General features: G+C 40.7%; 1 protein-coding gene and 1 long non-coding RNA gene across 2 annotated transcripts; one reads left to right on the top strand and one right to left on the bottom strand.

Moving 5' to 3' along the window:
• Positions 1-45557: 45557 nt before the first annotated feature.
• Positions 45558-48018, top strand: LOC113013784 (E3 SUMO-protein ligase ZBED1-like). The gene is made up of 2 exons (XM_026154935.2): positions 45558-46452; positions 47003-48018. Exons 1-2 carry the CDS (start codon positions 45558-45560, stop codon positions 48016-48018), a joined length of 1911 nt encoding a protein of 636 aa, XP_026010720.2.
• Positions 48019-66402: 18384 nt separating this feature from the next.
• LOC145422786 (uncharacterized) lies at positions 66403-67512 on the bottom strand. The gene is made up of 2 exons (XR_013904046.1): positions 67372-67512; positions 66403-66588 (listed from the first exon to the last, which is right to left on the bottom strand). It is a non-coding gene; the product is annotated as an uncharacterized LOC145422786 (long non-coding RNA).
• Between the last annotated feature and the right edge of the window lie 4577 nt (positions 67513-72089).

Genomic DNA, 72089 nt, shown 5'->3' with positions numbered 1-72089 from the left:
TAATAAATGCATGAACTAGTTTTTCAGCGTCACTCCGAGACAGGATATTTCTAATTTTAGAGATGTTGCGCAAATGGAAGAATGCAGTCTTACATATTTGTTTAATATGTGCATTGAAGGACATGTCCTGGTCAAAAATGACTCCAAGGTTCCTCACCGCGTTACTGGAGGCCAAGGTAATGCCATCCAGAGTAAGAATCTGGTTAGATACCATATTTCTAAGATTTTCAGGGCCGAGTACAATAACCTCAGTTTTATCTGAATTAAGAAGCAGAAAGTTAGCGGCCATCCAGGTCTTTATGTCTTTAAGACATTCCTGCAGTTTAACTAATTGGTGTGTGTCATCTGGCTTCATGGACAGATAGAGCTGGGTGTCATCAGCATAGCAGTGAAAATGTATGCTATGTCTTCTAATGATACTGCCTAACGGAAGCATGTATAATGTAAACAGAATTGGTCCTAGCACTGAACCCTGTGGAACTCCATAATTAACCTCAGTGTGTGAAGAGGACTCTCCATTTACATGCACAAACTGGAGTCTATTAGATAGATATGATACAAACCACTGCAGCGCAGTACCTGTAATACCTACAGCATGTTCTAATCGCTCTAATAGGATATTATGGTCGACAGTATCGAATGCTGCACTAAGGTCTAGCAGGACAAGCACAGAGATGAGTCCACTGTCAGAGGCCATAAGAAGATCATTTGTAACCTTCACTAAAGCTGTTTCTGTGCTGTGCTGAGCTCTGAAACCTGACTGAAACTCTTCAAATAAACCATTCCTCTGCAGATGATCTGTTAGCTGTTTGACAACTACTCTTTCAAGGATTTTTGATATGAAAGGAAGGTTGGAGATTGGCCTATAATTAGCTAAGACTGCTGGGTCTAGAGATGGCTTTTTGAGTAAAGGTTTAACTACAGCCAGCTTGAAGGCCTGTGGTACATAGCCGATCATTAGAGATAGGTTGATCATATTTAAGATCGAAGAATTAATTAATGGCAGGACTTCTTTGAGCAGTTTTGTAGGAATGGGGTCTAAAAGACAGGTTGATGGTTTGGAGGAAGTAATTATTGAAGTTAACTCAGAAAGATCAATTGGAGAAAAAGAGTCTAACTTAACATCAATGGTACTAAGAGTAGCTGTAGATAATATTACATCTGTGGGATGATTACTGGTAATTTTTTCTCTAATGATAAAAATTTTATTTGTGAAGAAGTTCATGAAGTCATTACTAGTTAACGTTAAAGGGATTGTTGGCTCAAAAGAGCTCTGACTTTTTGTCAGCCTGGCTACAGTGCTGAAGAGAAACCTGGGGTTGTTCTTATTTACTTCAATCAGTGACGAATAGTAAGATGTTCTGGCTTTGCGGAGGGCTTTCTTATAAAGCAGCAAACTATTTCTCCAGGCTAAATGATGATCCTCTAGATTTGTGTCACGCCATTTCCTCTCCAGATTACGAGTCATCTGCTTTAGGGTACGTGTTTGAGAATTATACCACGGAGTCAGGTACTTCTGATTTGAGGCCTTAGTTTTCACAGGAGCTACAGTATCCAGAGTCGTACGTAGTGAGGAGGTGAAATTATTAACAAGATAATTGACCTCTGTTGGGGTAGCGTTCAGATAGCTGCTCTGCTCTGTGTTGGTACAGGGCATTGGAGATGATAACAGTGGGTGGATTATATTCTTAAACTTAGTTACAGCACTTTCAGAAAGACATCTACTTTGATAAAGTCTACTCTTCACTGCTGTGTAATCAATTATTGTAAAAGTAAATGTTATCAGGAAATGATCAGACAGGAGAGGGTTTTCAGGAAACACTGTTAAATGTTCAGTTTCTATGCCATATGTTAAAACAAGATCTAGAGTGTGATTAAAGTGGTGGGTGGGTTCTTTTACATTTTGAGAGAAACCAATTGAGTCTAATAACAGATTAAATGCCATGTTGAGGCTGTCATTTTTAGCATCTACATGGATGTTAAAATCACCCACAATAATTATTTTATCTGAGCTCAGAACTAAATTAGATATAAAGTCTGAGAAATCAGACAGAAACTCTGTGTAAGGCCCAGGTGGACGATAGATGATAACAAGTAAGACTGGTTTCTGAGTTTCACAGCTGGGGTGGACGAGGCTAAGCATCAGGCTTTCAAATGAATTAAAAGTCTGTCTTGGTCTTTCATTAATTAATAGGCTGGTGTGAAAAATTGCTGCCACACCGCCCCCTCGGCCTGTGCTTCGAGATTTCTGGTAGTTAGAATGACTCGGGGGTGTTGATTAATTTAAACTAACATAATCATCCTGCTGCAACCAGGTTTCTGTAAGGCAGAGTAAATCGATTTGTTGATCAATTATTAAGTCATGTACTAACAGAGACTTGGAGGAGAGAGACCTAATATTTAATAATCCACATTTCACTGTTTTACTCTTTGGTTCAGATGTGGATACTGTATTGTTCTTTCTTTGTAATTGTTTATGTTTAAGTTGTTTGTTGCTGGTTTTTTAGTTTGTTTTTTGTCTTTTTGGAAGCTGACACAGTCTCTATGGAGATGGGTTTTTGGGGGGGTAGCAGGAGGAGAGAAGCTGCAGAGAGGCCTGTAAGACTGCAACTCTGCTTCCTGGTCCCAACTCTGGATAGTCATATTTTGGGGGGTTTAATAAACTTGTCCATATTTCTAGAAATGAGAGCTGCTCCATCCAAAGTGGGGTGGATGCCGTCTCTCCTAACAAGACCAGGTTTCCTCCAGAAGGTTTGCCAATTATCTATGAAGCCCACATCGTTTCTGGGACACCACTCAGACAGCCAGCAATTTAAGGAGAACATGCGGCTAAACATGTCACTCCTGGTCTGATTGGGGAGGGGACCAGAGAAAACTACAGAGTCCGACATTGTTTTGGCAAAGTTGCACACCGATTCAATATTGATTTTAGTGACCTCCGATTGGCGTAACCGGGTGTCATTACTGCCGACGTGAATTATGATTTTACTGAATTTACGTTTACCCTTAGCCAGCAGTTTTAAATTTCCTTCAATGTCGCCTGCTCTGGCCCCTGGAAGACAATTGACTATGGTTGCCGGTGTCTCTAGCTTCACATGTCTGAGAACAGAATCGCCAATTACCAGAGTTTGACCCCCGGCGGGTGTGTCGCCGAGTGGGGAAAAACGGTTAGACACATGAACGGGTTGGTGGTGTACCTGGGGCTTCTGTTTAGGACTATGCTTCCTTCTCACCGTGACCCAGCCGTCCTCTTTCCCCAGCTGCTTGGGATCTGCCGGGGAACAGCTAGCGGGGCCTACGCTATCTTCGGCTGCACCAGCTACAGGGGCCTGGCTAGCTACGGGTGAATGAAGGGTGCGAAGCCGAGTCTCCAATTCAGTAATCCTGGCCTCCAGCGCTGCAAATATGCTACATTTGTTACAGATATCATTACTGCTAAAGGAGGCCGAGGAGTAACTAAACATCTGACACAATGAGCAAGAAAGTGCAGGAGGGAGAGGTGAAGTAGCCATGGTGCTAATGAGTCGGCTACAAGCTAAGCTAGCGAGACAGTACAGAGACAGTGAGTGAATACTTTGGCTATAAATTAGGTAGTGAGTACACAGAAAGTGTGCTTCGGATGAAGCACGTGAAGATTATACTATGAAAGAAGAATGTATTTAAAAGTTGTTAATTAAATTGCTAAGCAAATAAGCTACTCAGAAACACCACTGTGTTTGAGCAGGAACAGGAAGTGATACTCTACCACAGAGCGAGCAAACACCAAGTGACAGCGCCAATCAGTTTCACGGCATCCAAAAGCTCAAAGAAGCGAGAGAGTACCTGGCCTTTTGACAGCCACCTCACAGTGCAGCGGCAGGTCACCTCGAAGCCCTTGGTCCAGCTCAGCAATGAGATTCTTGAATTGACTGTGGTTAAGTACATGTGTGCGGATATAGTTGACGATTTCCATCACAATGATTTAGACACGAGTTGCTCCACGTGGATGATGCAGTGGAAATTCCAAAAGTCAGGAATAGTTCGGTCAGCTTTGCACAGCCCCACAAGCCCGTTCACAGATCCCATCATGGCTGGTGCTCCATCCGTGGCTATTGCAGTTCATTTCGTTATGGGCAGATTTGCTTTTTCTAATGCAGCCATCATGGTTTCTTTCACATCTGTGCCACGGGTTCTGTCTTTTAATGGCACAATATCCAGGAGTTCTTTGATCACACAATCGTTTGACACAGACTGTGCAAATATTGCCAACTGAGGCTTGTCTTGTATATCACAACTCTCATCCAATGCGACACTAAAATACTCACATGCTTGAAGGTCAGAGTGCAACTGTGTTTCAATAGCCGTGTTAATGTCCGATATTCTGTGTTCAACAGTGTGGCGGGACAGTTGGACGTCTGATACCATGCGTTTTAATTTGTCGTTTTCAGGAGACAAGATTTCAACAACGTCACTGAGGCATTTTTTAACGAACTCCCCTTCATCGTATGGCTTTTTAGCCCGTGCAATGTTCCAAGCCAGCTGATAGGATGCAAGCGTTATGGTCTCTGACCGCTTCGTAAATTTTTGGAAAAACTGTATGTGCTGACTTTTCAAAGTGGCCAACTCGTACTTGCGAAGTTCAGTCCCTTTTGGGTCGATGGTTCTGGTCGATGTTAGCATGGAGTGAGCTGAAGTGGCGCTGAAGATTTGAAGCTTAGAAATGCGCTAATGACGTCTGACATATAAGGCAGAATGGCTTGCCATTGCGTTCAACAAAAAAATATAAACTCTCCCACTCTGTTAAACACGTCCTGTGTTCATCTTCATATTTTCTTTTTGCTGTGTATTTTTTCCTTGCCATTTTAAGGGCAAACTTGCTCCTATTGGGAAACTTTGCGGTATTTTCATCTCACACACATGGCCATTTGATGAAAATACCAGAGGTGGGACCAAGTCATTGTTTTGCAAGTCTCAAGTAAGTCTCAAGTCTTTATCCTCAAGTTTCAAGTCAAGTCTCAAGTAATGTCAGGCAAGTCAGAGTCGAGTCTCAAGTCACTGGTGTAAAAGTCCGAGTCAAGTCACAAGTCTGAAACTTTGAATTTCAAGTCCTTTCGAGTCTTTAAAAAAAACAAACGAAAAAATAATGTTGCAGTTATATGCTAAATGTAAATATTAGACCATGTAATTTTTAAATCTGTGTTTTTCTCAACACATACAAAATAGTGAACTTAGAAAATATACACAAATTGTGAAATTGCACCTCTTTAAAATGCAGCTCAATTAAACCTAGCTCCAAGAATAATTTTCACCGACAGTTCTGAGATAAGCTGCATGTTATTCTTGGATGCGGTTGTAGGACCGGCTTTAAAATCGCATGACAAAAATATCATACACATTAAAAAAAAACTGTATCACCAACGTAGCCTGGACAACATTTGCTAGTTAGATGAAGTCAGCTATCTCATCTTAGCATATTTATATGCATATTTATAATTATACGGTTCTTGGGCATACACTCATGAAGTTTAGTAACTTCCGGTCACTGCAACAAGCCCAGGTACAGTTTACCGACGGATGGGTGCAGGACCTTGAAATGCACCGTGTAGAACGAAAGACCATCGTACGTATCATAAGTTTACCAGTCTCACAAATCGTCGTCATAAATACACATTCCTTAACCGTTTATTAATAGGACCTTTGAGCTCAACGGTAATTAATTAGTAGTGGAAATAATTTCTGGTAGCATCACAGAAATGTAGCAGTGACAATAATATTGTATGCTGTAATCGTACTGGGCAATTAGTGATACAAAAAACCTGTTTTATCCTGTGAATAAAAGTATGTGTTTTTGTCAATGTACCACAATAACAGAAGCGAAACGCAATATTGTGTCAGGACAATTCACTATTTATGCACAATAAATAAAGGAGCATAGCGCGACAATTTCTGTTCAGCGCCAGACTTGCTTGTAACCTATATCACCAATTATGTTAAGAAAAATGACGCATTAACTACAACAGCAGACTGACCTTCGTGTAAATGCTTGGAGCAGACTAACCTGTGAGCTGGAGTGTTCTGGGACGTTATATTTGGTCTTAGAATGGCTGCAATCCAGTCGCCTCTTTGTTACTTTGGAAACATGGCTTGAACAATTTCTCTTCAACGACGTAATCCGATAACAACCGATCTCTTTACCCGTCGGCTTCCCGTGGCTGTCATGCGACCGGCTATTGCAGTTAATAATACAACAGCTTCTTGACATTTTTGTGTTTCTTTTTATCGCTGTGTGACTGATTTTAATTGAAAGCCTGCGTGCGCTAGTACCGCTTGCCACGAGTTCCCAGAATCCTTTGCGGTTCTACCCGTGAATGACGTCACATTTTCAATCTCTATATAATATGCATGTTAAATTTTATATTTGGGGTAAAATATCAAGTCTTTTCAAGTAAACCGGTTCAAGTCCAATTCAAGTCCCAAGTCATTGGTGTAAAAGTCCAAGTCAAGTCACAAGTCTTAGAACATTTTTTCAAGTCAAGTATAAAGTCATAAAATTAATGACTCGAGTCTGACTCGAGTCCAAGTCATGTGACTCGAGTCCACACCTCTGGAAAATACCGTATTGAACTCAAGCGAAGCGAACGTGCACATTTTAAAACAACCACACAAAAAACCCCCCCAAAACACAAACTTTGATATGAACGTAAGAGCCGCATGAAACCAGGCAAAGAGCCGCATGCGGCTCGAGAGCCGCGGGTTGGCCACCCCTGCTCTACTAAGTGTCTTGCTTCGACTTTTAGTCTTGTGATGTTTGGCCAGAAGACCTTCAAACCCAGACTATTGAGCTACCCAATGCAGACACTGCTGTTTAACTTTTTCTTTCTCTTCACTTTTTATTTACTTATTTTTCTCTTCATAAAGCATTTCTGTTAGTCTCCATGTGTGCTGGGAACCAGTCATTTTTGAGAACAGTCATTAAGGAACTGCTTAGCTAACATTAGCTGCCATTGCTCATTGCTAATGTTATAAGGAAGCCGTAGAAGCATTAAGGCAGGGTGCCTGGATGTTAATATCAGACTGAAATAACTGGAGATGAGTAACTGAATTTCAGGAGCGGGACCATGCCTCCAAACATGCTTCCTCTGGTTCTCATCTATATATGTTCCCCCAGTTCTACTAGCTGTTCCCTCCCTTCCCTTTTCAATTCTTTAACTTCTTCGCTTCTATTTAGTACATGGGGATCTGCCAGGCCTGGGAGCTGCCGCCAGTCCCCTTTGAGGCCTTCCCCAAACCGCAGCTCAATTCATGTCCGAGCCTTTCACCTTTGTTTACTAAAACACTGTCAAACCTAAAATAAGGACGTGGGTCCAGCGAGTGAAACTGAGAGAGTCAAGGAAGAACTTTATGTTCCAGTTATTTCACCAACTGGCAGAATGGTTTATTAGATTTGAGATTTTAAAATTTAGTACAATGAATAGTTAACTTTCACTCCACATGGGAAATATATGCCCATAAACTGAAAAATAAACAGAAAAATGAACTTGCCAGAGAATTGCTGCACGGGTATGCTGTAAACTGGCATCAGCTAATTTTGCATATTAATAATCATGTATAAATACAAAGGGAAAAAGGAGGGGACGGAGTCAAAATCTAAAATCTATTGTTAACAACAAGAGAATATTATATAGTTATGTGAGCAAAACATGCCTGTTCCAGTATGTCAATACCAGTGCATGATGGATTGCCTGAGGCTCGATGCTTACAACAGCAGCAAATAAACTAGAAATGATAGTGAATGTGTGTGCAAGCCATCTCCAGTACTTTTGCAGCATGACTGATTACGCAGGAGAGAGGCTGTGCTGATGTCAGAGTGTGTTGCACAAGCAACTTTTTTCCCTAGAGCATCCTTCCTCCATTCATGCCCCTTATTCTCTGCAGTGAGGACGCAAACGGCTGGGGATCAGAGTATGTGAATCACTGCTAAAGGCTATCAGGATAGTATGCCATAACCCAGAAAAAAAGGAGCAAGGGAGAGACACATAGTTGTGAATCTGTTGGCTTTGAAAGGCAGTGATGACGCAGATACCCCCTCCCTTACCTCTAGTTCAAGCTGAACGTGCTTGCAATTCATATCCAAGGCTCTGCATGTTTCATAACGTCCTCTGCAGTGGAGGAATAAGACAAGTATAGGAAAGGAGATGGGGAGAAAAATATAAATTCAGAAACTGCTAGAATCACTGGCTCTTTATTTGTATTTTACACAAACACTGTAATTATAAAAATGATCTTCTTGTCACCTATTTAACCTCTGTGCAATGCGTCTTACTCCCAAAGGATATAAATGCAGAAACACTGTAATTTCAGCATATAGATACCAGCTGATATTCCCACTAACACTGGATTCCTCAAAGTGTCTAATAACCTCATTAATAAATCACTACAAGCTGACATTGATGTGTAGCATCAAGGTCACTGAGTTTGTCCCCTGTAGATGAGCCTCCTGCTCAGCAAGCACCCACCCAAACAAGACCGCACCCAACTCTGGAATGATCCCTGCTTTATTGTACCCCTCACCCAGTTCTCAGGCATTCTACGTGGGCAGAGAGAGAGATGCATGGAATCAGGGCGGAGATGGAGGTAAGCTCAGTGGCTGCAAGGCTTTGTATCCTACCTGCAGTGACATCATAGCCCGCAACACAATTCTCTCCCAGTAATAGTGCTGTAACTGACACTTGGCGGATATACTAGACATACAGTGTTTCAGAATTCCCAGGTCTGATTGTACTGAGGAATTCTGTTTTCTTTATTGTTATTTGGATGTTTCCATATGACAGTGACATTTACCCTCAGTGTACTGCAGGTAAATAATAACTTAATAAATAAATATAAAATACAAATCAATAATAATAAAATAACAATAAAAATGAAGATATTTATGTTCAGTAATTTATGTTATGTTCACTAATAACAGCATAAATTCAAAACAAGTGGCCCAGTATGGATTCGTTGATATTTTGAGCCATGTCTGTTCCACCGTATGGTAATGCTGAATGAATTGTATCATATCCTGTTAGGTGGTTGCATTTCATTGTACATGACCTCAGTGTAACACTACTCAGCTATTGGCTTGAGCAAAATCTGCATTGTCAGATTTTTGCTTTGGATACTCAATTTAGAAACAAAACAAACCAAACTTCCTGTTTTATTTAAATATTACTTCCCACAGCCTTATTCTTATTCTCAGGTGTAGCTTAGGATGTTGCTGTGCCCAATTAATCACTTGTACCCTCACTCACCCTTTCTAATAGCTAATACAAAGACTGTGTTTATTCTCTGAAATAAGTTGCTAAAGCCAGATTCACTCTGACTATCCACTGGCCCCTGGCAGCTTCCAGTTAGGGGGAAAGGGAAGGGAAAATTGTGCATTCTATGGTTGGCTGACATGTGGTTGTCAACTAAATGGAAGCCTTTTCCTTTTGCCTTCACCACCTCTGTCTTTGCTGTACACCTCACTTCCTCCCTCTGGCTGACTTTCTTCATTTTCCTAACTATTCCACTTTTTCTTTGTCACTCTTGTCCGTTGGATAGTTTTCTGTACTAACTCATTCCACCACTAAGTCTCCTTGTCTTCTTTCCTTTGTCCCAAGGATGCACCAAATGCTTGGCAGTTCCTGTCAACAGTCATCTGGTAAGTCTTCTCTGCCATCCACAGTCTGTCTCAACTCCTCCCTCCTCCCTCAAGTCTGTGCAAAATCCAGACATTTCCATCTTTTCCTCTTCATTGCCTCTTCACCTCTTTTTCCTTCACCTACATGTCCATTGGGGTTGATTCAGCTCACCACTCTCATCCCACTCTCACCACTCTCATCTCTACTACTTCATCCAACTTGCTCCAGAATTCCTCTGTCTCTTCTCTTTTAGTTGGCTTCTTAATGCCGCTAGAGTTTTGTGGTGGCACAGACCATTAGTAAATCTGGCACAACATGCCTTAGTAAGGCATTGGACTACCATCATATACCCACAGAAATGCTTAACTGCACCATGGCATTCATTCTCTGTCTCTGAAGTGTTACTGGAAATCACTTCCAAGTTTGAAATGTTTCATCACATAATAACGGTGATCACTTGGAAGAACTTTATTTTGATTTCCAGTTATACTTCCTTTTAAGGGGACAAGTGGACTGATGACGTCCCTTTCCCACACACTATCAGAGGGCTAAAGGTTGTTGTTTTGCCTTTAACGTATCACCCATCTTATTGCATATGTCATCATGAAAATAATAACTTATTCAATTAGAGATTACTTTAATTATATTTTTCCTAATATGTTAGCTTCCAATAGTAGTAGAAGTAAGTAGGCAAAAGAAAGGCACATGCTGGAAACAGCAGCCCCGTGGGTCACCGGTTTGACCTCTGAACTTTAACCCTTGGTCCTGAGCTGCCTGTGGCCATGCTCATCTCTCCTCATGGGGCACTTAAGTAATTTTCTTAATTTGGTTCTAAGGGAGATAATAAGGATTTAATCATGGGTCAGCCTCTCCCCCGTGGACAGTTCCTTACACATGTGTTCGTGCTGACACACATATACATTGACAGGTCCTGGTCTCAGAAGACCGTGTGAATAGAGGCACAAGACCACCAGGTCTGGAATTCACTGATTGTCTGCAGATTTCCCCAGAGAGTTCATGGATCAGGAATGTCTTCAGTGTTTCTATTTTTAACAGAGATAATACCTAAACAGAAATGTAATTGTTGCTTCTGTGTCAGTCCTTAAAAGGACACAATTCCTTTCATGTGTGTGGACATGAGATGTAGTGTTTTCTTGGTGGGAATCTTCTGTAGCTTGGTAATTTTTGTTTGGAATAAACACAACTGAGTGGATGTGGATAAAAAAAAAGTGAGATGCCAGCAACGATTTAAAGTCCTACCCATCTGATTTCGCACATCTTGCGGGGCTTATCCCGATTTTGCTGAGATTAATACATTGCAGCAATGATTTATGACCACCAAACACTAAAAAACAACAAGAATACCAAAAAAGTCACAACAAAATTCAGTCCGAAGGGGTCAAACGGGACAGAATGTATTTACTTCCAGTCTTCATCAGTTCAGTCTCACTGAACCTTGACCTACAAAATAATAAGACCCACCCACCTTCCAGCCTGTTTGAGATACAGGGTAGAGTTGACCTCTATTTCAGACAACCATGATAGTTTATAGCCTTTCATGCTAAACTACTACAAAAGACATTATGGGGAATGTTGCGTGGCTGGCTGTCAAAGCCATGAGAGGGCAGAGGGGAACATAAATAAAGTGACTCAGTTGTTGTGCTCATTCTGTTATTGCTTTTGAGACTAGACATGTTTTCTCTTGTGTGTGTGTGTGTTCCCCAAACAGGGGACTGTTATGCACAAACATACCTGGGAGTGACGACAAAGAATGCATATGTGTTCTTAATAACACATTTATTTGAAAACTGGATTTAGTCCGAAGGCCACCTTAACCCTCTGGGGTCCAGGGTATAATTGGCCGTTTTTGACTACTTTTGATTTTACCTCTATATTTCACCTTTAAAAGATGTTTTTCTTGCCTTGTTTGGTATCATTATTTTCAGCACAACCTCAAATATCTGGAATTTGAGTTATTTTTTCATTTTGGCATACTATATTAGCACAGTTGATCTAAATTCAGACAAAAAATTCAAAATCCGAGTAGAAAAAAGTTATATTTTTTACTGTAAAACCCACAAACATGTTTAACGAATCATTTTCATAACTTGAAATGCAAATAGAAATTATACATTTCTAAAAATTATGCACAAGTTTTGCAAACAACAAAGTTATATGGTACTATTTACCTAAAAATGCAGCCAAGGCCTCAGGCGTTTTTTATATAACCATTTAAATCTATTTACAGAACAATCAGGTGTGCTGCATCAAATAAGAAGGCGCACAAATTATTTGTGCCAGTCCAAAAAGGCCTAAACCCTGCAGGTCTGACAACAGGAGGTGTATCAGTCCAGTTTTCAATGTGGGAACAGCGTTTACACTGGAATCTGCCTTTGACAGCTTTTTTAGAGCAAATATGAAATTCAGCAGTATAACTGACACACAATACAAAACAATAACTACACAACACACTAACTATAGCCTCCAAACACGCTAAACATCACTAATGTCTCACATATAAAAACTCTCTCTCTCTCTCTCTCTCTCTGTCTTTCGCTCACCCGCTTTCCGTTGCGGGTGTCACTCCTATAAACTTCCCCTTCTCCCTAAACAACCAAATGTCACATGTTGCCTTATCATTTTTTTGATTGGCTGACATGGTAAACTCTAACACCAATAGGGAAGGGGTATTTTTTGTTATTCTTTTTTCACTCGCAAACGGAGAGTGTGTGCTAGCGCTGTCTGTAGAAAACGCCGTTTTTACCGTTCTTCCCGCTGTAAACACCACTGTTCACCACCACCACCACCACGATGTTCAGAAAAAAACATCGTGTGTATTTTTTATCATACCTCTGGTTTTACGTGGCCCATCGACACAATTCAAAAACTAGTATGTCGTTTTTGAATTGTGCCAAAACAATTTGTGTTTCAGTTTTAGTCAAATTGTCAGATTTCCTGTTCTGGTAGTTAGCACCAAGTAGCAGATATATGTAGCAGTACATAGCACCCACACAGCTTGCTAGCCAACCTAACTAGATTACTTACCATGCCAATTGTTTTTCTTGATATGGTCACTTCTGACACCAAAACCAATCATGCTGGTGTCCATACTGCTAATATTGTGACATTAAAATGTAGATTCTAAAACCAATGGATGGCACTTGCCATCATTTACATACAGTCTATGTCTCTGTCTATGTTCCAATGGCTGCTCATGCAGGGTTTTCACCATCATAGGTAGTTTTGGCTTTGAAGTGGGAGGATTCTGTTAAAACAACACGAAAATAGATGCAGTATCTAATGTCACTAATGCAATGCCTTTGAAATCCTCTTCAGCATACAATGTGTGCAGGAAGTGTTATCTGAAACCACATTACTGCTCAGTTAAGGCAGCTATCAGCATATCTTTACACTTCACACAGTTGCTTCTGTTTTCCTTTATATCCCCTCATTATTTTGCTAATTCTTTCTTATGCAGGTCAAACTCAGTAAAAGATCTTAGAAATGCACACACAATCATGTATTCCCACGACATATTTAACATGCAAAGATTTGGATTTACATAAGTGTTGACGCATACATACACTGACACCTTTCACTGCGGGCAAGCACCACCCCCTGCTTGGCTTTCCCCATCATTCTCTCCCCTTCTCTAGCTGCAATCTGATTGGCTGTTGCATGGGTGAGGCTCACTGCAGAGGCAGAAACCAAGGGGAGGGGGGCTTCCCCCGCTTAGCACGACTCATACACACAAAACCAACCACCTACACACGCGCGCTCATACACACATACAGGGAATCCCTCCTTTTCTCATTTGAGCACACGTCCCGTTTTTGGTTACAGAGTGCTGGTAAATTATTCACGTCAAGCGCAGGTTTTAAAGTGCTGCCCAGCAGATAGGATGAGGTGGTTTGGGGTATCTCTGCACTCCATGTGGTTTTTGAGAGCTTCACCTCATTTTACCTTTGCCAATAAGAGACTGGGATTTGTTACCTATCAAAAGTGAGATTCCCACCACTGTGTTATTAATAGGGATGTCTCAGGTTTTGGGCTGATGGTAACACTTAGTTATGCCTTCACAGGGTAAGAGGATCCACAGAGCGGTACAGCTGTCGAGTGCATACATTTTATGTCACATTTTACTACTGATGTATGTGCATGTCTGTGTTTTTGTGTGATGGCACGAGGGAGCCCCCAGCGGATCGAGAGAGGCTCATCCTGTAGTGTTTCTGATTCATCTGTTTTTGGGTGTGTACCTGTTACTTTGTTCAGTGTGTGTGTGTTACGGGGAATATACAATGCTGATTTCATTTTCTTTTTTGCGTATTTGTGAAACTTAAATGTTTCAGATCATCAAATGAATCTGACAAAATACTAACAGCATATCATAAAAAGATTTAAAAACTGCATTTTGTAGTCACTCAGATTATATTTGCCTAATATTCTGAAACATGTAAGTGTGACGAATATGCAAAACCATAAGAAATCAGAAAAGGGGTAGCACTGTACTCATAGTTTCATTTATATATTGTGAGCGGTGAAAGAATGAAAGTCTTGGGCACTCTGATCAAATAACGTAGCTCAAGGTCACTGAGGTTTCTGTCACAGTGGCATTGTATTAGAAAGACACAGAGGACAAAACACACATGATGAGATGATCTCCTTTACTATTTTGGAAATATCTGGAGCAGGAGCCAATGACACCCCCATGTAAATCATGTGACACCACATGCAAAATCCCATGCAGTAACCTAATAACTGTTCATCATATTTTTTTTAATACTCTGATTTATTTTGGCCTTGCTAGCAAAGTACTAAAGTGAATATGTAAAATTTGCTGTTCCTGCACTTGAAGGCCAGGGATGGGGCAGAGTTACTAATAATAACTGAGCTGTAATATGAATAGAGACATCCTTATATGGAGAAGAGCCACAGAGGTAGGGAGCTGTTGCGTTATCTCATGCCCAACGGTCACGGATGACATCAGTGTCAAGCTGACCCTCCACTAAAAAGGCCTGGACTCTTTCCCTCACTCTGTTTGTACATATAGCCACCCCTCTGCACGCATGCTATGTATGCTGCTCTACGTCACTTCCAAAAGGTCTGACTGTCAGCAGCTCTGGGAGAGTCACAAGACAGGCTGGGTGCCTGGGTAGGATCAGTGTGGCTCAGCTAGCTCTGTGTGGCACCATAAAGAGCCCACAGCATGACTTTACCGCAAATGTTACTGTAGGAATGCAAGGAATGATGGAGAGCAGTGTGAGTGACTCGTGGATCCTGTCAGCTCTGATAAGATCATATGAGACACGCTGGCTCCGAGTTTCTTGTTTTAAGTCTGATGATAACAATTATATGTGTATTCTTATCAGCTGACAGTGACCAGGTCATTAATTAGATATGCACAATGATCAGCCGATAACTTTGCTGCTATTTTAGGGAGAAAGTTTGTTCTATAATGTAGCTGGTCACAGTTACATTTTAGTGGGCTGACAGACCTCAAATATATATAATCAGTTTTTTAAAACAGACACAGGATAAAGCAGGCAATGTTACAAAAATCTAATTCAGAAAACAAAAATAATGATCAGTGCATTCTAGGCACAAGTGTCTTGATGTATTGATAATCTGGTCGATAACAGCTGTGACATGCAGTTCGGCTCTTGCATAAAACTGTTAACATGACTTGGCATTCACATTAGCAGCTGACAGCTGGTCAGGCTCTATATTTAGGTACGTTAAGCTAGATTTTAAAGACAGCATGCTCACATCAACGGGGTTAACATGATAACTTTTTAGCTGTTAGGTTTTATTTTAACATTTGCTAATTAATTTTATACACAAAGCTGTCTAACTGATATTTCCTTAACTTTACTGTAAAACACCAAAGCACCATCCATCCCTCCATTTTCTTCCATTTATCAAGGAGCAGGTCTGGAGAGCAACAACCTAAGAAGAGGAGCTAGACCTATTTATCTTCTACCACTTCTTCCAGCTTAACCAGAGGCATACCAAGGCTAGCCGAGAGACACAATCTCTCTTGGTAGTATATTTTTGGTAGTTTTTGAGATGTTGAAGTTGGCACTGAATGATCAAAGACTTGCTGAACAGAGGGAGGGAGGGTTTCTGTTTATGTGTTATGTTGTTGTGACTAACATATGTGCATGCCAAGTGTGGCATGCATGTAAAAGATATAAAAATTATGCAAGTTTGCTTTGTATACACTTGAGATTGCTCATTGTGGTTCACTGCTTTTGGGACTATAATGGAGCATTTTGCATACAATAGCATTTTAAAGAGGTTTTTCTTACCCCATTATACTGAACCTACATAACAAACTTAGAAAGGAAAGAGCATTAGTCTTCTGAGGAAGTATGTGACTGATATACATTTTGATTAAAAGACAAGGCAACCGAATTTTTGGTAGCAAGCACAGTCAAAATGCTATTTAGTTTGATGTAAAGTATCGAAAGAGGAACAAAGGATCCCGGCATTCATTTATCAAATGGTAGGAACATTTTTTTGAGACTGAGTAACCATGCAGGTCATAAAATAACAGTTTAGAATAATACTGTTATTTTCATTTGTGTCGTTTGTTAAACATATTAGTTGCATTATTGGCGAGGGTGGAGGCTGTGTACATGAAAGCACATTTACCTGTTCAGTGTTACCATGACTACCTGGCTGTTTCATCAATCCCTCACTTGGAAAATTATCTGTTTGTTTTTATTCACGTCAACAGGCCATCGTGTGTTTTTGTATGTATGCAAACTCAATCAACAAGAACAAACAAATTTGAAGCAAATTACCAATAAACATCAAATGAATGCATGGCTGATTTGTCCTGGAATAGCAAATGCCAGTGCGTGGTTATTTAGATCGCCGAGTATCCTTTGCATTGAGTTATTTATGTTTAGTATCCAGTTTGAGTCAAACCTCATCATGTCTTCATTTGCATGATCAACTGTCTTTCCACTTCAGCACTGACGTTTTCAATTTATGTCTTCCCCTCCATCTACTGTCCCAAATCTCCTTGATCATCCATATTCCTCTTTCTTTCTTCTGTTGTTTCTAATATCAAGCTGGAAATCAACAACCCAACTAAAACCATGTTAGAACATCAAAATAGTCAGCAGTGAGTCTGATGCCTGTCCTTCAGTCATAGAAACTACTGTACATTAGAGAAATATTGCTCATTAATACTTATAAAAATGCAAATAATATTAAATCATTATTAAATGACTCAGGTTTATTCAAGAAAAGCACAGGGCTTAGGTAAAATATAACAATGGCTAAAAAATGGTGGGGATGACAACATACTGCCAACACAAAAACCATCTGTTTAAGATACATTTGTTTTGAATGTTGTGAAAAAAATCATGTCCGTGTACTTGAAGAAACAGATTACACTTTTATCAATATTTCACATTGCACACTTAAATATCTATTAAAGTCTTGAATCTTCGATATTGGTCTAAAATTTGTACAGCTCATCAAACCATCCATCCATTTTCTTCCCCTTATCACATTGGTGGTGGGGGCAGCAGCCTGATCCAGTTTATCCAGGGGAACTCTGAGGCATTCCCAGGCCAGCTGAGAGATATAATCTCTCCAGCTTGTCCTGGGTCTATGCCAGGGCCTCTTTCTGGACAGAAGGTGCCCAGAAGGTGGTTTGGCACCTCAACTAGTTCCTTTCGATGTGTAGGAGTAGTGGCTCTACTCTCAACCCCTTCGGAATCACTGAAGTTGTCATCGTATCTCTAAGGGACAGGCTAGCCTCCCTTCAAAGATATTGTCAAATACTCACTGTATTTGAAACCTCATTGTTGTCACCATCCATAGCTCATAACCATAGGTGAACACAGGGATGTAGATCAGCCAATGTATTGACAGCTTTGCTTTTATTCTCGGCTCTCTCTTCACTACAGTGGCTTTAACCTGTATTCTTATCCTCAGTTTGTACTAAGATGTTCAGTTGTGTGCAAGTCTATAGGAAAATGTCCCTCAGCACCTTTACTCTGTGGCCTTGTATAGACTAAGATCCATACTAAGGTTATTTTGACACACAACAAAACCTATTCACATGTTTCTCTAAATAATCCATCAAAACGCAAACTTTCTAGGTTTAGGTTCATCAGTGACAAGTTAAAGGGACAAGTTAAAAAGTAACTAAAGTCCCGTTAATTAATGAGGCAATAAAGGATAATCATATGTCTTTGGTAGCTGCTGGTTTTCAATCACAAGGCCTGTAATAATAACCGAAGAAATTTCAATGTGACCTACTGTGGGAAGAGAACAAGAAAAAGCCTTGACATATTGCTGGATCAGCAGTTGGTGATACAACTCCACAAAACCTACAAGAAACAACTCAGACCTTTCAGATGTGCACATGGCAAGTGGTGATGGGAAACAGGCCGATGGCAATTTGTAATTTACAAGTATGTCCAATTTCAACATGCTGAGAATGGCATATTGCAACAGACTGTTGCTGCTGAATGGGTATTTTGTATATGTGTTCTTATACAGCTGAGCAATTTCATCCCGAGGGTCAGGTCACGTGTGGTCAGTGACGGGCTGATTCAAGGGACACCTTTGTTCATTGAATTATGTTACCATGCTTGACTCACACAAACATAACCACATGAGGAGCGACTCGTGTCAGGAGTGACTAAGCTGCCAATGAAAAAAAGAAAAATAAGAGAAGCAATTTGCAGCCTGTCAGTGTTTCTTTCAAACTCCATGGCTGTCAGCATTTCTTAGTCTTCTTTGTTCTTCAAGTATTTCTTCACAGCTTTGAGGTGTGTTTGGATTTATTATGTGAGTCCAATGCACACGAGAGGGTGGAGCATCTTCTCTTTGGTCCATGCGGACCAAGTATGAGACCAAAGATCCTTAATATGAAGGCGGAAATGGAGCTAGGTCAGGTAATTTCAGGTTTACCTCTGGGTTCTAAGGTAAGAAGGTGGTTCACTTCTTACAGAAGTACATTTCCATGGTAACTTAGACTGCATAACCAGTTTATGTTCAAGAAGAAATTAACACACACAAAATCTTATTTACAGGTCATTTTGTTCTTTGAAAGACAACGTTACCATTCACAGGTGATCACATAAACCCTGGTGCTCAAGTAGTGTGTTTTAAGGTTCTAAGGTTCAAGGTTCTGCTTTTTCCTTATCAACAAATACAACTGTATTTGAAAATGTATATTTGTTATTTGGTTTTTACCTGTTCGCTACAAGAACTTTTAAAGCCAGCTCATTTTTCTATCACACTTAAAACAAAAATATTTTCTCTCTAAATAGAACAGAAACTTGTTCAGATGACATGGTTTTTTTGGGTTTTTTTTTTTGGTTTTTTTTTTTAAAAAGCTGCAATCAATATTCTGCTGTAAAACTAGTTTTATTACAAGTAAAGAATGGATCTGCAATCCACCTGAATGTGACCACTCCTCATTTGCATTCTCAAACAGGCTTTTCGTACGCCTATGTCAGCAGGTAGACAGACAGTCACCAGAATATTTTACAAAAAATATGAGCTTTATATTATTATTATTATGCTTAAAAAATCATCTATTATATACAGAAGTGATTATTACAATGTCCAAAACAAATCTCTCTCTCTCTCTCTCTCTCTCTCTCTCTCTCTCTCTATATATATATATATATATATATATATATATATATATATATATATATATATATATATATATATATATATATATATATAGACTACAAACATACATATATATAAATATGTATATTTATGCGTAGGTCAAAAGAAAGAATACTTTTGTGTATGTGTTTATTTTCTTTTTCTGTTTTTGATCTTTTACATTAGGGAGATGATAGTTTCTCTCTTTGTCTCTGTCTTTGTTTCTTTCTCTTTCACACACTCACACACACACACACACACACACACACACACACACACACACACACACACACACACACACACACACACACGCACACACAAATCACCCCACCCCATTCCCAAATACCTCCCCTGGTGATCTACAGACATTGTTACAGCAAGTGGAAAGGCGGGGCCTGTGCACAGACTCGTGGGTTCAACGAGGGCGTTTAAGGGAGGGGCACAACGGGGCTTAATGTGAGTGTTTTAGGGGCCATGTGGGGAGAGTGAAGATGTTCCCTCTGGAATATCTCTGGCAGTTTGAATACACTCAGTATAACTGACTGTGTGTGTGTGTGTGTGTGTGTGTGTGTGTGTGTGTGTGTGTGTGTGTGTGTGTGTGTGTGTGTGTGTGTGTACACACATATATGTGGTTGTCCTGTAAGCAGCAACAGCATCCTTTGACTGACTTAACAAGCATAAAGCCACACTGCATTCATGCCTGTATCTTAATATGTCAGTAATCACGTCTGCCATGTGGGTTGCTCCTGTGTGCCATTTGTGCAAAAGACAGGAGCGTTCACCAAAGAAGCACCAGTGCAAACACAGGCTCTTCTTGCTCTTCATTACTTCTTGCCAACCATACACCCATTCACACTCACTCACACAACACTTCCCCCTCCCCTCTAACCCCCATCTTCTATTCAACCAGTACAGTGCATCTATACACCCACCACAAACATACCTATTTGATTAGTCACTCCCTTAGCTCATTACCACATGGTTATTAACTATCAGAGGACAAAATTATGTAGAGCAATGTTGATATGGACAGAGGCTTGAAAATCACAGCAGTGATCTTTAGTATGCCACTCAAGTGAGAAAAATACAAGCATGTGCATGTAGTCCCAAAGACTTCAATTTTACACGTGCACATATTTATACTGAGATATAGTGATGCAATCCCAATTACTGATTCATTAACTCACGCATTAAAAGAGTCAATGAGGCAGGTAACAAGAAATTGGTCTTTTGCACATTTTAAATCATGTTTATCCTTCATTAGTTGTGATGGCATAATTAAGCTTTATAAACGGCGGATAATTTATCGTATGGCCATTTCTCAGAAATTTTACGTGTGAGGATAATGAAAAAAAATCCATAAATAACTGTGTGGCTGAGGGTAAAAGAAGCTAGATAACCCTTTCCTGTTTCTGAGGTTATTTATATAAATACTGAATTAGTGTAGTTTAAAAGGTGTGAAACAAAATGTAATCATGAGGATCCAAAAGACTGCTGGTGCTGTGCTGTGACCTCAACGTAGAAGACACATGACTTCACCAGACTGAGGGACCAGTGAATGAAGCCAAGAATTGTAAAAATTTGGACAAAAACCTCAGCTAGAACACTGAGGTGGGTCATGGATGGGTCTTCTAGCATGACAGTATATAGGAGTGGCTAAAGAAGAAAGACCTTAGTCCTATTGAAAATCTTTGATTTGCCAAGTTGCTGCCAAGAAACCTAAATGATTTAGAGAGTTTCTGTAATGAGGAGTGGGCCAAACCCCTTTCTGAGGTGTGTGCAACTACAAGAAATGTCCTACTGTTGCAATTTCCAACAAGGGTTTCTCCACCAAGTACAAAGTCATTCTGCTTAAAGATCAAACACTTGTGCTATATGTTGGTTCAAAACAACTAGGTCTAGCTAGCTAGCTGCATGTCAGCATGCTTCCTTTTCCTTCATATGACAGAAAAACCTTTGCAGTTTGAGAAATGTGCTTCAGAAATGTGTCCAGATACACTCTTATACACATTTTCTGAAGAGAGGCGTGCATGTGGCTTCGCAAATACCATTCAAAGCAACTGACATGTAATTAACTATTAATATATAAAGGGTAAAACAGAAATTTATAAACAAATAAAACAAGTTTTATCACTAGTTATATAATTAGTTGGTAATAGTTGGCATGTCTGTGCAGCTTTCCTTTTAACCTATGCTAGCTGCAATAGACTCGAATGCCTGGACGGGTGAATGGATAATAAACAAGCAGCAGTCCAGTAGATTGCAATTTAAAAACAGTTAATGCATTACTGTTGAGAGTACTATTTATGACACTGCATGCAATATAAAACATTAAGTAAACATTTATATGCAGAAAAGTACATTATATTTTATATTAGTATATAAATACACTGACCTGAACTTCTCGTTACCACACAACAGAAAATCTTTTAGACTCGCACATTGTTGGTCAGTTACATCAATGCAGAATTTAAAGCAGTTCACAAAGTAAAGACCAAAGCCTTTACTTTATTTTAATATCATTGTCACCTTTTACCACACATAAAAGTGAAGAACGATTTACTGCTAATTTGACTGAAAACACATTTACAGCCTGTGCTCTATTTCTGAGTAGTTTTCTTGTGTTAACTAACCTCAAAAGAGAGGTCACCCCCAAGGGTCATCACTCCCCTCCTCTCACTCCCTGCTGCTCTTCTAGTCTCTACTCTCTCTTCTCACCATTTAAGAGAGGCCATTGAGGTTAAACTGCGCCTTTCATTTTCCTGCTTCATCTCACACATTTCTCTCTCCCTCTTTCCCTTGCCGCCAAAACTAAACCTGGCTTTCTGCTCGCTTTTGCTTCCTCGTGTCCCCCTCATGTCTTTTCAGGGGTCATCTGTGAACTTGTCCCTTTCACCCTTACTGACCCCCAAACTGATTGTTCTGCAGCCAGTCCCTTTGTCAGCAGGCTCCTCTAAAGATTTCATTTATTCCACTAACTAGAACACAGGAAAACAGGCCTTAGTCTGGGTTCGGCACTTCACTCGCACATTGTTACAAGTTAATGTGGTCACTTGAATGATCTGTGACCTCTTTTCACTTGCTTCGCTCTGGTGCTTCTGACCATGGGTGGTAGCTGCACAGAACACACACATAAAGATCATGAAAGGATCTGGAGTAGTTCAAAATAAGGAGCAATGCAATGCAGACAGAAGAGAGCAGACCGTTGGGGGCAAACAAGAACTTTAATAAACCCTGAAACAAAACACTAACTGATATAAAAAAATACTTTGAGCCAAAATCGAATTCTTTTTTGGTTACTTTTGGTATGTGAAATAGCAGTAGTAGTCAGTCTGCTATCAGTCTGCAATTGAAATGGGTCAAGTATACATTTACATGCAAACTGGGATCATATGGTGATTAACTATGATAAATAGTTGAGCACTGCAAATCCGTTGCAGTCCATATACACAGAAATTCACAATAACTACGTACAATTAGAGTCAAGACAGAACCTCATAGACCTGAAGGACATACTGAGAAGTTCCTTCATAAATAGTGAGGTATTTTCTGCAGAACAGTGATTTAACATGCTTGTTTTTATATATGAATATAACCAGAATCAAACCAGTTGGGAATCAGCTGAATTGAGTCCAAAGAGACACGTTGGTAAATGGTAAATGGTCTGCATTTGTATAGCGCTTTTTCTAGTCCCTAAGGACCCCAAAGCGCTTCACACTACATTCAGTCATTCACCCATTCACACACACATTCACACACTGTTGTTTGCAACATATTTGCAATCTGTCTGCAATTAAAAATAAGACTGTAATTATCTGCAAAAGTATTTGCCAATCTGTCTGAGAGTCTCTGCAGACTGAGTCTTCAATTGACCGGCTCCATTCGGCGACCAGTTCTATCACCTTGGGTGAGACTTAGGGTGTTGCTCTGTCAGCCTCTTGGTGACCAGTTGGTTGCCTATCTGCATCCAATTGGTCACAGGAAGGGAAAACAATTAACCATGCAGTGTTTTCCCTAGTCACAAGGAGGGTGCCATCCTAGTTTTATTTTAATATACTTAAGCCATTAAAGGGAGGGACAAAATGGCTCGTTTGAGACATTAAATAAACCTGGGGGATGCAACAAGGCGCGGTATAAGAGAAATTATTATTATTTAGATTGGTGCATAATGCAAAGGTACTCCAGTAGAGTCAAACTTAAAATTATGGGGAAAATGAAAATAAAATTTCCACTTAATTTGAGATTTTTTTTAAAAGTTTGCTTTATATACAAGTATGTTTGCTGCCTACAAGACATGACCAGCTCAAAAATAAAAGCATTTAAATCTTCAGCAATTATAGATGACTGATTGATTAATGTTACATTACAATCCATGACCCCAAACAAAGAAATTCATTTCCTTATGTGAGGTCTTGGATTGCTGGACTTTGCATATAAAAGGTTTCTACATTTGTAATTTATCAATCAGTTAATGCAAACAAATGCAAATAATCACTCATTGCTATCCACTGTATACATGACACGTATTTCTCATGATGAAAGCCTCACAACTTTTTCTTCTTGGGTTGTAGAGCTCTGCAAAAAGAATGTCAGGAATTTCATCTGGTGCAGTCAGGTGTAAAACCATCATGTTGGTACTTTTCTGAAATACATTAGGTTTCACACAGAATAACTCACAATTGATTCCTTTTCCACCTGCAGCATTTAACTATCCTGTGGGAATGAGGTTGAGCTGTATGCAATCCACTGACATGCTTGAGAACATTTTGGTAAGACACCTCGTCAATATTCACACACATGATGGCTTTTTTTTCCACACTAAGAGATTTGACTGACAGGGAAGCGCTTCATTCCAGGGTTCACATATAAATAAAACATCTACTTCAATCTTCACTCGTGCTTCCAACATCCAGAACATGCCATCCTGGCATACTTATATATATTATCTATTCTCAAGAAGCAACTTCTCCTCCCATTCCCAAATCTGACCTCACCCCCCTTTTCCTCTTCCTCCAAGTCTGCCCACACACCCCGTCCGTTGTCATTGAGATTCAGTTAGCGTGAAACAAGATTGTAGTGAAGTGGCGGGAATCTTGTGATTCAAAGCAGGGCTGGCTATGAGGGAGAGGGAGTGAAACTGACAGATGCAGAGGAATGGTAGAAAGACAGTCAGTTTACATTTCATTTTATTCTTTTTATATTACAACCACACACACGCAGTACGGTCATAGAGACTTATTAAATTGCTAAAATATCTATCTTAGATTGCAGAGGCAAAGCAGGAGATAAAGAGGGGGCACATTTTCTCTGGGTGCAGAAGTGGATCAGTGAACTCATCACACATAAGGACAGCTGACTGTGAGCTCACACTAACCTCAACACATTACCGTATGTTTCAGTAAGGTCATGCTTTATAACTAGCTGCACAAGCTGGTGAATGACCTCTTTTTAGTTTCAAAGATTCATGAGGGGTACTTCCCAAAGTGTGACCTGCACAGGCCCATCCACTCAGTGTCCTCCTCAGTCACGCTGGTTACCACGATTGCTGCAAAAGCACAAAACTACTATCAGCTGAATAATTAAACTCAGCTTACATTGCATTAAGTTATTAGTGGTGTGGTGTTTTATTTATTTTATTTATTTATTTATTTATTTATTACCAAACTGTAGGAATTAATGCAATTTATAGCTGTGGTATGTCATTACACATCAGCTAAAAGGGCCACGGGGATTTATCCAGTTGGTGCAGGACACCTGAGCTGAAGCTGGTACAGGGTCACCTGAACCAGCTAATCTTAAATGGTTATCTTCAGAAGATCGCTGGTACACTTCTACAGTGAACATTTTTTTGCGTATGCACCAAGTGACTGTTTCTTTTAAATGAGTTAATGCTGTCTTTGAATTTTAATACCCAGTTGTTGATACACCGATATTTGGCTTCTTAACAGGAATCAAGTGCAGTAAGAATTAAACATCCAACAGATACAAAAAGGTAAGAAAGTTTAGCAACACAATCTAGTGCTTGAAAATAAGGAGCAAAACAACATTGCTACATTAACCCTTTGAAGTGCATGAAATAAATGTATACAAGGCTGAAATTCTGGCACTCAGTGCATCCTTCAAAAGGCCATTAACAAAATGGTCTCTCAATCTTTACAGCTTCAGGAAGAGAGAGGTGCTTTAGATCCAACGCCAACCATCACCGACAGAAAAGGGTTTGATCCAATGATTGATGAGGGCCTTAATGGAGCACTGTGCAGACAAAAAGCCAAAGAGGAAATGCCTTCCATCCCACAACCACTTATTAGTAACGAGTTTCGGACAAAGCGGCCCCCAAACATCGTAGTGGCGATGGTGCTCATGCACACAAGCCCTCTGAAACGTCTATGTAGGTGCATGTGTTTTGGTCCATGCACAAATGTGCGTGCAGCATTAGTGTTGCAAAGTGTGCACATTCATGTGAGAGTATATGCATTAATGTGTATGTGAAGCTATCAAACTGGCTTGCACTAACCCCCTAATGGGATCATATTCGATATGAAACACCACTCAGTCAGGAAAAAATGCAAACACATCCTCTTGATGTTTCTATTCCAAGATGGCCTGCTTTCTTGGAAAGCTAAATGGAGCATTAGCAGATGGTCTCTGGATTCTGGTGAAGTTTTTTTTCCCACAGTGGGAAGCAGTTATTTATTCTCAGTGTAACTAGATCTCAGCAAGGTAGGAACAATTATTTTAAAGCAAAAATGATCTGTATCTCCATAAATAACATGATTTAAAAGTTGTCTGTGATTTCTCGCCTAAAATGAGCTGCTACTCTGCACACACTTTATCACACTGTTCCATTAAGTTCGTTGCAGGAATTTCACGAGTGTTGCATCTCAGTCTGCATCTTCTTTTAATCTTCTCATCATGTCTTGCAAAGCTAAGTATGTGTGACAGAAAAGACCAGGCTTTTTCCAAATTGCCTGAAAGTGAATCATGACGGCCATTCAAGTGCTGTAGAGTAGCCTTTGAAGTCAAGAAAAGAAAGAAGAGTTGAGGAGAAAGGGTGAAAAAAAAAACTGTCCGCCCTCACTTTCCCTCCTTTTTCCACTCTCTTTGTGCCTCTGTGAACTTGCTGTCCTTGGATGAGACACAAAGGCTCCGGAGGAGAAAGGCCTAAGAATCGCTGCGAACGCCACACACAAATCCTTTTCACTGAGCCAGCCGCTGAACCCAATGCCCACTCCCTGCTATGTGTGTGTATGTGCATATATATTCAACTCCCACCTTAGTTAATAAATGGTTATGTCTTCCCACATTAAATCAGAAAGTAATATGACCACCAAATGAAGCAAAATGTCATTCATATGGAAATTCTATCATCTGTAAATAAATGAGTCTTATTAGGGTTAATAACCTAAAGTTATGTTAAATGTGCGACAAAACATGCCCTTTCTTACAATTCTATAGAAGGGTCAGAAGGACTATATGGGTGTCCACATGGTGCTAAAAAAAACAAAGAAAAAAATTAATTAATTTTTTAAAAATTTGAGGGAAGGTAATGTGTACTACTGGATATTACACAGTGCATGCATGTTTCTTTAAATGCAATTTAGAATGTTTAGCTATGTCACTAGCAAAGGCTATACACACGCTAATCCCAAATAAAATATATTCAGATTGTTTTGTTTTTGGGGAAGGTTTGTCAGTGCGGAAAGGTTTCACAGTGGCTCTTTTTAAAATAAAGGGCTACAAAAAGAAACTTGAACATTACCAAATTTAAGCAACACTAAAACTAGCATTTAATGTCAGCAATAGAGCGTATATGAAAAAAGGAAATAGCTATCAGCTAATTGTAACTTGAATTCTTTAAGGGAGTGAATCCTCTTGTTAAAATAAATAAACAAATAATGCTACTTTTGAGTTGATTTATGACCTGAGTAAAGATCTGAAGAGTTGTGCTTATGATCTGAATTTCTATTTTGAAGTCTTTTTTTTTTTAAAATATGCTTATTAGTGTGAAAATTATATTCCCATTGAAAGTAAAATGGACAAAAAAGCCGGTTATCATCTAGAGGATGGTTAGCTTGTTATCAACAGTCCACTACTATAGGAATGTGTAGTGTCCTCAAATTCTCAAATCCAACCCAGGTCTTGTTTAAAAAAGCAAGATGACAGTAAAATGCCAAATTGGAGGCAAAACTAATGGATATAGTCCCTGTGAATATTTTATATATTGTATAATATCAGCATGCTTATAAATTTTGCTTCAAAGATATATAAAATTGCAACTTTTTTAAATTGATGGAACATGAAAGGCCTCAAAATTAGGCCAGTACGGTAAAAACACTGCAACGCATTCATTTTAGGGTTTCCATCCTGTTCTACTTTCAAAGTATCCAATTACACCAGTAAGTATTCTAAAGCATAGCATCCTGTGGCGTTGCCTAGCTGGGTTTAAAAGTAGCTCGGTTCTAAAAGTATCACTGAAGGACAGTATTTCCTCGCTGAAATTAATCCTTAGGTGTCAGAAAAGGGCCCAAGCAAAGACTTCCTAGTTCATTTCCTTGCCTGTGACCCTCACTCATTCAGTCCCACCCACAGTGACCCGGCTTAGGAATTCCAGGGGAGGAGGTGGGACAAAGCTGCCAAGGCACATTCCATGGCTTCGACTTGACAGATCCATGAAACAAAAGCAAAGACAAGGGGAGATGAAGGCATGAGTGAAGACGAGGGAGAAGCGGAGAACGTGGGTCACATTGTTCTCTCATTTTAAATGCATCAAGGCTAGGAAAATCAAAGGTAAAATATGTGAAAAATTAAAGGATGGGAGAGCTTGGGCTGCAGTCTTTTGCATTTCAACTGTGCTAGTGTAGCATCTACTCTAAATCCAATGTAGTCCTTCAAGGCCAAGACCAACATAATGTAATCTGTCCTTCTTTTTGGGGTACACCAATCAGGCATAACATTATGACTACTGACAGGTGAAATGAATTACACTGATTATCTCTTTATTATGACATGTGTTGGTGAGTGTGATGTTTTGGGGAGAAAGTGGACATTTTGTCCTCAAAGTTGTTCCGTTAGAATCAGGGAAAAATGGACAGGTGTAAGGAATTCAGCAAGTTTAACAAGCGCCAAATTGCAGCATCTCCAAAAACTGCAGCTCTGGTGGGCTGTTCCCAGTCCAAGAAAGGAACAGTGGTGAACCAGCGACAGGGTCATAGGTGACCAGTTCCAGACTACCACTGATGCACGTTGGAAGCGAAGGCTGGCCCATGCGGTCTGATCCAACAGACAAGCTACTGTAGCTTAAATTGCCAAACAATTTAATGTTGATTCTGATAGAAAGTGTCAGAATACACAGTGTGGTGTTCATCACCAAAAGCACCAGCAATAGGTGAGTATTCGAGATGGACAATGAAGCCATGGAAGAAGGTGGCACGGTCTAATGAATCATGTTCTCTTTAACATCACACGGATGGTCAGGTGCATTTGTGTCACATACCAGGGGAACACTTACCAGGATGCTCTATGGGAAGAAGGCAATTTGACAGACCCAATGTGATACTTTGGGCAATGCTGTGCCAGAAAACCTTGGGTCCTTCTGTACATGTATGTGTTAGTTTGGCACATATCACCTACATAATTCAGAACCTGTGGCACCTTTCAGCAGGGTCCTGCCACAAAGCAAAAATGATTCAGAAATGGTTTGAGGAGCACAACAATGAGTATGAGGTGTTGAATTCAAATTCCCCAGATCTCAATCCAATTGAGCATCTTTGGGATGTGCTGGATAAACAAGTCTAATCCATGAAGGCCCCACCTCGCAGCTTACAGGATTAAAGGATCTGTTGCTAAAGATCTTGCTGCCAGATACCACAGCACACCTGCAGGGGTCTAATAGAGTCTATGCCTCAATGGCTCAGGACTGTTTTGCCAGCAAAAGGGGGACCAACACAATATTAGGCAGGAATACTGTATGAGTGTGGATAACCCATGAAAATTTTCTGAACGTTTTCAAGTTGCAACAACTTTAAATCGACTCTAGCACCCAGCTGGCGTGGAAGGACTAGGCACCACAACCAAACTTACTTGGTAAACTACCTCTTACAAGCTACACTATAACTAACCAGAAATATAGCAGTCTGTGTATATATGGATGTAGAACACATACCATTTTGTATAATACAGGTTTAATCCCTCCATATTGTACAATTCTAAGCAGTTAAAGACAAAACCAAGCACCAGGAAATGATAATTTTACAGGTAAGGAATTGTTTTAGATTATTTTGCTGCTCCAAATCAGTTGAATTTGATATGTCACAATAATCCTTCACTAAAGCTAACAGAAAACACTGTATGCTATGCTAAATCAAATCGGTCCATCTTACAAAACAGTCATCACTAACATACATGCATTTGGAAAGAGCATCAAATTTCAGTGAACAATTTGTATATTTTCATGAATTCAACTAAAACAGCTGTAGTAACTAAATGATAACAAGCATGTCTGTTGTTTGCTAACACGTTCATATGAATTTTTCCATTTACTGCCTGCAAATGCTAGTTTGGAGAAGTTTATTCTTTTGAGGAAAATATTCATTTAATAAAAATGTTTAATAGTGCAGTTCAGTTACTCTGATATTTGGAACTTCAACATCTCAAAAGGAGAAAATGAAGTCAAATTTATTCACTTTGTTTGGTTATTTGAGTAGGCCTTCAAAGAAAAACTGTTAGGAAATAATTATCATTCCTTATGGATTCTAAACATGCTCCTGCTATACCTTTTAGCAATATTTGCTCACACTGAAAAAAAAAAGAAATCCACGTGCTAGCTCCTGAGCTGAAGCGCCTCTGGGACAACAGTTCTCTGTGGACACCACCATGTGCTTATTGTTGATGTTGAAACTGGGAGCCTCACTGTGCATGTGGGCTTGACCATGTGGTCCTCTTTGTCACAGTTTCTTCTCCTGTTTTCCCCTTACCCAACCATTTTTGTTGCTCTTCCCCTCATCCACAGAAAGGATGACCGCAGGAGGTTGACTTCAAGAAGCTTAGACAGACAAAGCATCTGACTGAAAAGATGGATATCTGAAAAGCCACCACAACAGCAGGGTGTTTTTCTCTCTGACAACTATTAACAGAAAAAAAGCACCTTGGTTTTCAGGTGGTTTTACAGTAGCTATTGGGCTAGCATTTCTTGTAAAATGGAGAAAATGACTTTATGTGGCTTTGTGATCCATAACTTTAAGACAATATTAAGAGTTGATTGATTGTTTATTAATAAATACAAACTTATACTACTGTATATGACACCAGAGAAAATGTGAAAATATAGTCATACTGCAAATGGTTACATATTTTATATGGTGAAACATTGATTTTTTTGATGTAAACATTTTACTCCCACGCTCCTCTAAATATCACCCAAGACTCTAGCAAGATAGAGCACATGGCCCTCGAGCAAGGGCCATGTGCTCTATTTATTATTTGCTTTAATAAAATTGTTAATGTCATATCATAATATTCCTCCACAACTTAGGTGTATTTTTCTTATTTTGTCAGGTCTTTGAAAAGGACTTTGAAATTTGTTACGCTTTCATTACCTGATTTCAAAGAACATGAAAGTCTTCTTTTTGTGTCGTTGGAAATGGATCTTGGCTGCAAACAAAGTGAAGCTGATATCCTTATATGGCAGTCAGGGTTGGCCAAGTATTATTTGACAGGTTTACCAAGTCCAGAATCACTAGAATTACTTGGAACAATTTTACTAATAAGCTTCAAAGAAAAAACTTAGGATAACAGTACAGAAATGTGGCATGATGGCAGGCAAAAGAGCTAAGTCAATGTGTAAACCTGCATTTTTACTAATGTCCACCATGGGATAACTAATCTGATTTCAACATATTTGATATATATATGATGTGATAGCAGTCCTAGAGATAGCAGCAGGAGATTGGCTTTCCCCTGTTCATGTCTTTTTGGGTGTATTTTTCAATGTTATTTTGCTAACAAAAGTACCAACATCAGCAAAGATTACTTATCACAGCTTGTCACAGCTTTCTGCTCATTGGTCAACATTACAACATTTTATTTATATAGTGCCAAATCACGAAAGCAGTGGCCTCAAAGTGCTTTCTATTTTTAAGGTAAAAACCCTACAGTAATATAGAAAAAACAAATAAACAAGCAGTCAAAGTACTTAGCGACAGTGAGAAGGAAGAACTCCGTTTAACAACAAGAAACTACCAGCAGAACCAGGCTCAGGAAGGGGCAGCCATCTGCTGTGACTAAGTCGTGTCATGACTGATTACCATTTCTGACTTTTATTTCTTTAAATTGGTCACAAAGGTTTTGGCACCACGTCTGCAATGTTGTGAAGCAGATCCTGCAAAATAATGTTGATGCTGTTGGTGGAATATTGGCATGTGCATGGTGCTGGATGTGACACACCACATGCCAAGTCATCTATGAACACATTGAAATTGTTTAGTAATTGTTAGATGATATAGTTCATGATTACATTTGCTATGGAAAATAACAACAAATAAAATGGATTTTTTTGGAAGGCCTCTAAAAGTGGATCGTTATCGCTAAGAGGACAATAAGTACAACCTGTTTGTAACTGAAAACGTGACACGATTGCCATTAAAAACATCATCCTTTGTATGAGAACATGTTAGATTTACACCTTACTCCCCTTCTTTTTCTCATTTGTTTGCTATTGTCTCACATGAAAGAGCAAATTTGGTGTCTGCCATGAAAATTTCCTAATTCAGTTTCTTCTTGAATAGTTTCTCTGAACTGACACAATTTGAATGCATTACCTGTTGCTCCCACCATTTCAAGTATCTGCCAGCACAAGTTGTATACATGTGTGCATCTGCTATATCATTTACAGGCCTAAATGTGCGCATGCCTAAACGCTAAATTCATGTACAATTGAGTATCCATTTCTGCAGTCAAGTGAGTCTGCTTGCATAATGGAGAGTGTTGTGAGAGAAATGGGTGTATATTTAGGTTGGCTTCGATGCAGTGGGACTCTACACTGCAGGGCCTGGCTGCCAGCCAAACTCCTCTGTTACCGTGGAAACGTGCTGCAGCCTGGCATCCAAGGGGAGCAACCCAGTTTAACCGTTTTTGGCCTTTTTCTGTCGCTGGGGCCAGCTCTCTGTGTTTGAACTGCAGTACTTTACAGCCCAAAATGCAGGCACAGAGGACACACACACAGACATATGCAGGTATGTATTCATACTCAGTGAGGTAAATAAAACTGTAATGCATTTAAAGGGATGACCCTTTTAAGTAAGATGTGGCATAAAAATAATCATCCATAATCAGAGCATGATCCTTCCTGATCTGTGCTATTATTAGCCACGTCATCAACACTGTGAGAATCTTAAAAAAACAGCCACAAGCTTCAGCGCCATCTTATCAGTTTTCTACCTTTTTTAAATCCTCTCCTGTAAGCCCCATGCTGACAGAACCAACCAGGCTTTGCAGGCTGCAGTGTGCATGGTCCTAAATGTAGGTGCACAACGTTATCATTGCATTGCATATTCAAATATCTCTCTAGTCTCAATATGTCTAATGCAATAACAAGCAGATAAAATGAGGAAAAAACTAACTTTAATTCAAATATGTTGGATTTATTTTTATCACCAATATGTGATGACAAATATATGCAAAAATGACCCATTTCAGGAACCAGAAACACATACTGAGGCTTTGTCATTTCAAATAGTCGTACATTTTTGGAGGGAAGCTGTGGTCAGACAGCACTGAATGAGTTCTTAGAAACCAGCCAAAAAAGGAAAGAAGGTGCCACAAGACCGAGACACAGCAGCAACCACACTAATCGATAAATTTAAGAGATAATAATGTTTTTTAGTCTTTTTCAATTGTTCTTCCGCAATACTTTAAAATAAAGCTATTTTGATTTGTGCTCCAGGATTCTCCCCATGTAGGCATACAGGGACACACACACACGCACACACACACACACACACACACACACACACACACACACACACACACACACACACACACACACACACACACACACACACACACACACACACACCACCATGGAGAGTTTTGACAGGCCCATATATAGAGATCACAGCCCAGTGTAGCATTGCTGCTTGCAAGAATAAATTAAAAGGCATTTCGGAGCTTGAGCAAAAGGTTTACAGGTGCAACAGAGAGGGGAGGCTTCTGCAGACAATTATTCATGCTTGAAAATGTTTAATGCGCAAATGAGATTATTGTAAACACCCAGGGAAGCACTGAAAGCCATGGGGTAGCAGTGGCATCTTTATTTATGTAAGAGCGCCATCTGCTGATATGAGAATTAGACTCACTGACTTCACTAACCAACTATGTGTACGCATACAAGCAACTGAGCTCTGACTATTTCTTTGCTCTCAATATACACAACAGACTAGACAACAGACAATTCCAACAATAGCAACATGAGACAGGCCATAACCACCTGTACATATTTATATTTAGATAGTGCAAATAGGTTGGAATAAACAAGGTTAAGTCAATAAACAAAGTTTTATCCATTCTTTCTTGAGGCATGCAATTAAGAAAAATAATCTTTCTTTTGTCCAGCAGGACAGTACTGTTTGATTCTTTAGCACAACATCTCTCTATAACTCATGCCTGAAGAAGATCCCATAGATCGACATGCTGCCTTTGGAACAATGCATAGATATATCCATTTTAAAATTGGAGCCAAATAGCCAAATCGAGACAGTTTTCCTCTATACGTTCATATGCACACATTAATTTGATATTTTCCGATTGCAAATGCACAACACTTTTTAATACACATAGGCACTTTGACACTGTGCGAATGTTTGATTCGACAGAAAAAGAGCCTAAAATGGTCAATGAAAGGAACACAGCTAACAAAATATGCGGAACATGCATGTGTTTTCACACCATCAGTGCGAATGCTCAGAAAGGCCTTTATGTCTTACAGCTTACACTCACTATACCTAAAAAAGGCAGTACTGAGTTAGTTTCCTGAAAGGGGTGCAACCTTTCAGTGAAAACCTTCTGTCGTTACATGAAAAGTGAACCTGCTGCTAAAAACAACAGAGAAAAAAATAGGGAAGATGCATTAAAGAGGTGGTCCGTTTCCTGTAAGTCCTCACGGTTCCTCATTCTGTTGAAGCCAAACCCTGTCGTGTTTCACTTTCAAAACATTCCTCTTCTTGTTTTGGTGTCATTCAGTACACATATTAGCACACACAACACACACACATACATGACCATCAGCAGAGTGTGCACTCACTCTGCTGCACACACTGCTGAAACACTAAGCCCTGGTGGATTTGGAGACCTGACATGCTGCAGAAGTGACAGTGCACTCTGTGTTTTGTTGTGTGCAGCTGTCACTCCTCAGGTTCACCTCTGTCTGTGCCTGTTAACAGAGGTGACACTGTGATGTTGCCCTCAGCATCCCACAGTCCTGACTCACCCCCACCCCAGTAAGCATAAAAACAGGAGCACTGAGGTTTGTTGGAGGGCTGTATGTGCTTTTACAAGTGCTGCACAAACACCTCATAAAATGGGTTTAAAGTGATGAATGCATTCATATGCATTTTTTGATTTTTGGATTAGTCTCACATTAAAGTGTGCAGTGTAAACCAGGAGCAGTGATAAGGGAATCAAATGGCAGGGAAGCAGGCCCTGTCACTTTAGTGTCTCTGCTCTACTGGCCTTTCTTCATATTATTAAACAAAGTCCCAGAGCAGCAATTTAGCAGCGTGAGTTCTGGCCCTGCAAACAGAGCATCTTTCACAGGTGGATGCTGGTGAGCACAGCCACATCAGCAACATCAGCACTAAGAAGCTGACCAGTGGAAACAGTGGAGGACAGACTCCTGAAGCTGGACTCATCTTCTTAAAAGCCAGAGACTACTAAATACTAAATAATACCTAAAGTAAAAACTAAAACTTGCTGTGGACAAAACATTTTAGTTAACTAAAATAATAAAATAATAACTACAGCAAATGATCAACAAAAACTGAACTGAAGCATGAAACATGTGAAACACCCACCCTGGGAACTAACTAAGAGTGATTAAATTGAAAAGTGGAAAAGTAATGGGAAGCACTGTATGCATGCAGCTTGCTGACCAAGCTACATAGCTAATAATTCACCATGTCACTTTTTCATTCACGTAAGTCATTTCTAGCTCTATTAAAAACACAGCAGCATTCAAAACGCTAATACTGAGGCTTCAGAGTGAAAAGTACTAAAGAAATGAATGACATCATAGTAGCTACATTCATACACAAATGTTGGACTCTTTGTAACAACCCACAGCAGAACAATCTTAGTTTTATGAGATCGATCTGTAAATGAGTCTCCTGGCGTACACTAATGCCTTTAACTTATATCTTGCTCAATCTTTTTTATGCATATATTTCATACATTTTTCATAAAGACTTCAGTGTTATTTTTGTGAAATGTTCCACGTTTTTAGCGACAGTTGTCTATACGTTCTTTACTTTCTGCCATGTTGATTCTTTATAATAAAACAAACAGTATTTAAACCTTCTGGTGCAATATCGGTAAAACTATAGATACTGTGGTGCTTTTTAGCAAACCACATAATCAATTAGCTTGTCTGCAGTTCAGGGTTTAGACCGGTGAGTCCTGCGTGGGTCATATGATCACTTTAATTGCAGAGTAGGAGGTTTAAACTTCACCTTTGAAGTTTAACCCACATCCTCATTGGTCCTGTAGGGGGCACTGTTTCTGAATTTTAGCTGTATAAAATAAAACCGATTAAAAAAACCAAGTCAATGTGTTATGCTTTCTTTAAATTTGATTAGATTTATATTATTATTATTATTTTTACCACAGTTATTGTTTCTTGCCGTGATTTTGCTGAGTCATCACACGACAGACTAGATGTTGCTGTGGTGTAAACTTAAAAATAATGAAAATCTTTAAGGATATTGAACATATGTATGAAAAAAAACAATTCAATCAAAATGAGAGATTAGTGGCTCTGAACATAGCAGCACCTTTGAACAAAAGGTTTTAATTAATCTATATTAATTAATTAATTATTATTAATTAATTATTAATTAATTAAATATTAATCTCAAGTTATTCATATGTAGTCATGTACAATTCAGTACCTATTATCTACTCCTACATAATGTTTGTGTAATCAAAGTAAACCTCTGTCATTCTGCCCTAAAGTGAATACTGCGCAGAGAGTGAGCTGCATTGATGGAGGTTTGTGGCTCAGAGTGTTTCTTGAGGAAATGACTGAACTAATTTAATCTAATCTTGCAGAGCATTTTGTAAAAACCACAAAGACATCAGACACAAAGTTACATAAACAACTGTCCAGGACTTTTTATATTCAGTTACAACATTTTTTCAACTTTTTTCCTTTTTTTAATGTAATGTAATGAAACTTGACACACATGAAGCATTGTATTAGAATGACACTTTCACATCAACTTGAGCTTGAAATAAGTGTAAATTGTCACCATGCTTTGGATTTACACAATCTGGCTTCTTAAACTGGAACAAAAATAATCAGGAGTGACATCGGCTCTCAGGTTCCATTCAGGCAAACTGTTTCACAAGGTGAGATGTTAATGTGCACAGACTGAGAGGAATCCTGACTGAGTGTCAAGTTAACTATCCAGTTTCTTGTCTCCGTGTTCAGCACATAAGACAGACCCAGAATAGCCCTGCTGACTGAAGTCTATAAAAACAGGTGAAAAGTTCATCTGCATGTTTCTGAAAGATCATCTTTTTCATACACTCATACAAGTGAGCCTGCAGGCATTTGAGAGTTCACTTTAGCAGATGTTAGTAATGTGCCTAAGGTCACTAGATGGCAGCATTTGACTCATTTCCACTTCAGGATTTCTATTTCTATTCAATTTGGGGAGAAAATGTAAAACTTGGAGGAGTCATAGGTTGTTTTGTTATTCAAAAATCCAATTTATATTGACATATTTGACTGAAGGTAGCCTGTTTTTCTCCAGCATTTAACAAAGGAGATACAGCTCTGTGTCCTCTCAATGAAACCCAGTAAATTCCTTAGCCATCAACATGTCATCATGACATAGGTCAGTGCTCTTTACACTTCATTACCAGAGCACATAAGCCAGACGCCACTTTCTATAAATATTCACTGTAGCTACTCACACCTCTTTGGGGCTGGGAAAAAAATGTACTCGAGCTATAGATGCTTGTAAAGTTCCACAGCAGATTCCCATCATAAAGTTCACCTTTTTACTTACATTGATCCTTAGAATATGTAGCGCTTGTTTGTTGTTTTGATCGCATAGCATTTATTAGCAGATAGAAATTACTCATCATCATAAGAAATCATGGGACTGTTGATCTTTTATAACCAAATGTGAATTTGATTATTAAGACACACACTGTAAAAAAAATTGTAATATAAAAGTATTTTACTGTGTATTTTATAGTTTTGAAAAAGGCAAAATCCCATGTGAAATTAGGGCAACAAATTGTATTGTCATTACTGAAAATAACCGTATTTTCATGGGAAAGTTATTTTCTGGTATTATTTTGGCGCCCCAGCTGCCGGAATATTACTGTTTTTTTAGTTGTTTTTTTTTTTACGGTGCACTTAAAAACTCCAGAAGTTGAGTTGAGACTCTGATCTATGAAATTTATGTTGCAAAGCCACCAGTTATGGGCTATTAGCCAAAATGTGGGTAGTTTCAATCAATTTTCAACCTTTGAGGAAGTATTAACAAAGTTCAATTTCATGTGTAACAAAAGAGAGATGATTCATGTGAACACTTTGAAGTACATTTTGAAAGCATCTGCTTTGTGCTCGACATAAGGAATTACTCATTCTAGTGTTAGATCAGAGTAAAATAAACTAACAAAAAAAAATCACAGAATAAACGAAAATAATCATGTTAGTACGCCAACCTTGAACTAAGACAGTCATGTTTAACAACTTCAGATGGTTTTCTCTACATATTTTCAGTATCAGTTTCGGATTTGTTATCATGTTATCTTGTAAAAGAGTCATCCAGTAAGACCTTTGCTTAAATTGCCACCTCCCTCCGAGTATTTCCACACTCTTGCCAGCCAAGTTGACAGCATATCAGCTACCATCAGGCTATTCTTAGAGATCCACCACACCAGATAAGACAGAACTCTACTATAACAGTAGTTGTTGACAAAACACAACACACCGTATCCAGCAACTTGTAAGTCCTGAGGGGATTACAGCCTCTGTGCTGTTCCGGGATACATTTCCAACACTCTGCTCTCTGTAAAATATCCATGGAATCCCTGTGCCACCCTGTTACCCCATGATAGGAATAACTGGACGAGCATAGTGGTGGCTCAGCCTCATACCACGCAATTATCTCAATTAACACCAGTGCAGGACCTGCTGTAAGCCTTGAGAGAACAGCATTGCGAGGGTGCTGTATTGAATTCATGAGATGGAAAAAGGTTGAAAAGGAGAGGTAGGAAGGCGAGGGGAGCGAACGAGTTCACATTGTAACATGACTCTAGAGTGACGCCATTGGTTGTTGCTCCTCATTCCATTGTTTGATACTTGCCTTGGCAGGAACATGAGGTGTTATAAAATATGCATCCTGAACATAACTTCTATAAACCCAGCGGGAGATCTCCAAGTCTATCCATCATCATATCATTCTCCCATCAACCACCTGTGCTGATATCACAGCTCAATTTGTCATCTGTCACTTGTCAGATTTTTGGAGAGATTTTGTTGTAGAAGTAGCAAAGTTAGAAAAGACTCAGATCACCACAGAGCAGCAGGAATAACAGTCAAAGTCAAACAGAAGCTTTTAAAATGCTGGCATTTAAGTCAAAGTGGGTAAGACTAAATTTTGTCTAACTTTTGTGAAGGGTCTGAGAAACTGCCTTTATTAAAATAAAATTATTTTAATGTACAATGGTCCCTCGTTTATCGTGAGAGTTACATTCCTAAAATAAAAAATTTAAAGATGTTTTAAGGCTGTAAAACCCCTCACTACACACTTTATACACCTTTCTCAGACAGTCATGAACATTTTCACTTTTCTCTCTTATTTAAACAGGCTCAAAGATACGTAGCAAAATAAGTCAAGTATTATAAAATGAAACCAAAGATCAAACCCTGTTTTCAGGTCCAGGACATGGGAATAGAGCAGCTGTGAAAGAATTCATTAATGACTCAATGGTACGGAAGTAGAGGAAGCAAGTAGAAGAAGCTGAGTAAAGTTTGATTTATCTGACTGTTTTGTTTTGCTTAATGCGCCTTATAATCCGAAAAATGCAGTAACTTCTACCTTCCATTAGCATCTCAACTTTTTGTTTGTTTCGTCGACATTGTTGTGTTTGTTGGGGAGAAAACTTACAAACATACAGTACAGCACTTCAGAGTCACACTGCTAGCAATCGAAGATTTATGTAAATTTGACAAGCTAAATGCATTCTGAAAGCACAGAGGAGATTGATTGACAAAGGTCTACGTGTTCTACATCCAATCAGGACATAGAATACAATGTGCTGTTAAAAAAAAAAAAAAAAAGCCTGCAAAATTGCATACAAAAAAAAATCTGCGAAACAGCGAGGCTGCGAAAGGTGAACAGTGTTATAGCGAGGGACTACTGTATACAGTTTTGGGTTTTTTGGGGGGGTTTTCTTTACAAATTTGTTATGAATTTTGGAATTTCGTTTTTTTCATTCGTTGAATGAAAATTCTATTTTTATTTCATTCATTTCTACGTTGAATGAAAATTCTATTTTCATTCAACTTTTATTGATAGGAGAACATATCACAAGCTGCACCACAGAAACAAACATATCAGTATATAGTCTAAATTTTATCCTGCTCATCAAACAGGTTGATATTTCATGCAATGGATTATAATCTAAAAGTAAGTCTTTGTAAATGGTCATGGAACACAAAGTGCAGTGGCAAAAGAGATGCCATTACTTTGTAGCTGTTAGACCATAAAGATGATTGTACTATATATTTAGGTTTTTAGAACCAATGCCTATTGGAAACCAATTGATATCAAGATATATCACTGAAACATACAGTATGTTGCACAAATGTCAACCATGGTGTCACACAAGACAGGGATCATTAAAGTCAGTATGAATGGTTCTGTTGATTTGGGAAAACTTGCTCAAAGCTTCAGAGGTGAATAACCAGTGCTCTTGGCAGCATTAGTTTAGTCAGCACCAATAGTTATTCACAGTACATGACTTGGTCCATTGTCTTTTATTTTGCAGGGGACGTGGACTTTCATCTTTGAAAACAACTTTCATCACATACAAACAGCCCATTTGTTATTCCGTCTCATCTGTTTCTGTATTTAGAACTGACTGGGAGATCCAGATTCAGATGTCACAGATCTAGTGACTAGTCACAGATGTCAGACTACTTTCTCATGTTCATGACCATCCAAAACACTCGAGTCTATGACCAAAAGACTTACCAACTCTCTATACATCATCAGGAGAAGATAGGTCCTAAAAGTGTTGCTGGCAGTCAAACATACATGAGGGAGAGTGTTCACATGTTTCAAAAGTTGGAGCAAGAGGGAATGACAGCATGAGTATTGTGCTAGTTATTAATCTTTTAATCTTATTTTTTTTATGAGAATTACTTGTTACTTTATTTTAATGAATTGATCTAAAACTATACCTTAAATGCAACGTGTTACATTACAAACATTACAAATCTAAATGTATCAAATTTCATGAATAAAGCAGTAAATATTTTTTTGTACTTGACTAATTTCATAATATAATCAATGAAAACAATTACAATGGTTACAGTAAATATATACATCTGCTCCCCCCAATGTTCCCAATTAATTTTGTGCAAAAAAAAGCTTTTGACTTTAAATACAGCTGAGGTCAACGCTACAACTGCTTTTGAGTGAATGCTCTAACCATGAGGAGGCTTGTCAATCTGAAACCATATCTTAGGAGCCTGTCTTCACCCACTCTGTCAACACTAGCCCTGCTGTCTACCCCGTTCCTCCGCTCCATCCATTTACTAAGCTTTCTATATTAAGGCCCAGATGCCTCCTCCCCTTCCCTGCCCATCAAATTGCTGTACATACAAATTTCATCAGTGGAATTCTGTAGTACATTACACACACACTACTTGGTATTCTCCTGTTACACTCTATTATGATTTCAGTTTTAATGCACATATGATCAACTGCAACTGCTAAGTGTGTACACCGAGCATTATGTTTAGGATTGGAGTAACTTTAAGGGGTTTTATGTGTTTCACACCCCTGAAGAGCTGCTGACAGCATATAAAATTACAGCAATGCCTGCTTTAAATAGTACCTCTCCAGTATATACTTTTCAAAATAAAGTTTTCTGTGTTTGTCAAGCTTTAAATATTACTGTATGTCTTCCAAGAATCCCATATTTGTAATATATCCATATCTTTATCAGTTCCTTAACTAATCAGTACTTCTCTCTAACATTTAAAATTTTAACAAACATGCAGATTAATCTGTACGAAATAAGTATGCACTGAATATTCCTTTATATTATTCTTGATTTGTGTTTTTTTTGTCATTTATATTAAAAAAAGAAGACAAATACTTTTTTTTCTTCTTTTTTTTTCTTTTTGCTCTTTTTTGATGTTGACATTTTTTATCCATCATCCGTAAAAGGCTGGTGGGGAGTTGTCATCACCCTACCAGGTGGGCGGACACATAAGTTTGTGAACATGATAGCTTAAGAAAAGGGTGACAAAGATTATGAAGTTCATACCATAGGAGCAGCTACTAAAAATATTGCACAATTTCCATTTCAGTAAGCTCAAGGGTAAGGTCAGTCAAGTTTCCTAAAAATCTTGAATGTGATAACTGTCACTTAGGATGTTTTACTGATGCCATAGTTGCATCAACTAAAAATCTCTGACAGGGTAAAATCTTAGGGTTTAGAGGTCAAGTTCTATATAAGTCTTGTCAATTGATAACTATGTTCATGAGCAGGACTGGGATCAAAAAATTGACGCTGGCATTTTTGGTCCATTATTAATAATCCGATTCCCCTCTCGCCCCTGCCGGTGGTCTATCCTTCAAGCTCGGGTCCTCTACTAAAGGCTGTTTTTAGGACTGCACTCTTCTGGCCAGAGATATTGGATGTTGTTCCTGGGATCTGCTGGAGCAACTCCCCTAGCTTTGGGGGGGTCACTGCACCAAGTGCAGATTGCGGGATCGACTCCTGACCAGGGTGTCTGTATCTAGTAAGGGTCCCTAGGCTAGTAGTGATGGGATTTCCGGCTCTTTTTAGAGATCTGGCTCTTTCGGATCGGCTCACTAAAAAAAGCCGGCTCTTTCGGCTCCGAACCGGCTCTTCAGGTTGTTTTGTTGCTTTAATTAATTTATTATTAACAATAATATAAAATTACGCACAAAAAGAATTACTAACGTAAAAAAAACAGTGGTTTTATTTATATATGTTTATATATAAATATATGCGGTGGCCCCTAGAGACAAAACACGTACAAACTCCAAAACACATTTCTAGCATGAACTGAACTTCCAAAGCAGAGCTACTAGATCACTTAAATTACATTAAATTAAATTAAAAGCATGTGTGTATTGTTTGTGTATTTATACACAGGCACTCATATATATTCAAATAATAAATTAAAAAAAAAAAAAAAGTTCATTTACCTGTTACTACCACACACCAAATCCGGTCGTTGGTACTTGCTGGCTTGTGTAGCCACAAGATAGCAAAAGCTCAACACTGCGCCCAGCATCCTGGAGCACTTCTGTTGTCTTGTCAGGGTCCTGGGTCTGAGCGACCCAGGATCCCTGAGCAGTTATGAATTATATTATTAGTATTATTATATGTATTTTGGTGTTGCTTCCCTTCTCTGTGCTTGTGTATACATGTGTGTGTGTGTGGCTGAGCACCTGTTTATAGGCGGCGTCAGGCCTGGAGGGTGTGGTCCTGCAAGGGGACTGGCCACACCCGAAGCCACACACCTGCTGCTGATCAGGCCTCGTCGGGGGAGCTACTTAAGAGAGTCTTGGAGCTCCCACCGACGCGGGATCATTGCATGAGACTCCACGTTAGTCACCCTGTCTAAGTTTAGTCAGAAAGTGTATGCCTGCCATTTCTGAGTGTCCTGACAGCTGCGCTATTGTTTCCCGCAGGAAGAGCATGGAAGGCACGGAGAGCAGCGAGCACCGGGGGGTGCTGACACGGGAGCAGAGAGCACACGGCCTATTCACGGGAGACACGACACGGGAGTCTGGGAGAACACGGGGATTTATTGTTACGTTGTTTTCACTCTGTAAATAAACACTGTTTGTACATAGAGCACCGCGCCTGGGTCCTCCTTCCCCACTCCTTCCACGGTGTGCCATGCCATACCGTGACATGTCTTTTGTACGTGTTTTGAGTTTGTACGTGCTTCAGAGTTTGTACGTGATTTGAAGTTTGTATGTGCTTTGTCTCTAGGGCCCACCGTAAATATACTTTTATTTATTCACTCCACATAAAATGTAATAAATAAATCATATAATACAAAAATCAACTATTCACATTTCAACTTTTAACTATTTAAATTTTCAGCTTTCTCCTCTTACAAATTTAAAGTGAAAACAACACAAAACACTGCAAACCATAACACAATTAAATATAAATTATAATATGAAAACAAAAAGAACATGCATATTCTCTGTCATATGGGCCCGCATGAATAAACTTTTTTTTTTTTTTTTTTTTGCCTGTCCCGTTTGGCTCTTTTGCCATCAGAATTGTTGTCTAAAGGCAAAGAAAGATGCCCAACAGATTTACTTTACCAAATTGACCATCCCAGCCTTGCCGTAATGGTCCATTTGATTCACCTTTTATTGGTTTATTTTATTTTCACTTACTGAATACGGGACAGACTTGACTGGGGGAAAGAAGGGGAGAAAGAAAGAGGGAAAGAGAAACAGCTGAGAAGAGGGACGGGGGAGAAGGGCAAAAGACAAAAACCAACAGAATGGGCAGAGAAAAAAAAAATGCATATATCAATCACCTGGGTCACCTGCTGAGAAAGAAAAAAGAAAACAAGCAGAAGAGAACAAGAGTAATAGAATAAACAACATCACAATGATATATGGGAATATGACAGTAAATACTAAATATTAAACATTATTGTGCAGCACATAAGATCAACAGAACACAGTGTGCTTTGAGGTAGGAGCCAAAAAGGGTGTAGTTTGTGAGTGTGATCAACCGTGTGTACACCTGTGAGCATGGACGCGCTTGTTTTTTGTTTTTTAAAAGGTTCCTTCATGTAATAATCTGCTAGAGGGTGTGGGGGGGCCACAGCCCCGTCCTCCAGGGCATGAAGCAGGTATGGAGGAGATCAAAACTCCAGACATCCAGAGGCCCCCAGAACACAAGAGACCAAGGAAGACCAACAGAGGGGCAGCCGCGCCACTGTCCCAGAAAGAGCTGAGGAGAGTCCCAGATGAGGGCTCACTCAGCAGCCGCGGAGCAGAAGCCAGGGGGAGTTGCAGTGACGCGCCCGTGAGCTCCGCCGGCAGCCAGCTGCGCCTGAGTGACCGAGCCCCAGGCCGAGAGACCGGGGGCACCCCACCTCCGAAGTGGCCCGAGCGAGCCCCAGGCTCCAGGCCCCGATAAGCGGCCGCCAAGGAGTGAGCCGGTGTGTACCTGGACGCCCATCCCCGGACACAAAGAACCACCAACGCACCGATGTCTGAGGGGGTCCGCCACTGGCAGGGGAAGTGGTGGTGGGGGGAGATAGACCTCCAAACCTTGGAGGGCCTGAGATGTCCCCAGAGAGGTGGCGCCTGACACCCAACCTGACATTCAGACACAGACATACAGGCACACACAGATACAAACATCCATTCCCACCCTCATGCTCTCATATGCACTTACTCCACACTCAACCAACGTGGAGACAGACATAAAGAGACGCTGTACTAGAGCTGGGCGATATAACGATAACGATATGTATCGCGATATAACTTTTACTCGATAGAGAAATTAAACTGTCGCGATAGACCTCGCCGCTCTTGTCCTCTTAAAAAAAAAAAAAAGAAAAAAAAAAGTCAGCCAATCCAAATTAAGTAGCGCAGAGCCGAACCAATCACAGCCGCAGCGTCACGTCACGTGACTTGTTACGTACAGCACAAGTGCCAAGGCGCACGTGCGTATTTGTTTGTGAAGCAGCTAGCAGCTAACCGCCGTGTCGACTGGGTGATGGAGAAAATGAGTGCACCAAGTAGAGAAAAATCAACCGAGAGAACGGAAGAGAACACAGATGACAGCTCGAATGCCGAAGAGATTGTCGAAAGGAAGGGCCGGAAAAGTTCCGTAGTGTGGAGATATTTCGGCTATTTGAAGTCCGACAAAAAACAGAGTAGCACGCACTGTAAGTTGTGCCGACAGCATGTTCCCACCAAGACTGGAAATACAACTAACCTGTTTCATCACCTGAAGCAGTGCCACCCACAAGAGCACGCTCAATCTCTGACTGAAAGTGCTAATTTGTCATCGAAAACAACCGGGGGAATCCCTGCGAAGCAGCAACAGTCAATTGAGTCGGCTTTCTCCAGCGTCTTACCATATGACAAAAAAGCTAAGAGACATAGCGACATAACGAATGCCATAGCCTACTGTCTTGCTAAAGACATGCTACCAATAAACACGGTCGAAAATGAAGGATTCAAGCAGCTAATTAAGGTACTGGATCCTCGTTACCAACTCCCTGGACGTAAACATTTCTCTCAGATAGCGCTTCCAACGCTATATAGAGAGTGCCGTGAGGCTGTTGAGAAGGAGCTACAAACTGTATCGTTCTTCGCTACTACATCCGACATGTGGTCAAGTCGCACGTCAGAACCTTACCTTAGCCTTACTGCCCACTATATCGACCAAGACTGGAATCTGAAAAGCAAATGTCTTCAAGCTGCCTACCTTCCCGACGACCACACGGGTGAAGTAATTGCATTAGGACTGTCAGAAGCGCTTGCATCCTGGGGACTGAGTGAAGACAAACAAGTCTGCATCACAACCGATAGTGGGACAAATATAGTGAAGGCCACATCCCTGAATAACTGGACCCGGCTGCAGTGCTTCGGACATCGACTTCACTCAGCTATCGGTAAGTTGGGAAGCAGAATAAAATTAAAAATGCCTCTTTTAATTGTGTTTTTGAGCCCATGTAAACATATTAAAAGCTAGAGATCTAAATCACTTCAATGGTTATTGTTAAAAAATAAACATCAGAAAGAATATTCTTCATGTCAGCCTATTTATTTGAGGTAATAGTTGCTGTTGGCATGCATAATAGGCAAATATTCAGTCACTCTTCAGTGTAAATCAAGTTGACAAAATGTGCCAAATAAAATTTAGAATTTTGGGGTTCTATCAGGATCCCAATTGGCTAATACAGAACCTCAGCTCTTTAAGAACAAGTGATGAAAACGTCAAACAATGATGTTGATAACACCAGCCTCTGTCACCTTTTTAAATATAAGAAAAAAAAATTTGGTCAGTCTGTCAGCAAAATTTAAAAAAGTAAAAGTACAATCATAGCAAGTAAATGTGTTTTCAGGGCAGTGAAATTTATTTGTGACTGGAAAAAAAAAATCAAAAATCTTAAATTAAATTCTGAGGTTAATATGTGCTATTATTTGCCTTTTTATCCACAGAAAAAGCCGGCAAAGACAAGAGGACGGAGCGAGCTGTGGCCGTGTGTAAGAGAGTGGTGGCCACCTTCAGTTTCTCTTGGAAGAAGAAAAGGGAATTGGCTGCTGCTCAGGAGGAGCTTCACCTACCCCAGCACAAGTTAGTGACAGAGTCGCCCACCAGGTGGGGCTCACGCCAAAAAATGGTTAGGAGGGTTCTGGAGCAACATAAAGCTATCTCTCAGGTCCTCAGTGCAGATAAGAAGACCAGGCACTTGGTTCCCTCCTGGCAAGATCTAGATGTTCTGGAGTCTGTGCATGTGGCCCTGAACCCACTACTGGAATTCACAGATTCACTTTCTGGAGAGTGTTACGTGAGTGTGTCCTACCTCAAGCCGATGCTTCACCTTTTCAGAACACAGATTCTGAAACCATCTGAGGTTGAAACACAACTTACAAAAGACCTTAAGATGACAGTCATGACATACCTTGATGAAAAGTACAATGACCAGATTACAAATGAACTGCTTGATGTTGCAACCCTGCTAGATCCGCGCTTCAAAGTACAATACATTAATGCAGAACACGTTGATGCCATCAAAATGAGAGCAGTGTATGAGATGTTGGGGCAAATTGAGCACCCATCCACTTCAGCTGGAACGGAGGAAACAGAAGATGGTGGAGCTGCTGCAGTACTACCAACCCAGAAGAAACAGAGAAAGTCACTGGGCAGTTTCTTTAAGAAATCCCACCCCACCAGCACAGGGCTCACTGAGAAAGAGACAGTTGAAAAGGAGCTTGAAAAGTACTTGCTGGCACCTGATGCAGACAGTGAAATGGACCCACTTGAGTGGTGGAAAATCAACAACAGAAGCTTCCCAAGAGTTAGCTGCCTGGCAAAGCGCTACCTGTGCATCCCCGCAACCAGCAGCCCCTCTGAGAGGGTATTTAGTACAGGGGGTAATATTGTGACTTGCCACAGGGCCGCTTTAAAGCCTGAAGCAGTGGATAGACTTGTCTTCCTGTCCCACAACCTGTAGGCTTTTTTCAGACTAAAGTTTATATATATATGTGTGTGTGTGTGTGTGTGTGTGTTGCACCTTGGATGTGTACCTAGGATTTAAAGAATGTTCTGTTAGCATCTTTATTTTAAAACTGTTGGAAAAGCTCAGCTATACAACAAGGAGAGTGAGAATTTCCTTTTAGTTCTCAGTTCATTTGATATTGACATTGACAAAAGTTAGTCAATTTTGTCTGTTCTTCTGTAAAAAAAAACAGCTAAGATTTATTTTTAGAATTAATATTTTGTTTCTAAGTGGAAGTGACAATTTAGTAGTCTGTTTTGTTTGTTCTATTTTCAAACTTAAACGCTTTAAATATTTAAATCAAAACAAGCGGCTGATTATTTCACATTTTACTTGTGAGCAACGGCACATTTAAATCTTACAAATTTAGTTATTTGGCTTATATCGTGATATATATCGTTATCGCCTGAAATGAAAAAAACATATCGTGATATGGAAAAATCTCATATCGCCCAGCTCTACGCTGTACACACGATCACACTCCCCAAGCGTACTCTACAAACCGGGTCTAGGTACCCTTGCCCCTGGAGGGGGGAACTGCACCCAGACCCAGGTGGTGTTACCCTTTTCCCTGCGGTGGGGGGAGGCAGACCGCCCCGACTCCGCAGCAGCAGGAAGGCCCCACACTCCAGACCGCAGTCGGACGGCCAACTCCTCCTCCTAGCCCCCCCGCTCCAGCAGGCCGCAGAGAATGGGGGTGAGAGAAGACTCCAAACCTCCCTCCACCCGCTCATTGTAGTGTTGATGCATGTGTGTTCTAAGGTGCATTTAAAACCCAGGAGGGGATGGAGCTACCTGCCAGAGAGCAGCAGGTAAGCACATGGTCCCTCCTGCTAGCCCTCAATGTCTATGTGTATTTAAAATTGAGAGGTGGGCAACGACGCCAGGGGTGGGGTGTACACCCTGATGGTACTTTGGATTCCGTGTATCGTGCCCACCCCCAAGATCCTATATGTATGTGTAATGAGAGTGTGAGTAATGTGAATGTCTAAGTTGTGGGATAAAATTGAGGCAGAGGCAGCCAGAAGGGGACAGAGGGGGGGGGGGGGGTAGCCTCCTCTGCACCCTGGTGACATACCCCTACTCCAAGGTCCTGCATGTGTGGGTGGTTGTGGTGGAGTGGGAAGAGGGAGGCACCCCCATACTCCGCGACCCGCCAGGGAAAGGGGGCCCAGGCCCATCCAGACCGGGGCCCAGTGCAGCAGCGCCTCCCGGCCCCACAGAGCCCGGGACAGTCCACCCAACCCCACCACAGAGAAAACTGCACCCACCCCACCATCCACTCTTCTTCCAGACTACATAAGACAATAAACACCCAGGCTGAGATCTTCCTCCACCTCTCCTGTATCTCCCCCTCCTACAGAGGGAGCCCCTGAGGAGAGGAAAGCTCCTGCAAGATGTGACAATCTCCCCCACCAGTTGAAGAGCCCCCCAGGTGGCTCGATGCACCGGCGGCACCCTGCTCCAGGGCTGGGCCCCCATGCACCCACCCGCCCACAACCCCGGCAACACACCAACCAGGACCCAAGCCCCCGAGGCCCAGTCCGGGTCCCAGCCCAGAGACGGAGCGCCCCCAGAACCTCACGCTCATCCCGGACCCACCCAGGGGCAGCCAGGCTACCAGGTCAGTAACCCACGTCCGTCAGCACAGACCCTCCCCTAGCCCCGCTGCACGCAGCCGCGAGGAAACAGTCACCTGAGAGCCAACAGAGCCCCTAACCGGACATGACCGCTACCCAGGGTTGAGCCCCCCAAGGAAGATGCCTCCGGGGAACCCCCCGACGCCCTAAGCCTGTCCCTACCCCCACACCAATCACAACAGTGAAGGCGGGACCAAACTAAGACCCCCCCCACCCCCACTAGGTGATGGAGCTGATCAAAGGAGCCCAGAGCAATTGATCTGATGTGGTGGCAGAGGCTGTATCAAGACTAATGTAATCTAATAGATAATTTCTATATTGGTTAGAATTAAGATTATTTGTATTTTTCCAGTTCATGAGGACTGTTTTCTTGGCTATGCATAGGGCAGTGAAAACCATATGGGCGATATTCTTTTCTGAAGTGACATTATCTAAGCTGCCCAACAAACACACTAAGAGGGAAGTTGGAATGTTACAGTTCAGACACTTCGATAAGTCTTCACATATCTCGCGCCAAAACTTCTGAACTGGTGGACAGAACCAAAGAGCGTGGATATAATTGTCCGGTGAATTGGTTTGGCAGTGTGAGCAGTTGTTGGTAGACGTAAAGCCCATCTTGAACATCCGATGACCTGTATAGTGCACTCAATTCAATACAAAATATTACATAAATTGAAGACTGGGATTTCTAATTAGATGAAAGGTTTTTAAGCAAATCTGAGACCAGAAGTTTAGGTCTAAGTTGATAAATCCGCTTCCCATTTTGCAATAGGAAGTGATATTGATTCATCTGTTTTAGAAAGCATTCTGTATATTTTGGATAGTAATTTGGGGCTTTTCAGAGTAAGAAATTGAACCACACTTGGTGGTGTTTGTAGTTCAACTTGACCCGGTTTAAATTTCTTTTTTACTATGGATTTAATTTGTTGATATTCTAAAAATCTTTTCTTGTTGATCCCATATTGTGTAACTAGTCCGTCAAATGAAATAAATTCTGTTCCTTCTAGTATATGTTCTAAATATTTGATTCCTTTACCACTCCAATCTGAAAAGTTTATCATATTATTGTTTTGTAATATGTCAGGGTTGTTCCAGATAGGTGTACGTTTGCATGGGATTAATGAAGACGCCGTCAATTTTAGAAACTCCCACCATGCTGTCAGAGAAGAGCTGATGTTGATGCTTTTAAAGCATTCATGTCGTTGGATGTTTGAGCTGATAAATGGTAGGTCTGAGATCTCTAGATTATTGCAGAGTGCTTGTTCTACATCTAGCCAAGGTTCATCTAAGAGGGTATGTTTTAGCCATCCTGAGATAAACTGAAGCCTGTTGGCTAAGAAGTAGTGCTGAAAGTTAGGCAGTTCTAGTCCTCCTTTATCCTTGGTCTTTTGTAGTGTTTTTAAGCTTATACGTGGGGGTTTATTTTTCCAAAGGAATTTGGACATACATGAATCTAGAGATCTGAACCAATCTTGTGGCGGTTTAGTTGGGATCATTGAGAATAAATAATTTATTTTTGGTAAGACCATCATTTTTATAGCGGCAACCCTTCCCATGAATGATATGGGTAGACATTTCCATCTAGCCACATCATCTTCTACCTTCTTTAAAAGTGGGATATGGTTTAATTTAGTTAGATCTGCAAGCTTGGGAGAAACATTAATACCTAAATATTTTATATTTCCCGATTGCAGTGGTGTAGAAGAGGAATTATGGAAGGAGCAATTAATCGGTAGGACTGTAGATTTTGACCAGTTAATTGAGTAATCTGATATTCTTGCAAAAGAGTTTATCAATTCAATCACCCCAGAGATATTGGTTTGTGAATTTTGGAGAAAGAGTAACACATCATCCGCATAAAGGCTGATTTTATGTTCCACGTTCTTGCATTTTATGCCCTTAATTACTGAATTCTGTCTAATTGCTGCTGCTAGTGGTTCAATAAAAATTGCAAACAGTGAAGGGGAGAGTGGGCATCCCTGCCTGGTGCCCCTCAAGAGACAGAAGCTGGAGGATGTCTGGTCATTTGTTCTAACACAAGCTGTTGGGGAATTATATAATATTTTTAACCAGTTTATGAAAGAGGATCCAAAACCAAATTTGTGTAACGTTGCAAACAGAAATTTCCAGTTAACTCTGTCAAATGCTTTTTCTGCGTCTAAAGAGAATATTGTAGTTTCTAGGTTTTTACTGTATGAGTAGTCTATCAAATTAAGTAATCTACGTGTATTTGTTGATGAGTGCCTACCTTTTATGAAACCAGTTTGGTCAGGATGAATTAAGAGGGGGGTTATTTTCTCCAGTCTCTTTGAGAGAGCTTTGCAGATTATTTTAAGGTCTACATTTATAAGGGATATTGGACGATAGCTTGAGGGATATACAGGGTCTTTGCCTGGTTTTAGCAGGAGATTAATGTTTGCAGAATTCATATTTGATGGAAGTCTGCCCTTTTCTTTAATTTCCAACAACGTTCTGTAGAAAACTGGTGCTAGAATCGACCAGAATTCTTTGTAGAATTCTGCAGGAAAGCCGTCTGGACCTGGAGCCTTATTATTGGGCATACTTATCAGGGCTTCCTGGAGTTCACCTGGTGTCAGTGGTGAATGCTTGAGTGTCCAATAATTTTGGAAGAGTTATGTTGTCCAAAAACTGATCAATTTCTTTTTTAGATGGGTTTATTTGTGGTGAATACAACGTTTTATAAAAATCCCTGAAAATGTTGTTTATTTGTATCGGTTCATATATTGTGTTCCCAGATGAATCTTGAACAGCACATATAGTTGTTTTTTCTTTCTTTATTTTTAGCTGGTTTGCTAGAAATTGACCGGATTTATTACCATGTTCATAATTTTGTAGGCGTAGTCTTTGTACTAAGAATTTTGTTTTTTTATCAATTATCTCATTTAATTCTAGTTTTGTTTTGCGTATTTTGTTCAATGTTTCCTGATCTTGGTGGGACGCGTAGGCTTCTTCTAGTGATTTGATGTTTTTTTCTAATTCCTGAATATTTTTGTTTTCTTTTTTCTTTTTATGTGATGAGAAAGAAATTATTTTACCTCTCATCACAGCTTTCCCTGCTTCCCATAGAACAGAAGCTGATGTTTCGGGAGTGTCATTATAGTCCAAATATGAAGTCCACTCTTTTTAAAAATATTTAATAAAGCCTTCATCTTTAAGTAGTGATATATTAAATCTCCAGTTTTTTCTTGGCGTAGTATTATTCTTGTGCATTAGTGTTAAAGATACAGGACCATGATCGCTGACAGCTATAGGGTGAATCTCAGTGTCTGAAATGTCGTTCAGCAGTGAGCTGCTGACCAAAAAATAATCCAGACAAGAGTAGGAGTGATGGACATGTGAGAAAAAAGTATATTCCTTACTGGTGGGGTGAAGGGAGCGCCATGCATCGCAAAGACCAAAGTCGCTCATATACTGTTTGATTATGTTTGTGGACTGCCAATTACGCTGAGTTCCCGCTGTATTGAGCCTATCCATGTCTTCATTTAGTCCAAGGTTGAGGTCGCCTCCAAGAACAAGTGTGCCATCTAAGTGTTCAGAGAGTGCACTGAAAAAACCGTGAAAGAATGAGGGATCATCAACATTTGGACCATATACACTTGCAATACATAGCTTTTTATCAAGTATAGATAGTTTAATGATTAAGAATCTGCCCTCTGGATCTATAACTGTATCGAGTACTGTGAAATTCATATTTTTATGTATTAAAATTGCTACTCCCCTTTGTCTAGAATTATAACAAGCTGAGAACACATTGGGAAACTCAGGTGTTTTAAGTTCATTCGAACCTCTAAGAGGTCTGTGGGTCTCTTGTAATAGGACAACATCTGCCTGTAGGTTTTTGAGTTGGTTAAATATTTTTAACCTCTTTTCTCTGGAGCCAGCTCCATTTATATTCCATGTAATGAACCTCAGTGTACCCATAGATGTTTGTGTATAACTAGGGATGTATGCTGTGTGCGTCGCTTAGACAGGTGGAGAGAATACGTCACTTGTTCTTAAATAAAGAGAAGGAGAGAGAGAAAAAATGTGTGGCGAGATGCTCCCTGAGTCTGACTTTGTGTATGCATAATTACTAATATGAGTAGGCTTGGCTTAAGTGTGTGTATCCTAAACGACTGTGTGCGCTGTCTGACTGAAGTAAATGTGCTGCCTTTGAGCGCATGGTGCGTATGTGTCGAAATAAAGGATGTTTGTGGATGAGTGTCGAAGCAGGTGATCGAGGCAGTGAAAGGAATAAAGAAAGAAACCAAGGACAGGGGTGAGCAGCATAAAACCAAGAGGGGGAAAAGAGGAAAAAAAAACGAGAAGAAAAAAAACAAAACGTAAACATTCCAATTAAATCACTGACGGAGAGTGACGGTGTTAATTCTGCTATGAAATCACACTTTAAGATGCGATTTGATACTGGTAAGTTAAACAGATGTTAATGCAAGTTAGTGTGAGTGGATAGGGAAAGGGTGTAGCTGATTCTTATCTGGTGTGAGGTTAATACAGCCACGGAGTGATGTTGGGGTCGCGGTGGAGCTGTCCGTCCATGTACAGCCGGTCCACAGCGTTGACAGCGCGGGAGCCCTTCTGGATGAAGCTGCGTCGGATTGGGAAGAGGACCCTGCGTCGTTCCAAGATCTCTTTGGGGAACTGGTCGTTCACGCTGAAGTCCGTTCCTTTTAATTCCCTGCCACGGCTTTTCACATGTTGCTTTTGTTTGAAGTGGCCGAATTTGGCCACGATAGGACGTGGTCTCCCGGCCGTAGCCCGAATGGGGCCGAGGCGATGTACCCGATCGAAGACGATGTTCTTCACAGTGTCCTCCGGCAGCTTCAGGTGGGTTTTGATGAAGCTTTTTACTGTGGTCTCCGCGTCCTCTCCAGCGGCTTCTGGAATACCAGAAAATACCAGATTATCACGCATGCTATGAGCTTGTAGATCGATAACTGTTTCCTTTATTTTTTTATTTTCTCTATTGAGCTGGGTAACATTATCTGTGAGACATTTTACCGACTCCCTTAGCGTGGCATTTTCAGCAGCAAGCGTTTCCACCTGCTGCTGGCTGTACTCCAGGGATTCTCGCAAGCATTTAAATTCTCGGTGAAGAATCTCCACCAAGGACAGCCTTGCGTCGAAACTGGACAATCGCTTGTCGATTGACTCCAGTATGTCGGCAATATCTTTGCCGGCTGGCGATGTTGAGCCGGGGGAATCTGCCGGGCGTTGTCTTTTCGACGACGGCGTCTCAGGTTTGACCGGGGAAGCTGCACACTGGGTCTTCTTCATCACGAGATCCTGAAAGCACTGATCAATATAATCTTGGAGAGCCTCTAAACTCTCCTCGTTGTTCTCCAGGGTGTTGGAGATTATTTAGACAAATAGTGTTAGTTATAAGACAATTGATAAGTGTATTTGGTAATACTGAAGCTTAAATGAATTTGTTCAAATCTAAATTACCATTTGCTTTAATTTTCCGCCAAAATCTCCGGCGTCTGACGTCAGTTACAACATGAGTCGCTTACCTTGTCCGTCACTTCCGTCACTTACCTCTCCCTAATACAAAAATCAACTATTCACATTTCAACTTTTAACTATTTAAATTTTCAGCTTTCTCCTTTTACAAATTTAAAGTAAGAAAATAAGAACAACCCCAGGTTTCTCTTCAGCACTGTAGCCAGGCTGACAAAAAGTCAGAGCTCTTTTGAGCCAACCATCCCTTTAACGTTAACTAGTAATGACTTCATGAACTTCTTCACAAATAAAATTTTTATCATTAGAGAAAAAATTACCAGTAATCATCCCACAGATGTAATATTATCTACAGCTACTCTTAGTACCATTGATGTTAAGTTAGACTCTTTTTCTCCAATTGATCTTTCTGAGTTAACTTCAATAATTACTTCCTCCAAACCTTCAACCTGTCTTTTAGACCCCATTCCTACAAAACTGCTCAAAGAAGTCCTGCCATTAATTAATTCTTCGATCTTAAATATGATCAACCTATCTCTAATAATTGGCTATGTACCACAGGCCTTCAAGCTGGCTGTAGTTAAACCTTTACTCAAAAAGCCATCTCTAGACCCAGCAGTCTTAGCTAATTATAGGCCAATCTCCAACCTTCCTTTTATATCAAAAATCCTTGAAAGAGTAGTTGTCAAACAGCTAACAGATCATCTGCAGAGGAATGGTTTATTTGAAGAGTTTCAGTCAGGTTTCAGAGCTCAGCACAGCACAGAAACAGCTTTAGTGAAGGTTACAAATGATCTTCAAGTTCAAGTTCAACTTTATTGTCACTTCAACCATATACAGTTTAAAAATACACAGTGAGGCGAAACAACGTTCCTCCAGGAACCAAGGTGCTACAAGACAAGTTAGTGCAAAAAATAAATAAATAATAATATATAATATATCTAGTAATAATATTGTGCAAAAGAGCATTTACAGGTTGGTGTGTGCGATGGTTTGGTGGTGTAGGTCAGTGTGTTTGCGCTTTGTGTTGGTTAGTCAGTCCAGTCTCAATGTTTTGAGGTATTTGAGTTAAGCTGAGTGATAATGTTAGTGTATGTGTGTGTGTGCGTGTTTATCAGTCAGTCCCTTTTTGCTGAGGAGACGGATGGCTTGTGGAAAAAAGCTGTTGCACAGTCTGGATGTGCGTGCCCGAATGCTTCGGTACCTTTTTCCAGATGGCAGGAGTGTAAAGAGTGTGTGAGAGGGGTGTGTCCGATCAGCCACAATGCTGGTGGCTTTGCGAATGCAGCGTGTGGTGTAGATGTCCTCAATAGAGGGTAGAGAGACCCCGATGATCTTCTCTGCTGTTCCCACTATCCGCTGTAGGGTCTTGCGGTCTGATATGGCACAGCTCCCAAACCAGACAGTGATGCAGCCGCTCAGGATGCTCTCAATAGTTCCTCTATAGAAGGTGGTCAGGATCGGTGGTGGAAGCCGGGCCTTTCTCAGTCTTCTCAGAAAGAAGAGACGCTGTTGAGCTTTCTTGTGCAGGGAGCTGGTGTTGAGGGACCAGCCGAGGTCCTTCTCCAGGTGTACACCCAGGAATTTGGTGCTGTCAACGATCTCCACAGAGGAGCCGTTGATGCTCAGCGGTGAGTGGTCGCTTCGTGTCCTCCTAAAGTCAACAACCATCTCTTTTGTCTTGTCAACATTCAGAGACAGGTTGTTGTCCTTACACCAGTCCGTTAGCCTCTGCACTTCCTCTCTGTACGCTGACTCGTCGTTCTTGCTAATGAGACCCACCACGGTCGTGTCATCAGCGAATTTAATGATGTGATTTGAACTGTGTGTTGCTACACAGTCATGAGTCAGCAGTGTGAACAGCAGAGGACTGAGCACACAGCCTTGTGGGGCCCCAGTGCTCAGTGTGGTGGTGCTGGAGGTGCAGTTCCCGATCCGTACTGACTGAGGCCTTCCGGTCAGAAAGTCCAGGATCCAGTTGCAGAGGGAGGTGTTCAGGCCTAACAGGCTCAGCTTTCCGATCAGTTGTTGGGGGATGATCGTGTTAAATGCTGAGCTGAAATCTATGTACAGCATTCGGACGTGTGAGTCCTTCTTGTCCAAGTGTGTCAGGGCAAGATGGAGTGCAGTGGAGATGGCGTCGTCCGTTGAGCGGTTATGGCGGTATGCAAATTGCATTGGGTCCAGTGAGGGGGGCAGCAGGGTCTTGATGTGTCTCATGACGAGCCGTTCGAAGCACTTCATGATGGTGGGTGTAAGTGCGATAGGGCGGTAGTCATTGAGACAGGACACAGAAGACTTCTTGGGCACGGGGACGATGGTGGTGGCCTTGAAGCACGTGGGGACAACGGCACTGCTCAGAGAGATGTTGAAGATGTCGGTGAGAACATTTGCCAGCTGATCAGCACATTCTCTGAGCACTCTGCCTGGGATGTTGTCTGGTCCAGCAGCTTTACGTGGATTGACTCTGCGTAGAGTTTTCCTCACCTCAGCTGTAGTGAGACACAGGACCTGGTCGTTCGGAGGAGGGGTGGTCTTCCTCGCCGCCACGTCGTTCTGCCTGTCGAACCGAGCATAGAAGTTGTTAAGCACATCTGGGAGGGAGCCGTCACTGTCACAGGCAGGTGGTGTCGTCCTGTAGTTAGCGATGGCTTGTAAGCCCTGCCACATGCGTCGTGTGTCGCCGCTGTCCTTAAAGTGGTTGTGGATTCTCTGGGCGTGTGCGTGCTTCGCCTCTCTGATGGCCCGAGAAAGTTCAGCCCTCGCTCTTCTAAGCGCCACCTTATCTCCCTCTTTGAAGGCAGAGTCTCGGGTCCTTAGAAGTGCACGCACTTCCGCAGTAATCCACGGTTTCTGGTTGGGTCGTGAGATGATGATCTTGGAGACAGTGACGTCATCGGTGCACTTGTTGATATAGCTGGACACTGATGATGTGTACTCCTCCAAGTCAGTGAAGTCGCCGTAAGTTGCAGCCTCTCTAAACATGTTCCAGTCAGTGCTCTCAAAACAGTCCTGAAGAGCAGAGATGGCTCCTGCTGGCCAGGTTTTCACCTGCTTCAGAACCGGTTTTGATCGCCTGACGAGTGGTCTGTATGCTGGAATTAGCATAACAGAGATGTGGTCTGAGTAGCCGAGGTGGGGGCGGGGCTCTGCCCGATATGCACCGGGGATGTTTGTGTAAACAAGATCCAGCGTGTTTTCTCCCCTCGTTGCAAAGTCCACATACTGATGGAATCTAGGAAGCACTGACTTGAGATTTGCATGGTTGAAGTCCCCAGCAACAATAAACAGTCCATCCGGGTGTGTATTTTCTTATGGCCTCTGACAGTGGACTCATCTCTGTGCTTGTCCTGCTAGACCTCAGTGCAGCGTTCGATACTGTTGACCATAATATCCTATTAGAGCGATCAGAACATGCTGTAGGTATTACAGGTACTGCACTGCAGTGGTTTGTATCATATCTATCTAATAGACTCCAATTTGTGCATGTAAATGGAGAGTCCTCTTCACACACTGAGGTTAATTATGGAGTTCCACAGGGTTCAGTGCTAGGACCAATTCTGTTTACATTATACATGCTTCCCTTAGGCAACATCATTAGAAGACATAGCATACATTTTCACTGTTATGCCGATGACAGCCAGCTCTATCTGTCCATGAAGCCAGATAACACACACCAATTAGTTAGACTGCAGGAATGTCTTAAAGACATAAAGACCTGGATGGCCGCTAACTTTCTGCTTCTTAATTCAGATAAAACTGAGGTTATTGTACTCGGCCCTGAAAATCTTAGAAATATGGTATCTAACCAGATTCTTACTCTGGATGGCATTACCTTGGCCTCCAGTAACACTGTGAGGAACCTTGGAGTCATTTTTGACCAGGATATGTCCTTCAATGCACATATTAAACAAATATGTAAGACTGCGTTCTTCCATTTGCGCAACATCTCTAAAATTAGAAATATCCTGTCTCAGAGTGACGCTGAAAAACTAGTTCATGCATTAGAGAGATAATCCCATACAGCTTATGACAAAATTTGATCCGAAGTGATTGATGGCCCTAATCACGACCTTTTGACCTCCCGCCCCTCCCCCCCCCGGAAGCGTGTAATGAGCGTGACGAATCGCATCCGGAGAAGGGGGGTGGGAAACCCCCCGCGTGACGAATCGCATCCTGAGAAGGGGGGGTGAACCCCGGAAGCGCGCCATCTGTTGCTAAGCGTGTCGAATTGCATCCTGAGAAGGGAGGGGGGGGAACCTCCGGAAGCGCGTCATCTGTTGTTGGGAAAAAAAAAGTTTTTAGAGGGAGGGGGAAACCTCCGGAAGCGCGTCATCTGTTGTTGGGAAAAAAAGTTTTTAGAGGGAGGGGGAAACCTCCGGAAGCGCGCCATCTGTTGGAGGGGAATAAAAAAGCAGAGAGGTGGAGTCCGTCACAATTTCTAAGGCACAGACACAAGATGGATTTCCTTCTGCAGCCCAGCAGCGTTCCTGTGTCCGATGAGATCTGCTCTCCCAAAGAAGAAGGCTTTGAATATGACATATTCAATCTCGATCAGGACCTTATGACCCTACCGGAAATACTCCGGAAGTGTCTAGTCATTTTCAGACCTGTTGCGTCATGTTCCCTAAGCACAGCGGTGATGCAGCAGATGATTCTGTGATGTATAGAGAGACAGAGCGGATGTAATTTTACTTTCTTAAGCTGCACCGGCGTTTGTAATGGAAATAAAGAGTGACTTCCTGTAGAGATTTCAATAGTATTTTATTTTCCTATAATACAGACGCTGTAAAAAAAAAACCCTTTAAGATACACCATAGCTTGTGATGAAAAGAAGAACTTTCTATCCGCTTGTAACCTACAGGCTGCCTATGTGTAAAAACGAATAACTATCCCTTAGTGAATACTACTTTTCCTTTTGAGAGACTGAAAAACAAACCAGCGACAGGCGATCTTGTTTCACACACACACACACACACACACACACACACACACACACACACACACACACACACACACACACACACACACACACACACCGCGGGCCAAGGAGGAGTTTTTTTTCTTCAATACTTTAACAATAAGTTTTCTCAATAGATAGAAAATGATGACGCTGAGGAGTCAACATCCGATATTATCATTGCTTGTAACCCGGTAAATAATTTCGTACATCTCCTCCCCATAAAACAAGTCTTAGCGGGGAAAAAAGCTCATATTCGAATACGTTTATTAAAGCACCCCCCTCTGTGGGAAAGAGTCAACCATGAGGCGAGTTTTGTCAACAGCAATTGTCCATTTGGTAAAACAAATATCCGTCTCAAAGTCGTATTTTACCGTTGCAGAATGCGGAAAACAGAAGGCACACACACACACACACACACACACACACACCCACCCCGCGGGCCAAGGAGGAGTTTTTTTCTTCAATACTTTAACAATAAGTTTTCTCAATAGATAGAAAATGATGACGCTGAGGAGTCAACATCCGATATTATCATTGCTTGTAACCCGGTAAATAATTTCGTACATCTCCTCCCCATAAAACAAGTCTTAGCGGGGAAAAAAGCTCATATTCGAATAAGTTTATTCCCCTCTGTGGGAAAGAGTTTTTTTCTCAGAGTCAACCATGAGGCGAGTTTTGTCAACAGCAAGAACAAAGCCAGACAACTGTTGCCCATAAGGTAAAACAAATATCCGCCTCTAAGTCGTATTTTACCGTTGCAGAATGTGGAAAACAGACAGCGTTCACAAGAAGGCATTCAAAAAAAAGGAAATTGGATACCCCAACTCTCCCGACTGCACACACACACACACACACACACACACACACACACACACACACACACACACACACACACACACACACGCTTGCATAGATAAACTCTGAATATAGTAGTGGGACTTCAGCTGTTTATGTAACTTACTATCTTAAGACTTTTGTGTCTACAATAATTAGTTTCCTTGGAACCAGATCCCTACCTGTTAATAATTCTCCACTGTACCCATGGTTCAGAAAATTACAGTCAGCCTGCCAGGGACACGTCACTCAGAGAGCTTTTAGAAACATGAGAGGCATCCATACATTTAGAGCACGGGCCTGTTATCAGAAAAAAGTACAAGCCGGAGTTGAATGGTGTTCAGTTTCACCTTCCTTCCTGTTGCTCTATGACGTAGTTTGAAACAGAAACCACAAGTGAGTCAGTCTCGGGTCGAGGTTAGGATTTCCAAAATCAGAGTTCACACACATGTAGCTCTTGATCATATATGTTCATATGTTAACAGTCTTTTTCTTCCCCTTCTTTATTTCTGCGGGAGTCAGGTGGCAGGAGCTCTGTGGAGGTATTTCATCTCCAAAGGCATTGAGTATCTGGACACTGTGTTTTTCATCCTGAGGAAAAAATTTAACCAGGTCACCTTCCTGCACGTCTACCATCATTGCTCCATGTTCACGCTCTGGTGGATTGGCATCAAGTGGGTGGCAGGAGGACAGTGTGAGTAGCTTACAACACAGCAGACATCAGCTATATGATATATATATGAATTTATCAGCATTGCTGTTGATAAAGCCTTCACCGGCTCTGTAGTTTTGTGGTTTATACTGGGTGAGGGCTGGGAAGAGACACAAATGCCTTGGTGGATGCTTCAGGAAGCTAAACAAAACATGTGGAGCTACTTGTCTATAAACCTTTTATTCACTACTGGTTAATGTATTCATTATTGTTGTTTGTTGAGCTTTTTTTTTTTTTTTTTTTTATAATATGCATCTGCATATTAACAGCCATGCTAGCAACTCTGTAAAGGTATACCACAGGCAGAGGAGCACTTTGAGCTAAGTGCTAATGCCAACAAGGCAACATGTTGAGAGTAATAGCATTTAATCGCTGAAGTTTACTATTGGGTACAATGTTTATCATGTTCACAGTATGTATTTAGCATGATAACACGCTATCACTTGCTAATTAGTAAACACAGGTGCAGCTATGTGTATATTTGCAAGTAGATGATTGTGACTGAGAGTAAATTGAGTCTGAACACTGATGAAGAAGCTAGATGACAAATTTCACTGAAACCCACAAGCATAGTATCGTCATATGTAGCTTGGATAGTTTAATCTGGATTCATGGGCCCCTGGACCTACACTTGTTTGTATCTCCCACCCCCTCAACTATTGTCTTTTTATTGGATACAGACAGCAGGAGTTCAGAGCAACTCAGTTTAAGATTTTTTTTAACTATAGTAAGCAGAACAAAATTAAAAACTTATTGTTTCTTCTACTGCAGCATTCTTTGGTGCACATATGAATGCGATGATCCATGTCCTGATGTACCTGTATTACGGTCTTGCCTCCTGTGGACCTAAGATCCAAAAGTACCTGTGGTGGAAGAAGTATCTGACAATTATCCAGATGGTAGGTTGATTTCCAGGGTGGCTGATTTTGAAATTAAATATACTGATTGTAGGGATCATTTGACTGAAAATCATTCTTCTTGCTATGAAAGAACGGTGAAAACACAATATGGTGCAAAAGCATAACTCTTATTCTCTCTTTGGGGCTCAGATTCAGTTCCATGTCACCATCGGTCACACGGCCTTGTCTCTCTATCTCTAAAGACAGAGCACATATCTGAACCACTGGAACACAGAGGTAAGAGAAATCTGTGGAGATACATGCGAAGGATTAAACTATAAATTAGTTAATATTAGATTATTTCTGCCAAGAAAAATGTTGCCTGAGTTGATGTAGCAGTAATCTTGTTTGCGTTGGCCATGTTTCTTTTGGTTTGTGTTACCTTACCTGCTTTTCTTTCATACTCTCTTTAGGTAATAAAGCCACATCTTTACCATGAAGCTACCTTTGGCTCTGGTGTTTGCACTCACCCTCCCCATCATCAGGGCTCAGGTTCCCCACTGGGGCCCGTGTCCAGAGCTGCTGTATATTTTGTATATAAATAAATGTTGATGTTGTACTATGGGATTGTATGTTTCAATTTTACTTATAATGCGCCAAATCACTACAACAGGCGGCTCAAGGCGATGCCATCCAGAGTAAGGATCTTGTTAGCCACAGTGTTTCTAAGATTTTTACGCCCCTTTACAATAACCTCAGTTCTATCTGAACTTAGAAGCAGAAAATTAAAGCTCATTATGTGTCTAAGACATCCCGGCAGTTTAACCAATAAAAGCGGGTATCTTATGCATAGCAGTGAAAATGTATGCTATGCTATGTCTTCTAAAGCACGTATAATGTAAACAAATCTGGTCTTTGCACAGAAGCCTGTGGAGCTTCATAATTAACCTCAGTGTGTGAAGAGGACTCTCCATTTAATAATAGCTGTAATAAAATGTTATGGCCGACGGTGTTAAACGCTGCACTTGGGTCTAGCAGGGAAGATTTCAACTTTTCAATACGAATGAAGGCTGCAAACTGATTAGATTAATGTCTGATGATCTTTTCCGTGCTTCTTCAAGTTTGTAACACCAAAAATATTTTAAAGGATGATGTAAGGCTCACAGGAAGAGTTTAATTAGACACACATTTACTATTTTCTTTATACTCTTTCTTTCTTGACATGTTTAATATGATTACTATCAGAGGAGAAAATGAACCTTGTGTAGTCTAAAAACTTTTTTATTTAATCAAACTGTAATGTTGTTGAACTCTGACGGACGTGTCTTTTAATCCTGTCAACAAATCCTTAATCATCTAAATCAGCCATTTATCATCTTGTAAAATGTTCCCTCTGCTTCTGTTGCACATCTCCCCCCCCGACACTGTCTGCTTCACCAGCCCTGTGCAGCTGGTTCAACCCCTGCCTGCCTCCTTAAACTGGGGTGTTTAAATCTCTTTACCTCTGTTGTGAACTTCACACAAAGTTTGTGGTAACAAAATCAAACTGACGAGGATCTCGTTTGAAAAACACACACACACTCACGAGACAAAATAAAAACAGACTGCTCAAAGCAAAAGCAGAGCCCTCACAGCTGGTAGTACAAACACAGTGACAACATGCGTATTAGATACCCTCAGTGCCAAAAGCATGAATATGAAAAAATGTGATCACCAAGAATATCCTAAAAATGGCATTGAGGTGCGTGTTACAGTAAAGAAAAAAAAAAAAAAAGTAGCCAAATTTTCAACGGAAAATGTTGAATTTTAGTAAAAACAATGCTCTGTAGTTTGATACTGTCGTTACAGACAAAGCAGATGTTTAAAGCCTTTGGACGCACATTTGAAATGCACTCATTCTCCTTATCAGCTGGAAACATTAAAGCCGTAAAATGACTTTTTCAAACGGATAAAAACTATTGAACAGCAGCAATGTTGAGCCTGTTCCAAAATTTGAATGTACATGTGTTGAAGGTGCGGGTCTTGTTGAATTATTAAACATACTTTCTTTAATTTTTCGAGCCACAAAAACAACAACTTTTAATTTCTTCTGCTTGAGTCTCGGCCTCGGTAACTGTTTACAAAATGTTATAATCTATCCACAAGTTCTTTGCAATTTTACATTGATAAACATTATCCTTAACACATTTGACCCGCATAAAGTGCTATGGCCATCACACTGTCATTTAGAATTGTTTAAATAACTCGTGTCTTAAGTCCTTCCATCAAACAGAAAATAAAAAAATAAATAAAATAAAAAAAATAAAAAAGTCGCATGGATCACTTTATATTTCTAACATTTTGTGATATAAAGTCGTTCATAACAAACTGAAAGGCTGGGAGTTTAAAATGCAAACCGATGGAAGCAGCAGTAGAAGACTATAATGTCACAGAGCACACGGTGTTTATTATTGTGTAGACAATTATAAATAAGAGCTTAATAAAGATGCTTAATTTCTTAAGAAATAAACAGGTGGAGGGATCTTTATCAAAAGTGGATGTTGCATCTGTGGCTAAACCCCTATACCCAAAAACTTTAAAAATCTACTGTGTGTGAGGCTGTGTAAGTAAAGCTTGCCCTTCACACCCGCGTGTAACAAACCATTTTGTTGGGGGTTGTGGATTTGACACCTCAGCATTGTGAAAGTGGGGAAACATGTTTCTGGCTGTGCATAAGATTTCTGCTTACAACTTAGAATCTCAGTTCTAAATGAAATTCAGATGTTTTTTAAGTATGGCTAATGTATTAATTGACTTCTAAGGCACGCACACACACGCACACGAACAACAACACCAACACAGAGAAGAAGAAGAGGGGGTCGGCAGACTATGAATAAATCTACATACTCTGATATATGGTATGTGTTTTATAAAAACCTACTCTACACCAGCTGAGGAAGTAATTAAACACAATGTTTTGCCAAGTTTCCCCTCTGGGAAAAAGTCTGTCTTCATTTATTCAGTTATTGTACTAATGTATGCACATTTCTATGCTATTAAAGGTACTGAAAAGCTTTACTTACACAATACTTTGTTGACTTACAACAAAGATTATGCTGAAATAAAAATAATATATATATATATATATATATATATATATATATATATATATATATATATATAATAAACTATATAAATAAAAAGTACTTTTAAGAAATTAAATTATTTTTTCACATGAAAACAATATTTATATTAATAAATTCTCGTTTAACAGAAATCTCTGATAATGTTTGTGGTGTCAGCTTTTTCCTTTTCAAACTGTGCGAGAGAAGAAGTATCTCATGACATTCACGCCTAATGTGTTCAGCATATTCTGCACAGTCTGCATCGTCACTGGTACCTGTTTAAGGCTGACGGGGGGTTGAACAGCAGGCTCTGGACACGGGCCCCAGTGGGGAACCTAAGCCCTGATGATGGGGAGGGTGAGTGCAAACACCAGAGCCAAAGGTAGCTTCATGGTAAAGATGTGGCTTTATTACCTAAAGAGAGTATGAAAGAAAAGCAGGTAAGGTAACACAAACCAAAAGAAACATGGCCAACGCAAACAAGATTACTGCTACATCAACTCAGGCAACATTTTTCTTGGCAGAAATAATCTAATATTAACTAATTTATAGTTTAATCCTTCGCATGTATCTCCACAGATTTCTCTTACCTCTGTGTTCCAGTGGTTCAGATATGTGCTCTGTCTTTAGAGATAGAGAGACAAGGCCGTGTGACCGATGGTGACATGGAACTGAATCTGAGCCCCAAAGAGAGAATAAGAGTTATGCTTTTGCACCATATTGTGTTTTCACCGTTCTTTCATAGCAAGAAGAATGATTTTCAGTCAAATGATCCCTACAATCAGTATATTTAATTTCAAAATCAGCCACCCTGGAAATCAACCTACCATCTGGATAATTGTCAGATACTTCTTCCACCACAGGTACTTTTGGATCTTAGGTCCACAGGAGGCAAGACCGTAATACAGGTACATCAGGACATGGATCATCGCATTCATATGTGCACCAAAGAATGCTGCAGTAGAAGAAACAATAAGTTTTTAATTTTGTTCTGCTTACTATAGTTAAAAAAAATCTTAAACTGAGTTGCTCTGAACTCCTGCTGTCTGTATCCAATAAAAAGACAATAGTTGAGGGGGTGGGAGATACAAACAAGTGTAGGTCCAGGGGCCCATGAATCCAGATTAAACTATCCAAGCTACATATGACGATACTATGCTTGTGGGTTTCAGTGAAATTTGTCATCTAGCTTCTTCATCAGTGTTCAGACTCAGTTTACTCTCAGTCACAATCATCTACTTGCAAATATACACATAGCTGCACCTGTGTTTACTAATTAGCAAGTGATAGCGTGTTATCATGCTAAATACATACTGTGAACATGATAAACATTGTACCCAATAGTAAACTTCAGCGATTAAATGCTATTACTCTCAACATGTTGCCTTGTTGGCATTAGCACTTAGCTCAAAGTGCTCCTCTGCCTGTGGTATACCTTTACAGAGTTGCTAGCATGGCTGTTAATATGCAGATGCATATTATAAAAAAAAAAAAAAGCTCAACAAACAACAATAATGAATACATTAACCAGTAGTGAATAAAAGGTTTATAGACAAGTAGCTCCACATGTTTTGTTTAGCTTCCTGAAGCATCCACCAAGGCATTTGTGTCTCTTCCCAGCCCTCACCCAGTATAAACCACAAAACTACAGAGCCGGTGAAGGCTTTATCAACAGCAATGCTGATAAATTCATATATATATCATATAGCTGATGTCTGCTGTGTTGTAAGCTACTCACACTGTCCTCCTGCCACCCACTTGATGCCAATCCACCAGAGCGTGAACATGGAGCAATGATGGTAGACGTGCAGGAAGGTGACCTGGTTAAATTTTTTCCTCAGGATGAAAAACACAGTGTCCAGATACTCAATGCCTTTGGAGATGAAATACCTCCACAGAGCTCCTGCCACCTGACTCCCGCAGAAATAAAGAAGGGGAAGAAAAAGACTGTTAACATATGAACATATATGATCAAGAGCTACATGTGTGTGAACTCTGATTTTGGAAATCCTAACCTCGACCCGAGACTGACTCACTTGTGGTTTCTGTTTCAAACTACGTCATAGAGCAACAGGAAGGAAGGTGAAACTGAACACCATTCAACTCCGGCTTGTACTTTTTTCTGATAACAGGCCCGTGCTCTAAATGTATGGATGCCTCTCATGTTTCTAAAAGCTCTCTGAGTGACGTGTCCCTGGCAGGCTGACTGTAATTTTCTGAACCATGGGTACAGTGGAGAATTATTAACAGGTAGGGATCTGGTTCCAAGGAAACTAATTATTGTAGACACAAAAGTCTTAAGATAGTAAGTTACATAAACAGCTGAAGTCCCACTACTATATTCAGAGTTTATCTATGCAAGCGTGTGTGTGTGTGTGTGTGTGTGTGTGTGTGTGTGTGTGTGTGTGTGTGTGTGTGTGTGCAGTCGGGAGAGTTGGGGTATCCAATTTCCTTTTTTTTGAATGCCTTCTTGTGAACGCTGTCTGTTTTCCACATTCTGCAACGGTAAAATACGACTTAGAGGCGGATATTTGTTTTACCTTATGGGCAACAGTTGTCTGGCTTTGTTCTTGCTGTTGACAAAACTCGCCTCATGGTTGACTCTGAGAAAAAAACTCTTTCCCACAGAGGGGAATAAACTTATTCGAATATGAGCTTTTTTCCCCGCTAAGACTTGTTTTATGGGGAGGAGATGTACGAAATTATTTACCGGGTTACAAGCAATGATAATATCAGATGTTGACTCCTCAGCGTCATTTTCTATCTATTGAGAAAACTTATTGTTAAAGTATTGAAGAAAAAAAACTCCTCCTTGGCCCGCGGTGTGTGTGTGTGTGTGTGTGTGTGTGTGTGTGTGTGTGTGTGTGTGTGTGTGTGTGTGTGTGTGAGTGAAACAAGATCGCCTGTCGCTGGTTTGTTTTTCAGTCTCTCAAAAGGAAAAGTAGTATTCACTAAGGGATAGTTATTCGTTTTTACACATAGGCAGCCTGTAGGTTACAAGCGGATAGAAAGTTCTTCTTTTCATCACAAGCTATGGTGTATCTTAAAGGTTTTTTTTTTTTTACAGCGTCTGTATTATAGGAAAATAAAATACTATTGAAATCTCTACAGGAAGTCACTCTTTATTTCCATTACAAACGCCGGTGCAGCTTAAGAAAGTAAAATTACATCCGCTCTGTCTCTCTATACATCACAGAATCATCTGCTGCATCACCGCTGTGCTTAGGGAACATGACGCAACAGGTCTGAAAATGACTAGACACTTCCGGAGTATTTCCGGTAGGGTCATAAGGTCCGGATCGAGATTGAATATGTCATATTCAAAGCCTTCTTCTTTGGGAGAGCAGATCTCATCGGACACAGGAACGCTGCTGGGCTGCAGAAGGAAATCCATCTTGTGTCTGTGCCTTAGAAATTGTGACGGACTCCACCTCTCTGCTTTTTTATTCCCCTCCAACAGATGGCGCGCTTCCGGAGGTTTCCCCCTCCCTCTAAAAACTTTTTTATTCCCAACAACAGATGACGCGCTTCCGGAGGTTTCCCCCCCTCCCTTCTCAGGATGCAATTCGACACGCTTAGCAACAGATGGCGTGCTTCCGGGGTTCTCCCCCCCTTCTCAGGATGCGATTCGTCACGCGGGGAGTTTCCCACCCCCCTTCTCCGGATGCGATTCGTCACGCTCATTACACGCTTCCGGGAGGGGAGGGGCGGGAGGTCAAAAGGTCGTGATTAGGGCCATCAATCACTTCGGATCAAATTTTGTCATAAGCTGTATGGGATTATCTCTCTTGCATTTATTACTTCCAGGCTAGACTACTGTAACTCATTATTATCAGGATGTCCAAAAAACTCGCTGAAAAGCCTTCAACTAATCCAAAATGCTGCAGCAAGAGTCCTGACAGGGACTAGAAAGAGAGAGCATATTTCTCCTGCTTTGGCTTCCCTTCATTGGCTTCCTGTTAAATCCAGAATTGAATTCAAAATCCTGCTCCTCACATACAAGGTCTTAAATAATCAGGCCCCATCTTATCTTAATGACCTTGTAGTACCATATCACCCTATTAGAGCACTTCGCTCTCGCTCTGCAGGCCTACTTGTTGTTCCTACAGTATTTAAAAGTAGAATGGGAGGGAGAGCCTTCAGTTTTCAGGCCCCTCTTCTGTGGAACCAGCTTCCAGTTTGGATTCGGGAGACAGACACTATCTCTACTTTCAAGATTAGGCTTAAAACTTTCCTTTTTGCTAAAGCATATAGTTAGGGCTGGACCAGGTGATCCTGAATCCTCCCTTAGTTATGCTGCAATAGACGTAGGCTGCCGGGGGATTCCCATGATGCATTGAGTTTTTCCTTTCCAGTCACCTTTCTCACTCACTATGTATTAATAGACCTCTTTGCATTGAATCATATCTGTTATTAACCTCTGTCTCTCTTCCACAGCATGTCTTTTATCCTGTCTTCCTTCTCTCACCCCAACCGGTCGCAGCAGATGGCCGCCCCTCCCTGAGCCTGGTTCTGCCGGAGGTTTCTTCCTGTTAAAAGGGAGTTTTTCCTTCCCACTGTCGCCAAAGTGCTTGCTCATAGGGGGTCATATGATTGTTGGGTTTTTCTCTGTATCTATGAAGCGCCTTGAGGCGACTTTTGTTGTGATTTGGCGCTATATAAATAAAATTGAATTGAATTGAAAGTGAAAACAACACAAAACACTGCAAACCATAACACAATTTAATATAAATTATAATATGAAAACAAAAAGAACATGCATATTCTCTGTCATATGGGCCCGCATGAATAAACTTTCTGAATCCTTTATCATCTGCAACCAAAAATAGTTGTGGATGATTACTATTAGGGATGGGTATCGTTTAGGTTTTATCCGATACCGGTGCCAAACCGGTACTTTTGAAACGGTGCCGGTGCTTAAACGGTGCTCAAACCGGTGCTTAAAGAATGGAGAACACAAAATTGGTCCAACAACCTCTCATGTTCAGCTGTTTTTTTGTAAAAAGATAACAATGTTAGCCTTTTCTGCAGCTAGAGGGCATATATGGTATCACTCTTGGCTGGAAGCAGTGCTTAATCAATGGAAAAAACACCAACTTTCTCTAAAAACGTCTCATGTTTAACTGTTTTCCACTTTTTCTTTGGTCATTTTAGCCTTTTTGGCCAGGGTGAAGGGAGTATCTGTCATCAAACAAGAAGACAGCCGCATGTAACTACGACGGTGTTTGCTAGTTCACCTTACATGCATTAATGTAATAACGTGGTTAGCCTACTCAACGTAAATTACACATGAACAACATTAAGCTACTCACGCAGAGAAGAATGGCTGCTGCTGCCATCATCATCCGTCATCATTTCTGCTACACTGGCAGGGCTAGGGGCCAGGACTCTCCTCTTTGGGTTTTTGGGGGATGTTGGTGACTCCAGGTCCAATAACAGGCAACCCACCCGCAGTAGATGTGCTCGTTGTGAGGTCTCGCAGCAAGCTATCAAATATGGCGCATTTTTCGGCTTTTAAAAAAAACACTGCGTCGCCAGGTGTTTCATCGGATTCGAGGTGTTACCTCCTTTGACAGTATCATAGTATCAGCTTAAAGCACTTATTGCAGGCTGCTGTGTTTGCATATTTTGCTGTGAAGTACAGCCAGACTTTTGACCGCTTCGCCTTGGGCATTTTTAATCTGTAGCTCTGCTCTAAAAGAACGTACGTACCTGGACCCGCCTACTATCCTCGGAAACGTAAAATGATTGGCTAGAATTCAAAGTGTATGAGATCTCAGGAAAAAAAGCACCGAAATGTGCGCTCCTTTTCGGTCTGGTTACTACCGTTTATGTCAGAACCGGTGCCATCATGGCACCGGATACTGGTACCCATCCCTAATTACTATACCTTTCTAATGTGACGTTGATGTCCCTAACTAACGAGCTAACTGCGCTAACACAGTAGTTCCCACCCATGTAATTGAGCATTGCGTGGCACATCCGACATACTGTTTTACTTTTGTCCATGACGCGCTTACCTTCACTGTCAGGGCTCTGTGTGCGGGCAGGCAGAGAGGAGGATCCAAATGCAGGACTCAGAAAACGGAATGCAACTCAAAAACCTCAGCTTTATTGCTGGCCAGAAAACAAAACATGAAGTGAGGACTGAACACTGAAACCAAAAACACACAGGCATAATCTGAGGGTACGACGCGACACTGAGCATGGGAAAACACAGGGCTTAAATACACAGGTTAGTAATGAGGAAATGGGCCACAGAAGGGAGACACAGCTGGGAGAGATCAGGGCTAACGAGACATGGGGAACAAAGCTGCACACACTAACATAAGACAAAGACTTTCACAATAAAACAGGAAACATGAATCACAACTCAGAGACATGGACTCAACACAGAGACAGAAAATGAAACATGGAACTGAACTATACATGAAACCACCATTCCTAAAACATGGA

This window comes from Astatotilapia calliptera, chromosome 20 (genome assembly GCF_964374335.1).
Source record: "Astatotilapia calliptera chromosome 20, fAstCal68.1, whole genome shotgun sequence".
Classification (NCBI taxonomy): domain Eukaryota; kingdom Metazoa; phylum Chordata; class Actinopteri; order Cichliformes; family Cichlidae; genus Astatotilapia; species Astatotilapia calliptera.
The sequence above is the reverse complement of the archived record's forward strand: the minus strand, read 5'-3'. Positions and strand labels throughout refer to the sequence as shown.

Coding starts and splice junctions, on each gene's coding strand:
- LOC113013784 (XM_026154935.2), top strand. CDS start 45,558: ATGAGTGCACCAAGTAGAGAAAAATCAACCGAGAGAACGGAAGAGAAC. Junction 46,453..47,002: donor TCGACTTCACTCAGCTATCG/GTAAGTTGGGAA, acceptor TTTTATCCACAG/AAAAAGCCGGCAAAGACAAG.